The sequence below is a fragment of the Desmodus rotundus genome, chromosome 1, assembly GCF_022682495.2.
Source record: "Desmodus rotundus isolate HL8 chromosome 1, HLdesRot8A.1, whole genome shotgun sequence".
NCBI lineage: Eukaryota > Metazoa > Chordata > Mammalia > Chiroptera > Phyllostomidae > Desmodus > Desmodus rotundus.
Window position 1 is genome coordinate 96,506,020 of NC_071387.1, and position 70,937 is coordinate 96,576,956.

General features: G+C 43.3%; 2 protein-coding genes and 2 pseudogenes across 5 annotated transcripts in view; all 4 read left to right on the forward strand.

Moving 5' to 3' along the window:
* CLN3 (CLN3 lysosomal/endosomal transmembrane protein, battenin) overlaps nt 1-6,569 on the forward strand; it is an 11,374-nt gene extending 4,805 nt beyond the window's left edge. For 3 of the 4 annotated variants that reach the window (XM_053927070.1, XM_024560428.3, XM_024560429.3), the window contains exons 6-17: nt 506-577; nt 950-1,029; nt 1,144-1,229; nt 1,728-1,800; nt 1,886-2,029; nt 2,852-2,970; nt 3,725-3,771; nt 3,861-3,929; nt 4,024-4,079; nt 4,200-4,293; nt 5,973-6,113; nt 6,216-6,569. In XM_053927070.1, coding sequence (XP_053783045.1) covers nt 506-577; nt 950-1,029; nt 1,144-1,229; nt 1,728-1,800; nt 1,886-2,029; nt 2,852-2,970; nt 3,725-3,771; nt 3,861-3,929; nt 4,024-4,079; nt 4,200-4,293; nt 5,973-6,113; nt 6,216-6,335 — 1,101 coding nt within the window. In that variant the 3' untranslated portion in view covers nt 6,336-6,569. Of the gene's footprint in view, nt 1-505; nt 578-949; nt 1,030-1,143; nt 1,230-1,727; nt 1,801-1,885; nt 2,030-2,851; nt 2,971-3,724; nt 3,772-3,860; nt 3,930-4,023; nt 4,080-4,199; nt 4,294-5,972; nt 6,138-6,215 lie in introns of all 4 variants that reach the window. The other variant, XM_053927074.2, reaches the window with a different exon arrangement.
* A 318-nt stretch (nt 6,570-6,887) lies between these two features.
* LOC112304742 (T-complex protein 1 subunit zeta-like) lies at nt 6,888-8,772 on the forward strand (annotated as a pseudogene).
* Nucleotides 8,773-32,728: 23,956 nt separating this feature from the next.
* Nucleotides 32,729-50,257, forward strand: LOC112304791 (eukaryotic translation initiation factor 3 subunit C). Its single transcript, XM_024560452.3, has 21 exons — nt 32,729-32,846; nt 32,977-33,116; nt 34,485-34,550; nt 34,657-34,846; nt 35,236-35,361; nt 35,545-35,599; nt 35,689-35,792; nt 36,127-36,254; nt 37,894-38,053; nt 38,187-38,290; nt 38,748-38,889; nt 39,079-39,204; nt 39,333-39,426; nt 40,208-40,398; nt 40,645-40,869; nt 45,262-45,625; nt 49,253-49,412; nt 49,501-49,566; nt 49,649-49,736; nt 49,839-50,001; nt 50,094-50,257. The coding sequence occupies exons 2-21, from the start codon at nt 33,016-33,018 to the stop codon at nt 50,174-50,176; spliced, it is 2,736 nt and encodes a 911-aa protein (XP_024416220.1). The 5' UTR covers nt 32,729-32,846; nt 32,977-33,015; the 3' UTR covers nt 50,177-50,257.
* A 3,739-nt stretch (nt 50,258-53,996) lies between these two features.
* On the forward strand, nt 53,997-59,869 carry LOC112304743 (keratin, type II cytoskeletal 8 pseudogene; annotated as a pseudogene).
* Nucleotides 59,870-70,937: the final 11,068 nt, after the last annotated feature.

Sequence of the window (70,937 nt, forward strand, 5' to 3'; positions counted from 1 at the left end):
TATTCTCTGTTGTGGGCTGTCCTGTGCATTGTCGGGTATTTAGCAGCACCCCTGGCCTCTTGGCTAATGCCAGTAGCACCCCCTGCCCACTAGTTGTGACATTCAAGAATGTCTCCAGGCACTGCCAGATGTTCCCTGTGGGATCTAATCACCTCCATTTGGGAACCTCTGTCTGGAGGGCACACGCCCAAGCAGTGCAGCTGCCGCCTTGCAGGTCCAACAGGGAATTTGGTCCAAGATGAGACTTTCTGTAAACCCACAATTTTTAATGAAAGTTCCTGAATGTGTTACCTAAGTAAAGTCCATTTTCAGGGCCATGTTTGGCCTGTGGATCATTCTGTGGAAACCTCCTCCTTCCCATTGTACACATAGAGAAGGTGAGGTCCAGGAGGTCAGAGAGAGCAGAGCCATCCTTCAAGTGAGAGCAGAGCTAGGACTGGAGCCAGGCCCTGTCTGTCTAGACCCTCTTGCCACCAGGGTGAGAGACTTTCTTTCTTCCTATCAGGTAGACCCAGACCCAGTTCCCACCCCCCACAATAACTCATCTCGATTTGACTGCAACTCTGTCTCCACAGCTGTGAGTAACCACCCGGTCTTCCCCTGACCCCCACCCCCACCACCTCAGCACCTGGCTGGGACTGTCCTAATCATAGTAATGAAGACTGTCATTTCCTGGCCCCATTCTGTGTGTAGCTGATCTTGGTTCATTTAATCCATGCAACAGTACTGGGAAGTAGGCACTGTGATCATCCCCCAAACTGAAGCTCAGAGAAGGTGAATACCTTGACACACAGCTAAGGAGCAGCAGAGCTAGGACTTGATCCACATCTGAATTCAGAGCCTATGCTTGCAGCAGGTCTAGTTAGCTAGTTTCCGTCTTTCCTTGGCCACTGATTCAGAGGTTTGTCCCTGAGAAGGTCTAGCGTCTCATTCAGTTCTCCTGTCCCAGGCAGTGCTCCTGGCAGACATCCTCCCCACGCTCGTCATCAAATTGCTGGCTCCTCTTGGCCTTCATCTGCTGCCCTACAGGTCTGGGTGGGGATGATGGGAGGAAGGGCGGTTGGGATCTGTGAGGAGGCTGGGAGGGCAAAGGAGATGAGAGCCAGAAATGACCTTCCCCTCTCCTCCTCCCCCTCCCCTCAGCCCCCGTGTTCTCGTCAGTGGGGTTTGTGCAGCTGGAAGCTTCATCCTGGTTGCCTTTTCTCATTCGGTGGGGATGAGCCTGTGTGGTGAGCATGAGATTTTGTATCAGGTGGGAGACCCAGAGGGACTGCAGCCAAGCATGTGTGGGAAGTAGTCTCCCCAGCTCCCCAGAGGAAATGGTTTATCTTTGTAACCCTCAGTAGGTGCTAGGACTGCACAAGTAGGAGATGGGAGATGAGGTCATTTTAGAGGCATGGGTGGTGGGGGAGGTGGGAGGAAATGGATGGATTAGATGAAGACTGAGGTGCACAGAGGAACCGAGACTCCATCATGGGGGTGGAGGAGGCGTCCGGGAAGAGTTCTTGCTCCTGGTTTGGAAACAGTGGGTGTCAGTACCATTCCCTGTGAGAGGACATTTGGAGAGGGCTTGGTTCTACCCTGGAAGTGGAGCTCCGCCCATCTAAGGATCTGATTTTTTGCCCCTCTGAGCTGATGCAGAGGTGGCCATGGCCAGACACCTTAAGGGACTAGAGTTATTGGGAAAGGGAGAGGTATGGCCACTGTTGTGCTTGTGCTCCCCCCAGGTGTGGTCTTCGCCAGCATCTCATCAGGTCTGGGGGAGGTCACCTTCCTCTCACTCACCGCCTTCTACCCCAGGTAAGCGAGCAGAGCAGGGAGTGGGGAGAGGAGGTCCCGCTGCTGGCTTCGGTCCTTTTTAGTGCTCCAGTGTTCTTCTTCTCAGGGCTGTGATCTCCTGGTGGTCTTCAGGTACTGGGGCAGCAGGGCTACTGGGGGCATTGTCCTACCTGGGCCTCACCCAGGCCGGCCTCTCCCCGCAGCACACCCTGCTGTCCATGCTGGGTATCCCCGCCTTGCTCCTGGCCAGGTAAGCTGCCCTGGGCTGGGCGGAAGAAGTATTTGAGGAAAGAAAACTAGATCATGATCCCTCCCAGTCCTCAGATCCCTACAGTCTTGTTATGAGGGATGAAGGTTCTGGACTCTGATAAGCCTGGGTTTGAGTCTGGAGCTGCCACTTGTTTACTGTGAGGTATGGGACAAGCTGCTTTACCTCTCTGACCCTCGGTTTGCCCATATCTCAAATGGTAGTCGTCCTCCTTGCTTTCCTGTTAGGTGATATATGTGGAGCATCCAGTACAGTGTGGTTCCCAAGGTGATTTGAGGGAGACAAGGGTGGGCTTATTAATTGTATGGATTGTCATGTGTATTAGGAAAAAAATTTAACCAGTCAAACCTGTGATTTCACAGATTATTCCTTAGGACAATGCCATGTAGAAAAAGGGAATTAATTGAAAGGAAAGTATTAAGTAAAAAAATAACATACACAGGAGGAATGTGGATATGACAAATAGCATGAAGACAAAACATAAGTGAAATTTTGGAAGTTCTAGTCTAGCACAGAATGACCACATAATAAATGGTAGCTAGAGCAATCCTTACAGTAATAATGTCAAGAAAACAGCTGACTTGCTTAGTGTGAGCCAGGAGTCAAAAAAAGGGCCCAGGGGTGGAAGCAGCAAGGAAACAAATTTCAGCTCCAGAGAAAGAAGTGTTTCCTACAGTTGGAGCTCTCTAGCACAGGCGGGGTGCCTCAGAGGAGTATAGAAATGAGAGGGGCTGCTCTGGAAGGGAGTGGCCTTTCCCTCCTGACAGAGGCTCTTGGGCCTTGTCTCGTTCCACCTCCCCCTAGCTATTTCTTTTTGCTCACATCTCCTGAGCCCCAGGACCCTAGAGGGGAGGAAGAGGCAGAGAGGGCAGCCCGGCAACCGCTGATGAGCAGCGAGGCCCCTGAGCAGCAGTCAAAGCCAGGTAGGAGACGCAGGAGGGCCTCAGAGCTGTGCGCTCTTTCTAGGTTTTAGTTTTCTTCTCTAGAGTGGACAGTGGGAAGAGGAAGTGGATGTGTGTGCTGGTTATGGTAAGAGCCAATCACATTCATCTATTCCAGAAATACTCACTGAGTACTTACTATGTGCCAGACATTCAGTCACTGGGGGCGCGTGTAAGATAAGGAAATGAGGCAGAGTCTAACAGCTGAATCAGAAGCGTGCTTTTCACATATTGAAAAGCGCTGGAAGGGCAGAAAACAGGGTGTGCTAGAAGATGACAACTCGTGGGAAATGGAGAGGGGTTCTACTTAGAGAAGGTAGTCAGTGAAGGTCTTTTCAAGGAGGTGTCATTGGGCTAAAATGTGAGTGACAAGGAATCACCCAAGGACATTGGGTAAACAGGTTCTAGGTAGAGGGAACAGCAAGTGCTGAGACCCTGTGTTGGGAACGAGCCTGGATGTTCAAGAAACGGAGAGAAGGGGCCAGTGTGGCTGGGGTGGGGACGTATAGCCATCAAGCTGCACAGGAGCTGTGAAGAGGTCTCAGCTGGGGTTTTTTTTTACTCATGGTGACCTATATGTAACAAGGTTATGTATTCATATACCAACTTAACCATTTTAATTGTACAACCCAGTACGCATTCACGCTGTTGTGCTGGCTGGTTGATTCTTTCCCACCAGCACTCCTTCGCTTAGTCTGCCAACCTCACCTGCCTCTCTGTCCCTGCTCCTCTGCAGACTCCAGCACAAACCTCTCTTTTCAGGAGAAGTGGACTGTGTTCAAGGTATGGACAGTGGCTGTGGCCTGTCCCCATTGGTGGCCAGTGCCTGTCTCCCAGCCTTCCACTTATGTTATGTTTTCTGACTCATCCAGGGCCTGCTCTGGTACATCATCCCCTTGGTCCTGGTTTACTTTGCTGAGTATTTCATCAATCAGGGACTTGTGAGTAAGGGCCGACAGGAGGGGTGTGGAAATAGAGATCGAGATGAGGACTCACACGTCCCCATTCATCTCCCCTGTCTGGTCCTTGCCGCAGTTTGAGCTCCTCTTCTTCCGGAACACATTCCTGAGTCACGCTCAGCAGTACCGCTGGTGAGAACCTCGAGGTTGGGTGTCAGGACGGGCAGTCTGCTGGGAGGGCCTCGGGGTGGAGGTGCTGCTGTGTGAGTAGGCACTGGAGGGGCTTCCTTCTTCTCCCTGCCCCTGTCTAAGGTACCAGATGCTGTACCAGGCCGGCGTCTTTGCCTCCCGCTCTTCTCTTCACTGCTGTCGCATCCGTTTCACATGGGTCCTGGCCCTGCTGCAGGTACCAGGCCTCTGGCCTTCGCCCCTTCCCGACCTTAGCTCCCAGCTTCCCCAGGCCCCAGTGCTTCTGTCCATCAGCAGCAAGTGTTTATCGCTCCCTGTTGTGTTCTAAGCGCGAGGACAGAAGGGCAGCAGGGCTCCATGTCCAATGTGTCTTCCATAGCCAGACAATCCTGGATGGAAATCCTGGTTTCTGTACTCAGGCTTTGTGCCTATGGCCGGTCTCTGAAACAGTTTGAGCCTCAGTTTCCTCATCTAGAAGTCAGGCCAGGCTAACATCTGCTTCTCAGGGTAGTTTTAAGAAATACAGATGAGAAGAAGGGTGAAAAAGCAGTTAGAATCAGTCGTTTAATGATTATTTTGTACAAGCCTCGTGCAGAGACACAGGCTTTCAAATATTTCTAACCGTAACGACACGTGCAGTTTTTATTCCGCATGGTTAATTATGATAGAATCAGTGACACTGCACTCATCCAATGTATGTCTCAAGACATTTCAACTATCCATGACCAAAGTAACTTACAGCTTTAAAAAAACGAACACTTTTCCCTACGACAGTCTAAGAAAAGTACCTTTACATAACCAGCATTTATTGTGTCTTCGGCCCTGAAGGTAACTATTAAAGTAAACGTTCAAATATTATAGGAAAGTTTTTTACCCTTTTTAATTTACTTGAATTTATAACAAGATCTAGACTAAGTGTAGATTACACTCTAATGTTATGGAAACATCATGCAAATATCCTCTAACTTTCTCCTTTACTTTTTTAAGCAGTAGTGCCAGCCCAGGGCTTTGTTGCCCCAAAGTTCCAAATTGTGTCAACAATTCTTAACTCGGGATTTTTCATTAGATGCTGCTGAAATGTGGTTTATGATTTTAGTTACAATCTCAACCAAGGCTGCTTCGTAGAGATAGGGGCTTACAATCATTTAATTCCTTCACAGAAAATGTCTGGCCTAATGCCGCAGATGAGTGTGCAGTGTTTCGCAGGTCACTTTAGGATTACCAGAGTGTGCACTTTTAAATGCAGGTTTCTGAGCCCAGCTCGGATGGAATGAGTTAGAGCCTCTGAGGCCCAGGCTTGTGTGGGTAACAAGATCCTCAGGTGATCCTTTTGTGCACCGAGCAGCCCCTCTGGCCCCCACCCATTAGATGCCTGTAGCAACCTCCATTCCCACTGTGACAACCAAGAGCATCTCCAGACATTGTCAAATGTCCCCTGGGCAGCAAAATCAGGCCCAATTCAGAACCACTGGTCTAAATGTAGCCCCAGTATGGAAAACAGGGAAAACTATCCAGGGAGCCTTTGGGAGGAGAGAGAGGAGATCACGGGATTAAGCGACGCTAATCCACGCTGACCTGGGAAGCTGACCTGGGAACTGTGTAACCAGGAGATCCCCAGCAAGGGAAGGTGGAGTGGCATTCCCGGGAGTAGGAATGAAAAACAGCCAAGGGGCAGGGGAGGAGACCCACATGGTCTGGGTGCTGGGACAGGATAGGGAGAAGGCATGCCCTAGATCCCAGGGTCTGGTAAGCCAGCTGGATGTTAGGGTTTGACCCAAGCCTGCCAGCCCTCTCCCTTGTCAGCATCTCCAAGAACTGGGCCTGGAAGGGATGGCGGCCTCCCTCTCTGCCTGCCACCGGTCCCAGGTTCAGCCCTCCCCTCCACCTTGACCACAGTTCTTCAACCTGGCCTTCCTGCTGGTGGACGTGTGGTTGAGCTTCCTGCCGAACATCTACCTCATCTTCGTGATCGTCCTGTATGAGGGGCTGCTGGGTGGTGCTGCCTATGTGAACACCTTCCACCACATTGCCCTGGAGGTCAGCACCAGTTAGGCGAGAGCTGTATGTGGCCTTTTTGGGGAAAGCCAGGGCAGGGGTGTGGAGGGCTGAAGCTTCACCCCTGTTCCCCACTCTCCCCAGACCAGCTACAAGCACCGGGAATTTGCCATGGCAGCTACCTGTATCTCTGACACCTTGGGGATCTCCCTGTCAGGGCTCCTGGCCCTGCCTCTACACGACTTCCTCTGCCAGCTCTCCTGACACTGGGCTTCTTGGAACACAGGATGCATTGATAGGTGGGCAGGTCAGACCCCAGGCCTACAGCCCAGAGCACATCCATGAGCTCTGCCCCTGGACTTCGCTGCACGACTGGGCTGTGGAGAAGCGCTGAGGTTCCATTTTCCCTGGAGCAAGGGACAGAGCTTTCTCCCACTCCACGTTCACTTGAGGTCCTTGGTATTATGCCTCAGAATAAATGCCTCTATTATCGATTGACTCCTGTGCCATTTTTCTCCTTGAGACAAAGTTTATTATAAAAGTAATACCAGCCCACATTGGAACACATACAAGAGAGTGTAAAGATAGCATTTTAGCAGATCTCTACCTAGTCTTTCAGGCTTATTCATTCACTCACTGTATGACACAGTCTGTATACATTTTTCTCCAACATGTAGGTTTTCAAACATGCAGAGAAGTTGAAAGGATTTGTGCAGTGAATACTCATGTAGGTACTGCCTGGGTTCTACTGTGACCGTTCTGCTATTGCTGCATCAACACAGATCCAGCCCTCCCTCAGTGCATCTTATTTTTGTAATGCACTTCGAAGGAGGTCAGGAGCTGGCTTTTGGGCATTCTTCACACCGAGTCTTATTTTTCTACTGGGTCAGCTGTGGCGGCTGTGAAGGCCCTAAACCCCAAGGCTGATGTGGCTTGAGGCCAGGCAATGTTGGTGGTCAACATCAGTGTGGCCTGGGGACCACAGAACATTCTGAGGACCACCTTGGGACCTAAAGGCACCATGAAGTTGCTTGGTTCTGGTGCTGGAGACATCAAGCTTACTAACAGCAGTGTGCTGCTTCATGACATGCAAATTCAACACCCAACAGCCTCCTTACTAGCCAAAGTAGCAACAGTCCAGGATGATACCTGGCAGTGGTACCACTTCCAATTTCCTAATTATTGGAGAATTGCTGAAACATGGATCTCCATTTCTGAAGGTCTCGTCCCAAAATAATAACAGGATTTGAAGCTGCAAAGGAAAAGGCACTTCAGTTTTTAGGACAGCTCAAAGTAAGCAAAGAGATGGGTAAGGAAACACTTGTAGATGTGGCCTGTGTGCTGAAGTTCATGCTGAACTTGAAGATGTCTTGGCAGAGGCTGTAGGTAACTACATTTTGACCATTAAAAAAACAAGATGAACCTACTGACCTCTTCATGGTTGAGATCATGGAGTAGAAACATAAATCTGAAACCAATACAAGCTTAATCAGAGGCCTTGTTTTGGACCATGGGGCATGGCATCCTGATACAAAGAAAAGAGTGGAAGAAGCTTACATTTTCACGTGCAATGTATCATTAGAATGTGGAAAAGGTGTGGCTCAATGGATTGAGCACTGGCCTGTGAACCAAAGGGCTGCCAGTTCGATTCCCAGTCAGAGCACATGCCTGGGTTGTGGGCCAGGTCCCCAGTAGGGGGGGTGTATGAGAGGCAACCACACATTGATGTTTCCCTCTCTTCCTCCCTTCTCCTCTCTCCAAAAAATAAATAAAATCTTTTATTTTTAATTTCTCTTAAAAAAAAAAGAATATGAAAAGGTGAATTCAGGCTTGTTTTTTACAAGGTTGCAGACGAAAGAGAGAAACTGGTAAAAACAAAGAAAATTCCTTGAAGATAGAGTTAAAAAAATAGAACTGAAAAAAGAAAGTCTGTGGTGACTCAGATAAAGAATTTGTTATTAATCAAAAGGGAATTGACCTATTTTCTTCATATGCTCTTGCGGGAGGAGGCAGAGCAGCTCTCCACAGAGCTAAACAGAGAAATGTGGGAAGGCTGGCTCTCGCTTCTGATAGGGAAGCTCTAAATTCTTTGATGACCTAACTCCTGATTGGGACATGCAGGACTTGTGTATGAGTACACATTGGGAGAAAAGAAGTTTGCCTTTATTGGGAAATGTAACAGTCCTCACTGGCTCTGTCACATTGTTGGTCAAAAGACCAAATAAGCACACACCCAAAGATGCAATAAGATGTCTTGGGGGCTATTAAAAATGCTATTGATGGCTGTGTAGTTCCAGGCGCTGGTTCAGTGGAAGTGGCAGTGGCAGAAGCCCTGACTAAGTATAAGCTCAGTGTAAATCCAGGCAGGGCCCAATTTGGAGTCCAAGCATTTGTTGATGCTCATTTGCTCATTATTCCCAAGGTTCTTGTTCAGAATTCTGGTTTTTACCTTCAGGAAACATTCAGGAGTTCAAGTAGAAATTCAGAATCAGGTTAACTTGTGGGTGTGGACTTGAATACAGGTGAACCAATGGTAGCCGCAGAAGTAGGTGTATTGGGTAGCTATTGTGTAAAGGAACAGCTTCTTCACTCCTGTACTGTGATTGTCACCAACGTTTCCCTGGTTGATGAGGTCATGCGAGCTGGAGTGTCTTCTCTAAGAGGCAGCATTGAAGCTTTCCTTGTATCATCTGAACCTTGAGTCCTTGTGAGGGTGTCCAACCCGCAGCCCTGGATGGCTATGAATGCAGCCCAACAAAAAATTGTAAATTTACTTAAAACCTTCTTTTGCTCATCAGTTTTCATTAGTATTTGTGTATTTAATGTGTGGCCCAAGCAACTCTTCTTCCAGTGGGGCCCAGAGATGCCAAAAGGTTGGGCACCCCTGCTACAGAGTGGTCCTAAGAATACAGCTATGGAATTTTTGTCCAATTCCAATTGGACAAGTCATATCCAATTCTTTGAATATGACTTTCAAAGAATTTTCTCATGTGAAGAAAGGAGAGAGCACCAGTACCTATTCAAATTCCAAAGTTTGAAATTATAATTAAGGTATTTTTTAAACTGCGCTCCATGTGTACATGTAAAGCAGACCATTTTCACCCAATAAACAGGATGTTTTGCTTTAGCTTCAGTGATATAAAAATACATGTTTGAGAAACACTGTTATCTCCCTTATTAAGTATTCTTTGAAAAATACATTTTAATGATTTAATAATGTCTCCTGATGATTTATTTTAATTTACCCAATAGTTCTACATTAAGCATTTAAGTTTAAATTTTTATGGTAATATAAATAACACTTAAGTAACTTAAGTTATGAAAGCATCCCTGTTTCCTTAGTATAAACTGCTGTGAGTGCTTTTGAATAGCTTTGCTAAAATGCTCCCCAGGAAAGTTAAGTGGTAGTGGGTAGAAAAATGCATGAACTAGAGGCAAGGGAGTTGAAGGAGCTGCAAGTGTAAAGTGGCAAAAATAAACAGAGGAGGCAGAGATAGAAAGATGGCTGAAGGCACAGCGACTGAGAGCTAGGCGAGACGAAGTGTTCAGGTAGACCATAATTTTACGCCTCTGAACATTTGCTTATGCTGAAATATCCATCCCGAATCCTCTAGTGCCATTTTTTTCTCACTCACATTAATCTCTCCATGTTTTCACAAAGTCACTTTTACACAGCTGGTGTATTGCTACAGTCCTCAAAAGTGAAATTGTGTTGCTAAGCTTTGTATTTTGAAGACTTCGCAATGCGTGTGCAATAAACGTGTTTAACCTGAAGGAAAAGTAGGAGGCTCTCTTGAATACACTTCCCTCTGCATGCTTCACTGTGCACAATATTAACTAGAACCCAGTATTTTTGCACAGTCCTTTTTTAGGTAAAATTTATATACAGTAAAATGTACAAATGGTTATATGTTTTTTAAGTAGCTGAGGTGGGCTTAGCAGTGTTTTCCATACTTCACTGCTACTATCTCTACCATATTTTCCATATCTGTGCATTCCAGTACTTTCATTAATATTTTTCATAAAGTGGCTAACTTTTAATAAATTGTTATTTTAAAGGGAAACAATGTTACTAATGGAAATCATGAGTTTGAAGTGCTAGTTATATATTTTTCTCTGGCACATTAAAATAAATACATAACTATGGTGTTTAAAATGAACACCCAAGTACCCACTGAGACTACCCTGTCACTGCTAGTGATGGTGGGGGCCCAATGCAGGGAAATGCGGATATGATGGTTAACAACGGGCTCTGGAGGCAGAGGAACCTCACTCTTGGGTCTCAGTTCTGCCATTCACTAGCTCTCTGATTTGGGGTAAATCCCTTCATCTCTCTGCCCCTCAGTTTCCCAATCTGCCACTTGGGGATAACTCTAGTACCAACACATCATAAGGTGGTTGTGGAAATTATGTGAAATCATGGAAAAGCACAGTCAGCACTCAATGAATGTCAGCTTTGATCATGCCATGGTTTGAATCCTGCCTTTACCTTTTACACTGTATCGTGCCAGTGGTTCTCAAACTTAAGTGTGCACCAGAGGACTTCTTCAAAATACAGATTGCTGAGCCCAGCCCCAGGGCCTTTGACAGGGAGCATGGGTCGGGGACCAAGAGCATTTCTATCATTTACCCAGGGGATCCTGCTGCTCTTCGAAAACCACACTTTGAGAAGTGCTTTTCCTTTTTAACAAATCTTCATAAGTCTTTTCCTTCTTTTTGGTTCAACAAGCTTATGCATATATTCTTCATGCCAGGAACTTTTTTTGCTGTAAATACAAACATAGATTTCGTTTGTGATGGGCGAGTAATATTTCATCACAGTGGCTCTTTACCACATAGTCATTCTATTAATGTTGGTCATTTAACTTGTTTTATTTTTTAAGATTTTTATTTATTTATTTTTAGACAGAGGGGAAGGGTAGGAGAAAGAGGAGAGAAACATCAATGTGTGGTTGCCTCTCATGTGCCCCGCGCCAGGGAACCTGGCCCACAACCCAGGCGTGTGCTCTGACCGGGAATTGAGCCAGCGACCCTTTGGTTCATGGGCTGGCTCTCAATGCACTGAGCCACGCCAGCGAGGGAACTTGTTTTCATTTACCACTATTATTAAAAATAAACCTCTGTGCATTATATATTTTCTACGTATGAGTATTCTTTTAGGATAGATGCTCAAAACTGAAATTTGTAGGGATAAGCATTTCTTTAGGTCAATGTCACTGCATTGCGTTTTGAAAGGTTTTCTGTTTGTTTTACTGGTTTATATGCCCCAGGCATTTGTCACAACACATTCCTTGGCACTGGGTACAGTCATTTTGAAATCTTTGTTAAGTGAGTTAAAAACATTTAATCTTGAAAATTTTAAAAATTACTTTTAACAGGATTATTGAGATACACCTCACCTACCACACAATTGGTTTTCAGTATAATCCAAGATACGTGGACCTTCACCACAGTCAAAATTAGAACATCTTTATCACCTCAAAAAGAAATCTTACAACCTTTACCTCCACACCCCCTCCTCTTTCATCCCCCCACATGCCCGAGAAACTGCCCCTCAACTTTCTGTCTATAGATTCCCTATTCTGGGCATTTCCTATCAATGGAAGCAGAACGTGTGGTCTTTTGGGACTGGTTTCTTTCACTTAATATTTTCAAGGCTCATCCATGTTGTAAATCACTTTATTCATTTTTATGGTTGAATATTATTCCATTGCATAGATGTGCAATGTTTACTCACCCATGCAGCAGTTGACGGGCATTTGGGTTGTTTCCATTTACAGGCTATTATGAACAACACCTCTATAAACATTTGTATCAAGTTTTTGTGTGGCCATAGTGTTTTTATTTCTCTTGGGCAATACCTAGGGTCGTTTGGTAATTCGCTGTGATCCTTTGAGGAACCTCCAGACTGTTTTCCAACGTGGCTATACCATTTTACATCCCACCAGCATGTATGAGGGGTCTTGTTCTGCACATCTTCACCAATCCTTGCTATTTTCCTTTTTGTTTGTTTGTTTTTTTCAAGTATAGCCGTCAACTGGGTATGAAGTGGTGTCTCATTGTGGTTTTGATCAGCAGTTCCCTGAGGGCTGATGATTTTAAGCATCTTTTCATGTGCTTGTTGGCCACTCATACGTCTACTCTGGAGAGAAAATGTCTATTCAAATCTTTTGCCCCTGTTTAAATTGGATTGTTTGCCTTTTTATTTTGAAGCTGTAAGAATTCTTTATATCTTCTAAACAAAATTTCTTATGAGATGCATCATTTTCAAATATTTTTCTCCCATTCTGGGTGTTGTCTTTTTACTTTCTTGATGATGTCATTCGATGCACAAAAGTTCTTAATTTTGATGAAGTCCAGTTTATGTTTTTTTTCCTTTGGTGGTTTGTGCTTTTGGAGACATTTCTAAGAAACAGTTGCTGAATCCAAGGGCATAAAATATCACCCCTGTGTTTTCTTCTACGGATTGTGGATTGCATAGTGTCGCTCTCACAGTCAGGTCTTTGGTCCGTTTTGAGTTTTGTTTTGTGTTGTTTTGCTTTCTTGCACGTAGTGGGAGGTGGGAGTCTGTGCAGAAAGAGTTAACACAGCAGGCCAAACCAAAAAACTTGTGAAAGTCTGCTTGTAAAAAATGGCCTTTGGCTGGAGTTCGGTGATTTAGATTTCAGGAGGTTTCCCACCATTAACTAATAAGAGGGCCTCTCTGTGCCTAAACTGTTTGTACTACCAATGCGGTGCAGGCTGAACACCTGCTTTCCTTCTGAAGGTCTGGAGTTTTGGTGCTTGTTAGGTAGAGTGCCTGACCAGCCTCAGGGAGAACCCTGGCACTGAGTCTTAATGGGTTTCCCTACTTGACAACATTTCACACCTCTTGCTCTAACTCTTTGCTACAGGAATTAAGAATACCCTAGGTATTCCCTAGAAATACCTTAGGTATACCCTAGGTACCCAGGGGAGAAGACCCTTGGAAGCTTCTGTCTGGTTTCCCCTGGACTTCAGTCACCCTAGGAGCCTTCATTTTCCCTTTGCTTATTTTGCTTTGCTTCCTTGCACTCTAATAAAGCATAGCTACAAGTATGACTATGCTGAATTCTGAGAGTCTTCCTGGCAAAGCATTGAAATTGGATGGAATCTTGGACCCCCTCCCAACACAGGGTCCATCTTCATTCTTTTGCCTGTGGATACCCAGTTGTCCCAGCACCATTTGTTAAAAAGACTTTCCCTATTAATTTCGTGTGCCTCCTACTGGGAACCTGGCCCGCAACCCAGACATGTGCCTTGACTGGGAATTGAACTGGCAACCCTTTGGTTCACAGACTGGCGCTCAATCCACTGAGCCACACCAGCCATGGCTCTGTTGAAAATCAGTTGACTGTAAATGTAGGGGCCTATTTCTAGACTCTCAGTTTGATTCTACTGACCTATATGTTATTCTTATGCCAGTAAAGTGCTCTTGATTACTGCAGTTTTGTAGTGAGTTTTTGAAATTGGTAAATGTGAATCCTTTGACTTAGTTCTTTTTCAATATTTTTTTAATTTTTTATTGTTATTCAATTACAGTTGTATGCCTTTTCTCCCCATCCCTCCACCCCACCCCATCAGTATTGTTTTATGAATTTTAAGATGAGCTTGTCAATTGCTGCAAAGAAGCCAGCTGTGATTTTGATAGGGATTGCATGGAATCTATAGATCAATTTACAGAGTATTGCTATCTTAACGACATTAACTCTTCTGATCCAGGAACATGGGATGTCTTCCTACTTATTTAGGTCTTCTTTGTTTTCTTTCCACAGTGCTTTGTAGTTTTCAGAGTATACATTTTGCCTGTATTTATTAAATTTTTTCCTAAATATTTTATTCTTTTTGGTGCTTTTGTAAGTGAAATTTCCTTTTTAAATAATTTTTATTTTTCAGTTACAGTTGACATACAATATTATATTAGTTTTGGCTGTACAACGTGGTGATTAGACACTTGTAAAACTTATGAAGTGATCACCCAATAAATCTAGTACCCATCTGACACCATACAGTTACTACAATATTATTGCCTATATTCCTTGTGCTGTATTTTACATCCCTGTGACTATATTGTAACTACCAATTTGTACTTCTTAATCCCTTCCCCCCATCTGGCAACCATCAAAATGTTCTCTGGCTATGGCTGAGTGGCTCAGTTGGTCGGAGAACCATCCTGTACACCAAAAGGTTTCAGGTTCGATCCCCTGGTCAGGGTACATGAGTGAGACAACCAATTGATGTTTCTCTCTCATCAATGTTTCTCTCTCTCTCTCTTTCTGTCTGTCTCTCTCTCCTTTCCTCTCTCTCTAAAATCAGTAAGTATGTATCCTTGGGTGAGGATTTTTTTAAAACTAATTCTCTTTAAAAAAAGATGTTTTCTGTATCTGTGATTTTGTTTCTGTTTTGGTTTTTTAGATACCACAAAAAATTGAAATCATATGATGTTTGGGTTTTTTTCTGTCTGACTTATTTTACTCAGCATAATATCTTCCAGGTCCATCCATATTGTTGCAGTTGGAAAATTTTATTCTCTTTTATGGCTGAGTAATATTCCTCTGTATGAGGTCTGTCTGGGAAAAGTCCAGCCATTGTTAATATAACTAGAACAGTTTGCCCGATGTTGATGTAACCTGGCAGCCCAGGAGAGTGGACTGGAATGCACATGCATGAACAATGATGACTTCACTGTACTAGTCAGTGGGGGCAGTAGATGACATTGAGTGAGCATGTGTACTGTGTGGCCGTCACATTAAAAATGACTGAGTGAGTAGAATATTGGATCTGCATCAAATTTTGCAATAAGCTTGCACATTCCTCTGTGGAAGCTATTGGGATGATTCAGAAGGCTGCAGCTATGGGCAACTGGTGATTGGCAGCTTCACTACAACACACCTGCTCATGCATCATGTCTCTTGCAGAGTTTTTTGGTGAAACATCAAATCACCCAGGTGACTCAGCCCCCCTACAGCCCAGATTTGGTAGCCTATGACTTCTGGCTTTTCCAAAAACTAAAATCACTTTCATATATATGTATATGAATCAATATATGTGTATATATGTATATATATTATATATATAATCAATATATACATATTGATTATGCTATTACCATTGTCCCAATTGTCCCTCTTTGTCCCCCTCTGCCCAGTAACCCCCTTCCCTCCAGCAATCCCCCACTTGGTTCATGTCCATGGGTCGTGTGTGTAAATTCTTTGGCTTCGTCCTTTCCTATGCTATTCTTAACTTCCTCCTGTCTATTTCGTTCCTACCAATTATGCTTCTTAATCCCTGCACCATTTCCCCATTCTCCCCCTTCCCGCTACTCCCTCCCCCCTCCCCCCCAGCTGATAACCCTCCAAATGATCTCCATATCTATGATTCTGATTCTGTTTCTATTCTGGTTTGCTTAGTTTGTTTTGTTGTTGTTTTAGATTCAGTTGTTGATAGTTGTGAACTTGCTGCCTTTTTATGGTTCATGGTTTAATTTTCATGATCGTCTTCTTTTTCTTAAATAAGTTCTTTTAACATTTCCTGTAATAATGGCTTGGTGGTGATGAACTCCTTTAATTTTACCTTGCCTTGGAAGCACATTATCTGCCCTTCCATTCTGTTTTTTACTTTTTTTTAAGATTGTATTTATTTATTTTTTTTAGAGAGAGGGGAAGGGAGGGAGAAAGAGAGGGAGAGAAACATCAATCTGTGCTTGCCTCTCCTGTGCCCCCTACTGGGAACCTGGCTCACAACCCAGGCATGTGCCCTGAATGGGAATCGAACTGGCAACCCTTTTGTTTTCAGGCCTGCACTCAATCCACTGAGCCACTCCAGCCAGGGCTCTAGCCTTCCATTCTAAATGATAGCTTTGCTGGATAGAGTAATCTAGGCTATAGGTCCTTGCTTTCCATCACTTTGAATACTTCTTGCTAGACCCTTAATGCCTGCAAAGCTGCTTTTGAGAAATCCACTGCTAGTCTTATGGGAACTCCTTTGTAGGTAACTCTCTGCCTTTCTCTTGCTGTTTTTAAGATTCTTTCTTTATCTTTAACCTTTGGCATTTTAATTATGATGTGTCTTGGCGGGTTCTTCTTTGGGTCCAACTTGTTTGGGACTCTGTGCTTTGTGGACTTGTACATCTATTTCCTTCACCAAATTAGGGAAGTTTTCTTTCATTTATTTTTTTCAAATAATGTTTCAATTTCTTGCTCTTCACCTTCTCCTTCTGGAATCCCTATGATTCAGATGTTGGCACATTTAGAAATGTCCCAGAAGTTCTTAAACCTATCCTTGTTTTTTGGAATTCTTGTTTCTTCTTTTTGTTCTGGTTGAATGTTTATCTCTTCCTTATGTGCCACATCGTTGGTTTGAATTCCAGCTTCCTTCCCTTCTCTGTTGGTTTCCTGTGGACTATTCTTTATTTCACTTAGTGTAACCTTTATTTCATCCTTTTTTTTTTTGCCATACTCAAGGAGTTCTCTGAGCATCCTTAGCACCAGTGTTTTGAACTGTGCGTCTGATAGGTTGGCTGTCTCCCTTTTGTTTATTTCTTTTTCTGGAATTTTGTTCTGTTTTTTCATTTGGGCCTTATTTCTTTGTCTCTTCAACTTAGCAGCCTCCCTGTGTTTCTTTCTGTGTATTAGGTAAAGCTGCTTTTTCTCCCTTAGTAGTGTGGCCTATGTTGAAAAGGCTTGTAAGTTGTGTAGGGTGGAGCCTTAGGTATTTGCCAGGGTGGGCACCTGCTTCACCACTTTGTGGCTGTGTGGGGAGCGCTTGGAGAGAGGACAATGCTGCCACCTGGCTTCTGGTGGCTCACCTGGCACTCGCTCCATTTCCAGTCACTTCACCCCCTTCCCATGTGTGACTGGCACCTTCCAGCTGCTGCCCCATTGGTGAATCCCAGAGTGGGTGTGTTTGTGTACATTCTAAGACCATGCTGGCCCTTAAGCGGAAAACATCCAGCTGTTTCTTCCACCATCCCAAACCCCACTGGCTTTTACAGCCAGAAGTAACAGGGACCTATCTTCCCAGTGCTGGAACCCTGGGCTGTGCTGTCTAACCTGGGGTTGGGGTCACTCACTCTGAAGGTATCCCTCCTGTCCATTCCACTGCTGCTGCCCCCGCCACCTTTCTGCATCACACCTCCTCTCTTCTCATCCCCGCAACTCTGCCCCTCCTACCCATCTGGATGAATGTATTTTCTGTAAATCCTTGGTGATCGAACTTCAGTATGGCTTGATTTTCTGATAGTTCTGGGTTATTACTGTTGAGATCTGGTAGTAATTCTTTCTATGGTTGCACAAGGAGGCAACATGTGTCTACCTACACCTTCATCTTGACCAGATGTCTCTAAAATCACCTTTGAAAGGGAAGAGATTTCAGACCATTGATGAGATTCAGGAAAAAATGACAGGGCAGCTAATGGCAACTGGGAGAACTGTGTGAGGTCCTAAGTTGCCTACTTTGAAGGAGTCTGAGGCATCATTGTCTTATGTACAATGATTCTTGCATCTTGTATCTTCTTCAATATGTCTCTATTTCTCATATGACATGACTGGATATCTTCTAGACATACCTTGTATGTATGTACCACTTCTTATTTATCCCTTCATCTATTGATGGACACTTAATTTGCTTTCATACTGTGGCTATTGTAAATAATGATGCAATGACCGTATGGATGCATATGTCTTTTCGAGTCTCCAGATAAATACTCAGAAGTGGAATTGCTGGGTTCTTCTTGGTCACTTGTTATAGCCTTTGTTTCAAAGTCTATTTTGCCTGGTATAAGTATTGCTACCCAGCTTTTTGCTTGTTTGTTTTTCTTTTCACGCCTTTACTTTCAGTCTGTGTGTCTTTTCATTTGAAGTGAGTCTCTTGTAAGAAGCATATATGTAAGGGTCTTGTTTTCTTAGACATTCAGCCACCCTATGTCTTTTGATTGGAGCATTTAGTCCATCTACATTTGAAGTACTTGTTAATAGATATGCAGTTATTGATGTTTTATTATTCCAATTTTTTCTTTTTTTTAATGTTTATTTATTTATTTATTTATTTTTAGAGAGGGGGAAGGGAGGGAGAAAGAGAGGGAGAGAAACATCAAGGTGTGGGGACCTGGCCCACAACCCAGGCATGTGCCCTGACTGGGAAGCGAACCGGCGACCCCTTGGTTTGCAGGCCGGTACTCAATCCACTGAGCCACAACAGCCAGAAATTTTTTTTCTTCTTAAAGAAGTCCCTTTAATACTTCTTTTTCTTTTTACTTTTTTTTTGTTTTAATTACAGATTGGGGAAGGGAGGGAGAGAAACATTAATGTGTGGTTGCTACTCACGCGCCTCCTGTTGGGGACCTGGCCATAACCCAGGCATGTGCCCTGACTAGGAAATCAAACTAGCGACCCTCTGGTTCACAGGCTGCTGCTCAATCCACTGAGCCACACCAGCCAGGGCAACATTTCTTATAGTACTGGTTTGGTACTGATTAACTTTGTTAGCTTTTTCTTATCTGGGAAGCTCTTTATCTGTCTTTATCTGATTCTAAACTATAGCTATTCAGGGTGGTGTAATCTTGGTTATAGATCCTTGCTTTTCATCACTTTGAATGTTTTGTTTTCTTAATTTCATTTTTGGATTGTTCATTATAAGTGTATAAAAATACAATTGATTTTGTCTGCTGATGTTTCACCCTCAACTTTGCTGAACTTGTTATTAGTTCAAATGGGTTTTTGTAGAATCCTTAGGATTTTCTATATACAAGATTATGTTCTCTGCAAACATTTCTAATCTAGATGCCTTTTAGTTCACTTTATCGCCTAATCGCCCTGCCCAGAACTTCCAGTACAACATTGAATAGAAGTGGCAAGAGCAGACATTCTTGTCTTGTTCCTGATCTCAGGGAAAAAACTTTCAGTCTTTCATCATTAAGTATGACGCTAGCTGTGGGGTTTTAATAGATGCCCTTTATCATATAGAAGTAGTTCTCTTCTGATACAGATTTGTTAAGTGTTTTTTACAGGAAGGGGTTTTGGGTATTTTCAATTCATTTTTGTATCTACTGAGATGATCATGTGGTTTTTTGCTCTTTATTCTATTAATATGATGTAGTACATTAATTCATTTTCATATTTTAAACCTACTTTACATGCCTAATAAATCCCATTCGATCATAGTCTATGTATTAGATTTTCTAGTATTTTGTTGAGGATTTTTGTGTCAATATTCATAAAAGATAGTGGTCTGTAGCTTTCTTGTGTTGTTTTTGTCAAGTTTTGGTATCAAGGTAATATGGGCCTCATAGAACAAGTCGGGGAGTAGGTCCTCTCTAATTTTTTCAAAGAGTTTGTAAAGAGGTGTAAATTCTTCTATAACTATTTGTAGAATTAACTAGTGAAACTATCAGGATCAGGCCTTTCCTCTGTGCATAGTTTGCTACATGTGATTTTTAAGCACTTGAAATAACTGAGAAATGAAATTTTTAATTTTATTTAATATGAATTTGTTGTTAAATATAATAAGCCACAGATGGCTATCGTTTACTGTATTGGACAGAACAGGTCTGGAAGAGTGGTTCTCAACAGGATGGCACTGCCCCCTATGGTCATTTTGGAAATCCACGGGAGTTTGGAACCTCACTGTGAATGCGGGCAGTGCCCGTAAGCGGATGAGGGCCAAGCCACCCTGCCATATGCATTCTCCTGTATGAAGAGTAATTTTCCTAAACTTGAGTGGCTTTGCAGTGACCCCCTTGCCCAGACATTTTACAAGATGGGCCAAGAATCTAACTTCATTTTCGGTGTGATCCCCAAGTATATCTTGCTTGGTTTAATATATACTGAATTTTCCAGGAATTCAACTATCATGTACACCGTAGGAAGACTATTTTTGAATTGTTTGGATCTTTCCTAAGAGCTGTTTACTCTATGTGGAAAATCCCCGCACTGAAGGCAACACCCATAGCAAACCGCATTGTTTTCTGGCTGTATTGTAGCTACCTTGTTCATTGTGATTCTAGGTATACAGTTGTCCCCACCCCTTACCCACAGGGGATGCTCCCAAGATGCCCCACTGGATGCCTGAAACTGGATAGTACTAAACCCTACATATACTATGTTTTTTGCTATACATACATACCTATGATAAGTTTAATTTATATATTAAACACAGTAAAAAACAACTAATAATGAAATAGAACAATCATAACAATATACTGTAATAAGTTATGTGAATATGGTCTTTCTCAAAAATCTTATTGTACTCACTTTTCTTTTTTCTTTTTTAAATATATTTTATTGATTATGCTATTACAGTTGTCCCATTTCCCCCCGTCTTTGTTCCCCTCCACCCTGTGCTTCCCCTCCCACCCACATTCCCCCCCTTTAGGTCATGTCCATGGATCATACATATAAATTCTTTGGCTTCTACATTTCCTATACTATTCCTAACCTCCCCCTGTCTATTTTCTACCTACTATTTATGCTTCTTATTCCCTGTACCTTTTCCCCCATCCTTCCCTGACCCCCTCCCTGCTGATAACCCTCCATGTGACCTCCATTTCTGTGATTCTGTTCCTGTTCTAGTTCTTTGCTTAGTTTGTTTTTGTGTTTGTTTTTGTCTTAGGTTCGGTTGTTAATAACTGTGAGTTTGTTGTCATTTTACTCTTCATAGTTTTTGATCTTCTTTTTCTTAGATAAGTCCCTTTAACATTTCATATAATAAGGACTGATGATGATGAACTCCTTTAATTTGACCTTATCTGGGAATCACTTTATCTGCTTTTCCATTCTAAATGATAGCTTTGCAGAATAGAGTAATCTTGGATGTAGGTCCTTGCCTTTTATGACTTGGAATATTTCTTTCCAGCCCCTATTTGCCAATAAGGTTTCTTTGAGAAATTAGCTGCTAGGCTTTATGGGAACTCCTTTGTATGTAACTCCTATTTTCTTGCTGCTTTTAATATTCTCTCCTTATCCTTAATTTTGGGTGATGTAATTATGGTGTGCCTTGGTGTGTGCTTCCTTGGGTCCAACTTCTTTGGGACTCTCTGAGATTCCTGGACTCCCTTGGAAGTCTATTTCCTTTGCCATATTATGGAACGTCTCCTTCATTATTTTTTCAAATAAGTTTTCAATTTTTTTGTCTTCCTCTTCTCCTTCTGGCACCCCTTTGATTCAGATGTTGGAATGTTTAAAGTTATCGCAAAGATTCCTAAGCCTCTTCACATTTTTTTGAATTCTTGTTTCTTCATTCTGTTCTGATTGAATGTTTATTTCTTCCTTCTGCTCTGAACTGTTGACATGAGTCCTGGTTTCCTTCCCATCACTGTTGGTTTCCTGTCCATTTTCCTTTATTTCACTTTGCATAGCCTTCACTGTTTCCATCTATTTTGCAACCATACTCAACCATTTCTGTGAGCATCCTGATTACCAGTGTTTTAAACTGTGATGTGATAGGTTGGCTATCTATTCATCACTTAGTTGTATTTTTTCTGGAGCTTTGATCTGTTCTTTCATTTGGGCTTCTTCTTCTTCTTTTTTTTTTCTCTGTGAGCCTGTTATGTAGTAAGGGGCAGAGCCTTAGGTATTCACCAGGGTTGGGCAGCACCTGTGTTGTGGCACTATATATGGGGAGGGGTCCAAGAGGGAATAATGCCGCTTTCTTGGCTCTTGGCTGTCTTTCAGTCACTTCCTCTGCTACCCACAAGCAAATTGGGCCCTTCTGGTGCTGATTCCTGAGTGGGTGGGTTTGCATACCTTATGGGACCATGTGGGTCTCTCCAATGAACTCTCCTGTGAGGCTTGGAGTTTCTCCCACCACCGCAACCCCCACAGGTTTTTTCAGTCAGATGTTTTGAGGTTTAATTGCTCCGCACTGGAACCCTGGATTGCTCGGTCTGTCTTGCTCCCCATTTGTTCCTCCTGGTTTATCTGCAGGAAAATGTGGAACTGCCCGCTCCCCAGCTGCCACCTCACCCTCCCTGGTCCTCCAGCCACCGCCTGGCCAAGAGTCCTCCCTGCCCCCACTGCCCTTCTCTGCCCCTCCTACTGATCTGAATGAATATTTCATCTTTAACTCCTAGATTGTTGGACTTCCATACCATTCAACTTTCTGGCAGTTCTGGTTGATTTTGTTTTTTAATTTGTTGTTCTTTTGGTTGTGCAAGGAGGCACAGTGTATCTACCTATGCCTCCATCTTGGCCAGAAGTCCTACTATACTCACTTTTCACTCAAAGGAATGACTTTACACCTTCTCTGTGGCATATCCGAATTGCCAGCATCACTACACTTGCACCTTGGGGTCATTGTTAAGTAAAATAAAGATCACAAACACAAGCACTGTGGTACTGCTACAGTCGATTTGATAACCAAGACAGCTGCTAAGTGACTAACAAGCGAACAGCACATACAGCACAGGACGCTGCACACAGGCATAATTCAAGTTCCCACAGAACAGAGCAGGATAGTGTGAGATTTCACCATGCTGCTCAGAATGGCATGCAGCTTAAAATTTATGAATTGTTTATTTCTGGAATTTTCTATTTAATATTTTTGGACCAGGGTTGACCATGGTAACTGAAATCATGGAAAGTGAAACCATAGATAAGAGGAAACTACTGTATATTAAAAATGCTAAGAATATGTACAGGGTGGGGCAAAAGTATGTTTATAGTTTGAGTATGTGAAACAGTTTATTCTTATAGTATTTATTAATTATTGAACTGTTTTCCATATGAACAACTGTAAACCTTTTGCCCTATTCTATATATACATACCTATTTCAAAAAGTCAAATATAAAGAGGAAAGTCCAACATATTTTCATATTATAATTGTCTTCTCATATATCAAAACTATGTCATTACAAGTAAGTGCAAATCTCTGACTTCTTTATATTTTCTAGGGCAGGGGTACCCAACCTCTGGGCCACAGATCAGCACCAGTCCAGGCCTATTAGGAACCAGGCCACACAGCAGGAGGTGAGCTTGTGTGTAATGCTCTTCAATCATCCCCAAATCATCCCCCACCCCTGGCTCTGTGGAAAAATTGTCTTTCCCTAAACCAGTCCCTGGTGCCAAAAAGGTTGGGGACTGCTGTTCTATGGAAATAATGTCTCAGCAATTACATACTTAAATATATTTTTTTCATTTTAAAAATTTCCTTTTTTCCTTCACAAATACACTTAAAGCATGGCAGTATTTACTGAAGCTGAATAACACTTACCCTAGGGCCCACCTATTCTACCCAAGAGGATAAGTATTCATGTCCACAAAAGGCCTGTAAAAAACATTGATATCAGGTTTATTCATAATAGCACCAGCCTAGAAACAACCCATATCAAAAAGAGAATTAATACATTGTGGTATAGTTAAACAATTGTAGACTATTCAGCAATCAAAAAAAAAAAGCAACTACAAGTACATGTAACAACATAGATGAATCTCATAGTCTTGTGAAACAAGCCAGACACACACAAAAAAGACATAATTCTATTTACATGAAGCTCAAGAACAGGCAAAACTAATAGATGGTGGTAGAAGTCAAAACAGTTGGTGTACTTAGCTGTGTGTATGTTGTCTTTCAATAATAATAATAAGAAAAACACATTATTGAAAACATACTATGTGAAATGCATTGAGGGGGATTCTAGGATGTATAAGAAGATACTATCCCTGTCTTCATGGAGCTCAGGGCAATCTGGGAAAATAAAACACACACACAATAAAATAGTGTGTGTCAGAAGTTATATTATCTATGAATTTCATAAAGTGTTTCAAGATACTTGTTTTTAAAATGAGGCATTGGGTCTTCCAAAGCTGAGACCTCAGTAGCTAGAGTTAAGCGAATAAGAAAGAGCATGGTACCTAGGATTTAGTTCCAGAGAGGAATCCTAATGATGCCCCTATCTCTTCCCCCACTCTCCAGTCTCTGCCTCCTCTCAGTCCACTCCCGTTCCACAATTATGATACATCCTGCTACGGTCAACATTAGAAAATAAAACAAAACATCCAGAAAAATCTCTTTTGGATGTTGCCTCTAAAATAGAGGACCTAGTTTCAGGGCCTCACTCTGTCACTAGCTTAGCCATCACCTGCCCTTTCAGAGTCTTGGTTTTCTCATCTGTAAAATGAGGTTAGTAACAGCTGCTTTTCCTGTGTACCTAAAGTTTGTTGTGAGTTTCAAATGCCTTATGCTTTTGAAATTGCTATTCAAATACCAGTAATGACTGCTTGTTGGCTGCATTATGACAGGCACTTGGAGGGAAGTAATATGGTAAGGAAAATGTGACACCCACATGAACCAGAGACAGCAGACTCATCAAGGCTCCTTCAAGGTGTGCTTCCTGCTCTGGGAGCATTAAGGACCCCATCAAAATCTTGGCATTGATGAAACTCACCCATTCAAAACACCTATATTTTGCTTTTTCCAGCCAGTGGCAAGCCATGGGCATCTCTCAAACCAACTGGCACAAGTGCCACAAGACTGGGCATGAGAGAAAGCCCCACCATGAGAAGCAAAAATGTGAGCTGGGCACCTGCTGCCAACACTAAGATTGACCTTAGCCGCATACCCATAGTCTGCAAGTGGGGAGGCAATAAGAAGTACTGAGCCTTGAGGCTGGACCTGGGCAAATTCTCCTGGGGCTCTGAATGTTGTACACACTAGACAGGGATCATGATGTTGTGTACGATGCACTGATAATGAACTGGTCCGCACCAAGACCCTAGTAAAGAACTGCATCGTACTAATTGACAGCACACCTTCCTGACATTGGTCCGAGTCCCACAGGGCACTGCCCCTGGGCCACAAGACAGAGGCCAACCTGACTCCTGAGGCGGAAGAGATTTTAAACAAAAACAATTTTTTTTAAATGTCAGAAGAAATGTGATGAAAGGAAAGAGAATGGCAAAGCCAGCAGTCTTCCAGAGGAGCAGCTTCAGCAGACAAGCTTCTTGCATGCTTTGCGTCAAGACCAGGCCAGTGTGGCTGAGCAGGTGGCTGAGCAGGCGCTAGAGAGCAAGGAGCTAGAGTTCTAGCTGAGGAAAATCAAGGCTCAGAAAGGCAAACAAATCCCCCCCCTTAGCTCATGTATAAAGGTGTTACCCCCCCTTAGCTCATGTATAAAGGTGTTAATTGTTCTTTAAAAAAAAAAAAATCACCATGTTCTGCTCGGCTCCAGTTACACAGCCTAGTTATGCTCATGAAGGGAGAAATTCTATGGTTTTCTTTACCCTGCTGCCCGCATTCCCATCCATCCCACTCATACCACCAAGTGTCAACTCAAAAATGCTTAGGGTCTAGCTCTAAAAGACCAAAGGTCTCAGTAATTTACATGGCTTTAAAAGAATGTTTGGGTGGGAATACAGGCTAGCAATGTAAACTGGGGCAAGTCACCTGACCTCCTAGGATGTCAACATCCTTTTTTCTAAAGGTGGGACAATAATACCTGCCTTACAGGATTGTTCCTTACAGGACTGTTGTAAATTTTTTTAAAATTTTATTTATTGATTTTGAGAGAGAAAGAGAGAGAAACATCAATCTGTTGTCCCACTTATTGATGCATTCACTGGTTGACTCTTGTATGTGCCCTGACAGGGGACCAAACCCACCACCCTGGTGTGTCAGAGCAGTGCTCCAACCAACTGGGCTACCCGGCCAGGGCTGTTGTGAAGATTTAAAAGAGGAACTCGTCAATGGGGGTCTGAGGAGATACATCTTATGGTTCATGATGTCATGGTACAATATCTTACACAATACTTGTACAAATCAGTGCTATTGATTTCAGACATCCAGTGCGGGGAGGGTCACATGCATTATAGAATGCATTGCAAGATATATGAATAATGAAATAAGAGGAGAACAGCACAGAGTATGTTATGATTTGTATATGAAAAAGGTGGGGAGATATATATTCTATCTCTATATATTGATAGATCTGTCTCTACATATAGATATAGATACATAAAAGGATATAGGTATGTGTGCATATGTATGTATAATATATAGGGAAGGATATATAGATATGTATCAGATATTTACATGTAGCATATCTTATTTTGGATATCTGTACACAATAGTGTTCCCCTTTATCTAGTTTCAGTTACCCGCAGTCAACTCTGGTCCAAGAATATTAAATGGAAAATGCCAGAGATAATAAGTTTTAAATTACACGCTGTTCTTAGTGCGTGATGAAATCTTGTGCTGTCCTGCTCCATCTCACCTGGAAACTATCTACACTGCACACACTACTCACCCGTTAGTCAGTAGCCAACTAGGTTATCAGATCTACTGTCTATCACAGTGGTTGTGTTCAAGAAATCCTTTTCTTTTTTTGAGACTCACCTGAGGACATTGTTTCTTTGCTTTTAGAGAGAGGGGAAGGGAGAGAGAGAAACATTGATGTGAGAGAGAAACATTGATCGGTTGCCCTGCACGCCTGGACCTGGGGTCTTATACACCCGGACTGGGGATCGAACCAGCAACCCAGCATGTGCCCTGACCGGAACTCGAACTCGCAACCCTTCAGTTATGGGATGACGATCCAACCAACTGAGCCACATCAGCTAGGGTGAGTCCAAGTAATCTTTATAGTAGCCTAAGACTACGTCACAATGCCTATATCCTTCACTCACTTCATCTCATCACATAGGTGCTGAGTCATCTCACATCACCACAAAAAAAGGGCGATTACAGTACAGTAAGATTTTAGAGAGAAACAGGCCACATTCACATAACTTTTCTTACAGCATACGGTTATATAATTGTTCTATTTTATGTTTCATTGTACATCTCTTACTATGTCTAATTTATAAATTAAATCTTATTGTAAGTATCTATGTATAATAAAACACATATGTGTATGTATGTGTGTGAGTATATACAGGGTCTGGCACAAATAACACCTTTATATTACAAAATCTTTTATTATAAAATAATAAGCATGTAATTCTGTAGATAACAATATCACACTCAAGCACACCATATGACATTTTAGGTGAAATGTTCAAATCAAAACTCTAAATTATTACACCCATATTACTACCAGACCAACCACACTCAAGCAGGTGTTACTTCTGCCAGATCCCGTATATATGGTTCAGTACTATTGATTTCAGGCATCCAATGGAGGGTGTTGGAATGTATCCCCTGTAGATAAGGGGTGATATATTCTATATAATCCATATATATATATATATACATACATATATGGAAGACATACATATATATGTATGTATAGACATACATATATGTCTATATAGACATATCCTTTTATGTACATATGTCTATATAGAGACATCTGGAAGATTACACTATAAACTGATAATTGTGTTTGCCTCTGGGGAGACAAGCTGAAGAACTGGAGGTCAAGGGTGGGAAGATTTTCCCCCTGTATATTCTTCTGTATTATTTACATTTTGTAATCATCTACACAGATTGTTTTAAAATAAAGAGATAATCATGTGAAACATCTGGCACATGCTAGGTGCTTTAAGATCTTTTTGGATGCACAGTGAACCTTGTTCATTAAGACCTCCATTTACCTAGGATGTCCCAAGTGAGGCAGGAGATAGAACAGGAATGAGGAAGCCCAGAGACACTGCAGTTGTCATCAGTCAGCATCCTGATTTGCAAGAATTGCCTTGTGACACCTGGCGAGAAGCCATGCTTGTGCACAAGAAGCTTCAGTTGGCTACTGTTTCACCTTGACTCATTATAATAAATTAGCACTGTGGTTTCCTCTCCACCCCCACCCCCACCCCTGGTATGGGCAATCAAGGAGAATTATGGGACCCAATAAAGCCTGCATCCTTTTGGCAGAAGGGGGCCATTCTCTGGTCAGAGGTGGCCCACTCCTGTATCTTGGGAAGCATACTTGTCTTAGTAAATCTAGCTTTCTTCACTTCTTGCTTTGCTTATCCCTGTTTGTGTAGTCTGTTCAATTCTTTGTTTGCGACCACCAAGAGCTTGGACCCCATCTCCATCTGCAACACAAGTGTATTTTTACCCTCACCCAAGGACATGTTTTCATTGCTATTTTTTTAAGGAGACAGGAAAGGAGAGAGGAAGAGAAAGTGAGAAATATGGATGCTATGGAGAAGCACCAATTGATTGCTTCCTGTATGAGGGAATGAAACTGCAACCTAGGTACGTGTCCTGACCAGGAATTGAACCTGCAACCTTTCAGTTACAGGACGATGCTCCAACCCACTAAACCACACCAGCCAAGGCTCAAATGTATTTTTAATTTTAGTTTTAAGAAAATAAGCTGGCCCTGGCTGGGTAGCTTAGTTGGTTAGAGCATCATCCTAAAATATAAGATTGTGGGTTCAATCTCCAGTTAGGGCACATAGAGAAAGCAATCAATGAATGCATAAATAAGTGGAGCAACAAATAGATGTTTCTCTCCCTCTCTCTCATTAATAATAAATTATAATTTTTTAATAAATAAAAATAAAAAATGAGCCACAAAAAATGTGGTATCATATTAAGTTTTGACAATCCTGGGTGGATTATTTATACATTGCTGTTCATTAAAATTATCTTTGTTCTTGTCTTTATATGTGAAATCTTTCATAATGAAAAAGTAAAATTTAAAAAGATTGCTGGAGCCCTGGCTGGTGTGGCTCAGTGGATTGAGTGCAGGCCTGTGAACCCAAGGGTTGCCGGGTAGATTCCTAGCCAGAGCATGTGCCTGGGTTGTGGGCCAGGTCCCAAGTAGGGGATGTGTGAGAGGCAACTGATTGATGTATCTCTCTTTCCCCCTCCATTCCCCTCTCTCTAAAAATAAATAAATAAAATCTTTTTAAAAAAATAAAAGATTGCTGGATAGTGGGACTTCCAGTGAAGACAGAGGAGTGGGTAGACACACTTCTCCTCCTCGTGCAACCACAGAGAGAATTACAACTATTTATCAAAATAAATAACAACCAGAACCATCAGAAAATCAAGGCATATGAAAGTCCCAAAACCAAGGATTTAAAGAAGCCACATTCATCCAGACAGGTAGGAGGGGCGGAGTCACGGATATGGCAGAGAGGTGCAGAGACACCATGTGGTGCACAGAGGCAGCAGCAGAGGCGGTTCCACATTCATGTGCAGTGGATAAAAATTGGGAGGGAGATCTTGGCAGCAAGTGATCCCAGATGTAGGCCAGACCACACAGCCCAGGGTTCCAGTACTGGGAAGATAAATCCCCATAATTTATGGCTATAAAAACCAGTGGGGGTTGGGGCAGCATTAGAAACTGCTGGATTTTGAGGAGAGTACATTTAAAGGGTCTGCAGGGACCTGAAATGTACACAACTCTACCCACTCTGGGATTCACCACCAGGGCAACAGCTGGAAGGGTGCCACTTGCATACAGGAAGTGGGTGAAGTGAGTGGGAATGGGGTGAATGCCAGGCAAACCTCCAGAAGCCAGGCAGTGGCACTACCCCCTCTCAAACCCTCCCCCAACACAGATCTACAAAACAGTGAAGCAGGTTGCCCTGCCCTGGCAATTACCTAAGACTCTACCCACACAATTTATAGGTGCCTTTTCTAAAACAGGGAGCTAAAGCAGCTCCACCTAATACACAGAAACAAACACAGGGAGGCCGCTAAATTGAGGAGACAAAGAATATATGGCCCAAATGAATGAACAGAACAAAACCCCAGAAAAAGAACTAAATGAAACAGCAATAAAGTTCAAAAAACTGGTGACCAGGATGCTCACCAAAGAACTCACTGAGTATGGCAAAAATATAAAGGAAGAGATGAAGGTTACACTAAGTGAAATAAAGAAAGATCTACGGGGAACCAATAGTGGAGAGGATGAAGCCTAGAATCAAATCAATGATTTGGAACATAAGGAAGGAGAAAGCATTCAATCAGAACAGCAGGAAGGAAAAAGAATAAAAAAAAAAAGACATGGATAGGTTTAGGAACCTCTGGGACATCTCCAAACATGCCAACATCCAAATCATAGGGTGCCAGAAGGAGCATAGGAAGAGCAAGAAATTAAAAATTTATTTGAAAAAATAATGAAAGAATACTTCCCTAATTTGGTGAGGAAATAGACATACAAGTCCACGAAGCACAGACAGTCTCAAACAAGTTGGACCCAAAGAGGACTACACCAACATATCATAATTAAAATGACAAAGGTTAAAGATAAAGAGAGAATCTTAAAAGCAGCAAGAGAAAAGCAGAGAGTCACATATAAAGGAGTTCCCGTAAGACTAGCAGTGGATTTCTCAAAGAAGCTTTGCAGGCTAGAAGGGACTGGCAACAAATATTCAAAGCAATAAAAAGCAAGGACCTACAATCTGGATTACTCTATCCAGCAAAACTATCATTTAGAATGGAAGGGCAGATAAAGTGCTTCCCAGACAAGGTAAAGCTAAAGGAGTTCATCATCACCAAGCCATTATTACATGAAATGTTAAAGGGACTTATTTAAGAAAAAGAATAAGATCAAAACTATGAACATTAAAAGGACAAATAATTCACAACTATCAACAACTGACTGTAAGAACACAAACTAAGCAAACAACCAGAACAGGAACAGAATCATAGATATGGAGATCATTTGGAGGGTTATTAGCTGGTAGCGGGAAGGAGGAGAATGGGGGGAAAGGTGCAGGGAATAAGAAGCATAATCGGTAGGTACAAAATAGACAAGGGAGGCTAAGAATAGTATAGGAAATGGAGAAACCAAAGAACTTACATACACGACCCATGAACATGAACTAAGGTGTCAGGGAGTGCTGGAGGGAAGGGGAGTACCAAGCGGAGGGGTCAAAGGGGGAAAAATTGGGACAACTGTAATAGCATAATCAACAAAATATATTTTTTAGAAAGCTTACTGGAGGGGGACACTAAAAGGGAGCTTGGGTGGGGGTGGTCTGGTCATGTTGTTTCTTGATGTGGGTACTGGTTACATGGGTGTGCTTGCTTTGTGACAACTCATCAAGCTGTGTACTTATGATCTTATGGTCTGTCACTCATTATATTACACTTTAATAAAAAGTCTACTTAAAAAGCCCCTTCTTTGTTAAATTGAAATTTTTCATAATGACTTAGTAAAAAATAATTCGATATGATTTTCCCTTTGCAAATGATCAGGGTCTTGAGAATAACAGGAAACCACTCTAAAATTGGTAGCTTTAATTTAGTATGAATTTACAGTTCATGTTCAGTGATGTTGATCTTCATCTCACTCAACCTGCTTTACCCTTTATCTTCGGCTCCCTTGGCAGTTGCAGTCATTCCATGTCTGTATTGCAAGGCGAAGAGGTTGATGTCAGAATCAAGTCAGGATCTGAATGGACAGAGGTAGGGAGGAAAGGAGAGAAAGAGAGTGGGAGAGGAGAAAGGGGAGAGAGGGGGAGGGAGGAAGGAGAACAGGAGTTTACAGGCCAGGAGTTTACTGGAAAGGCCCTGCCACATTCTGGCCCCAATATACCAGCCACTCAATGTGCCCTGAGCTTTCTTGACCCCAGGATTTTGCTCATACTGTTTTTTCTACCTAAAGCAGCCTCCTTCTTTCCCCTCAACCTGTTAATTCCCACCTTTCCTTCAGGGGAGCATTGTGCCTCCAATGCTAAAGGCAGGCCCAGACAAGCTGAATGAATGAAATCACCTCAAAAAGTGTAAAACAGGCCCTGTGCTGCTAACACCCCTGCTGATGGTTTCTCCAACCCACCTGGATTTCCATCCACAGGCCTACAAGGACCTGTATGACCTAGTTTTGTCTACTTCTATACTATTAGTGCCTTGATCTAATTTTCCTGATAGCACACTGGCCTTCTCTTTATTTCTGGAACCTGGCCCAGCTCATTTCTGCTTGAGGACCGTCACACTTGCTGCTCCCCTTCCCTGGGAGTTGGGAATGTTCTTTCCCTAGATGACCTTCTGTATGGCTCCATCCTTCCTGCCATTTGCATCTCATCTCAGATGTCACCTTTTCAGAGGCCCAGCCATTTATAGCTAAAAGAGTCTTCCCATATAACCAGTCACTTTAATATCTTTATGGTGCTTGTTACAATCTAGAGTTACCTATTTGTTTACTTGTTAATTGAGGCCAGGTCACTATAATATAAATTCCTTGAGAAATTAGGGAACTTTTCTGTTTTGTTCACTGCTGTGTCCAGTACGTAGGACACTGCTAGTTCATAATAAATGCTCAGTAAACAAGTATCTGTGGGACATTGAATGAATACTAGCTAATTATTTACTACGTTTATTTTGTACAAGGCACTGCCCAAAATGCTTCACATATATTAAGTCACTTAATTCTCACAACACCCTATGAAGTCGGTGTTGTTATTGTCATTTTATAGCTTGGGTACACTGAAGCATAGAGAGGTTAGCAAATTTGCCTAAATTTACATATCTACAAGTGACGGAGCTAGAACTTGAATCCAAAGTCTAACTGACGCAAAGTTTGCTCTAAGCCTAGTTCCAAAACGTAGCATCTCATCAGCATCACGTACGACCCTTAAAAAAGTACACTCTTGGCCCTGAGGTTGCTATTCCGCAGATGAAGGGTGACGCTTGGTATCAGTGAGTAATAAAAGATGAAGACTGGGCGCCGCCCGAAGAGGGAATCTAGAGGCACCGTCGTTCTCACCGGGGTACATCAGGTCTGTTCCTGACCCTTGTACGGCGCGAAGGCCCCTGGGAGTTGTAGTTGCCCAGTATACTTTGTCAAAACCGGAAGTGACGTTAAATGCCGCCGCCTTTCTCGCCGAGTTTCGGCTTTTCGGCGGTGTGGCTCGAAAGCTCACCTGGTACGTATCTCTTGGGCCGCGTGTTTCGAGTAGGAGGGGCCGGGGTACGTTGGGGGATGGTGATGGGTGACGTTTGGGAGGTGGTGGCTCGACCCCCTTCTCGTGGTGCTTTATCCTGGTTCTCCCGCAGATCCGACCTCGCCCGTCCTAGCTTCTCAACGCCGTCGCCATGTCGCGGTTTTTCACCACCGGTTCGGACAGCGAGTCTGAGTCGTCCCTGTCCGGGGAGGAGCTCGTTACCAAACCTGTCGGGGGCAACTACGGCAAACAGTGAGTTGGAGGGCCTGCGTAGTGGTGACCACTCGCGGAGTGCGGGGTTCGGTAGGCTTGGGAAGGGGAGGGGGAGAATAGAGTTGGGGCGGCAGTGAGATTCTCAAGGAGGTGGCGAGAGCGGGTTCTGAGGATGCTGAGAGTTTAAGAGACCGGAACAGTGTTGGAAGGACAACCTTCACGTTTAGGGTGTGGACTATGGGAGTCCACCCTCCGGGTACCAGGGATTGATTCCCGGAGGTTTCCCACTGGCTGGGTCTGTTGCGGTCTGTTGCATCAGCTTCCTAACTGGCCTGCTTGTCCACAGCCTTTGTACAACCCCAGCCCCCCCCCCTCTCGGCATTGGACGCCGAAAGTCATAATCTTACACCAAAAAATCCCGCTCACAAAGTGCTCGCTTGATATCTGGGCACTCCTTGATGTGGCTCCGAAGCCAAGCCACCTGGCGCTGTGGGCAAGTTCTTAAACATTAGTTTTATTCCTGACGTTTACCTCCACTTAAAACACCCTTCCTCACTCTGCAAATTAAAATTCTTTTCACCCTTTGAAACAGTGGGATGTTTCTCAAACTTCTGTCATATATGTGGCATCATCATTTTTGCCATACGCCTATCTACTGTTTAAATAAATGTGTGTATATATATACCCATATGAATATGATTTCATACACTGCCATAAGTGTATGTGTAACATCACTTGCCGTAAAATAGAAAATAATTGATTGCTTACTTCGGCAGCACATATACTAAAACTGGAACAATACAGAGATTAGCATGGCCCAAAGTCTGGGTCCTGGGAACAAGGATGGCAAAAAAAGAGAAAACAATTGGGAAAATTAATAAGATGGAAAGAAGAGAGCTGTTGACAGCTGAATGCTGTCTGTGGTCTGGTTTCTCATTATTAAAGAAAAATACTGGCAATGGAAATGTTAAAGCCACTGAGTCTTTTTTTTTCTTCTTGGCCTCTCACACTGTGGGACACGTTTTCCAGGACCTAGTTTAGGTTCCTTCTTGAACACTCCCCCATTCATTCTAGCAAGGTACCCCATAACTCACCATTTAGTACCTTTTAGTGACTGTCTTCACATAATTAGTTTTGTGACGTGGTAAACAAACACCTTTGTTCACTTTTGAGAGGATGGAGATCTTTATGTGCTACAACCTTGGACAAAAGGCCTTACTTGAAGTAAGCTTAAAAGATGGAGTCATGTATTTTGTAACGAGGCTGTGAAGAGGAAGGATCAGAGGATGAGTGCAGTGCGAACATCCTGAGTTACTCAGTTTTACCTGGCCCATCAGAAAAGAAAAATAGAGATCATTTGGAAAGACTGGAACTAGAAAGGGAGGTTAATGGTCTCTGTTCCTTCAGGCCGTTGTTGCTGAGTGAAGATGAAGAAGATACCAAGAGAGTGGTTCGAAGCGCCAAAGACAAGAGGTGAGGCCGTGGGGAACCTGTGTGGTCGGGAGTCTCTGGAGCAGTGGCAAGCTTTATGGTTGTTGATAGTGGGCCTGTTCATTATGCTGTTGGGCTCCCAACCCAGGTTTGAGGAGTTGACCAATCTTATCCGGACCATCCGTAATGCTATGAAGATTCGGGATGTCACCAAGTGCCTGGAAGAGTTTGAGCTCCTGGGAAAAGCATATGGGAAGGCTAAAAGCATTGTGGACAAGGAAGGTGTCCCCCGTTTCTACATCCGCATCCTGGCTGATCTGGAGGACTATCTTAATGAGGTGTGACTCCTGTGGGTAAGGGAGGCATCCAGGAGGGGATTGTGGGCCTGGGACCTGCTTCTAACCCATTTTCAGGGATCATGTCTTCTCCGGATTGTTTGCCTTACATACAGTGTTTCCCAGAACACAAGGTACAGGGAGATAAGTAAAAAGAGGGACCTTTTTTAGCCAAGAATTTTAATTGTATTTATTTTTATGTTACCTCTCATTTGTGGTTTTATACTTTTGGTAGTGACATTAAAGGATTTTAAACAGTAACCGGTGTAATTAGTAAGCTGTACAGATGGTATGCAAATAGCAAGACTCAAAAATGTTTAAGCCTGAAGTTTAGGAAATAGTATTTAGTCTCAGATTCCTGATCTTCCTTTCTTCTCTCTTCTTTCCTTTAGCTATGGGAAGATAAGGAAGGAAAGAAGAAGATGAATAAGAACAATGCCAAGGCCTTGAGTACCCTTCGCCAGAAGATCCGAAAATATAACCGAGATTTTGAGTCCCATATTACAAATTATAAGCAGGTGGGGATGCTAGAGGCAGACTTTTTGAACTGTGGGGACAGTGACCTCATGACCGAGACACAACATTTGCAAATGGGAGATGTGACTGGAGAAGGAATCATGACGAAACTCTTAGGTGCAGGGGTAGGGTGGGGTGGTGGTTGGCAGGCATCCTTAATTACCCTTTAATTTCCCTCTTTCCAGAACCCTGAGCAGTCTGCAGATGAAGATGCTGAGAAGAATGAGGAGGATTCAGAAGGTAAGTGGGGATACCCTAGTTGTAAATGGTGAGGGAGTCTACCTTGGCCTGCTTTCTTGGCGCTTCTTCAGCCTTGCTCTTCCTTCCAGGCTCTTCAGATGGGGATGAGGACGGAGTCAGTGCTGCAACTTTCTTGAAGAAAAAATCAGAAACTCCTTCAGGGGAGAGTCGCAAGTTCCTCAAAAAGATGGAGGTAAGAGGCAGGGTTACAGTGAGGGTGATTTACCTCCCATGGGCCATTCTCGGGCCCCTGGGGAAAAGAACCCTAGAGTTAGGAAGGGTTGGGTTTAATGGATTCTGATTGAGAACATGCTTCCGCTCGGACTAGAGTGTTGCGTGAACTAGATTCTGGGGCAAGTCGCCGCTGCTCTCTGGTCTTGGTGGTCCAGTCCAGGTCTTAACGTCGTGATTCCACGAATAACCACTCTTGTTCTGCTCCTGTAAATCCCTGAAATGTGTTAGGGGAGCAGAGACACTAGTCAGTCTCTCCAACTTCTTCCTGCTGATCCTTCCCCCCGCTCCCTAAGGATGAAGATGAAGACTCAGAAGATTCAGAAGAAGATGAAGAATGGGACACAGGTTCAACATCTTCGGGCTCAGACTCAGAGGAGGAAGAAGGGAAACAGACTGTGCTGGCCTCAAGATTCCTTAAAAAGTAAGAGAAGCCATGGTACCTTGCTACAGTAGAATGAAGGGAAGAGTAGGATGCCTTTAATCATTTTGAAGGTGGTTGCTTCTTCCATGGAGTCCTTCCAGGGTCAAGCATATTAGTGGGTTAAGCTCACAAAGCCAATGTGTTCTAAGGATAGGATTTGAAGTCTCCAGAGTCAAAATATTTAAACATGACATTATTCAGTGCACGTGGACTGAGTGTAAATCTCACTTTGGTGCCCGTTAGCTGTGCAGTACTGGATACGCTGTTTCACCTTTTCAGTCTCTAGTTTCCTCATCTGTAAAATGAGGTAGTACTTGACCCTGCCTTCGAGGATAGCTGCAAGAATACAGGTAGGTGATGTAGGGAAGTGGCCTAGCCCAGGACTGACATGGTGAGTTCTCAGTGATGGTTGCTACTTTTGTCACTATTCCAGAGAAATTATTGGTGTATAGCAAGCCTTGCTGAATTACACTGGGACAGTCACAGAATTGGAAAGGATTTGGATTTGGATTCTGGTCCCAGCTGTTAGTCTTTTACTAGCTATATAACTTTGGGTAAGTTACTTCACTTGCTCAGGTCTCAGTTTGCTCCTTTGAAGTCAGGGTGGTACCTGCCCCTGTGTCAGTCAGATTTGACTTGTGTGCCCCATGTGGCACATAAGTCAGACACGAAACTCTGAGAAACAGTGCTCTTTTCGTGCGCAGGACTGCTGCTGCTTTTTTGGTTGCTTTTCTGCTTTTAAAAGTTGGGGTTATACTGCTTCGGGAGGTAGGGAGCTCCCTGACACTAGAGAGGTCCAGACATAGGCATTTTGTTGAGAAGCTTTTTCCTCTGTGTGGGAACACTGTGGTCAAGTCTGGGAAACATTGCATTTCTGATTTTTTTTTTTTTTTTACCCAGAACACTTCTGGTGTGGATTTTTTCTCACACCAACCAGTTCTCCAGCTCTCTGAACACCAACTACATGTGTTCAACAATTCGATTCAGTTCTGATCCTAACTTCCCAGAGTTAGTGCAGCACTCCAGAAGTTAAAGATCCCAAAAGACTCGCCCCCACCTCAGACACCCATTGCAGGCCCTGAGTTTGACACCTGTACTTCTGACCAACCAGCTATAAATTCAAAGTTCCCACAATCCCTTCCTCAGGTTCAATAATATGCTAGAATTACTCATAGAACTCAGGAAAGCTTTTTTACCAGCCACCAACTAATCGGCTTAACATCAGTAAAAAGAGAAAGTGCTCAGAAAAAAGGTCAGTCTGGACAGAGCAATTAGTATCAGAGAACAACTATATTTCTTAATAGACCCTCTGGAAAACTGTAAAGGTTGGCTAGGGAGCAGTGTGACAGGCTATTTCTACATCCGCATGGGCCTGGTTACCTCTGCCTTGTTAGACCAGGTCACATTGTTCCCTTCATAAGCGTTTCTTGGGGTAATATGGCGACAGACCTTGGTAAGTAGTTTGGCAAAATCAGTGCTTGATAGTCCTTGTTTTGGTTACGGTTAACTTTAGGTCATTCTTGTAGAGTGTGGCTTAGATGGAGGAATCAGCAGAGGAAAGGAAGTTTGTGGAAGGAAGAAGCCTCAGAGGTAGTAGATGGGGGGCTGGTCATTCATCTTATCCCATGTCCCCCGGCAGGGCCCCAGCCACAGAGGAGGACAAGAAGGCTGCTGAGAAAAAACGGGAGGACAAAGCCAAGAAGAAGCACGATAGGAAATCAAAGCGCCTCGATGAGGAGGAGGAGGACAATGAAGGCGGGGAGTGGGAAAGGGTGCGAGGTGGAGTGCCCCTCGTTAAGGTGAGAATTTTAGAATTAAAATGAATTGGGAGAGTCTGGAGGGCGTATGGGCACACTCTGGTTGGGGTGGGAGAAAAGTTAAGGCGGGAGCGGTTCCTGTTGGCTTGCACGTGACGAGAGTGTGTGTTGTTAGGAGAAACCAAAAATGTTTGCCAAGGGAACTGAGATCACCCATGCTGTTGTCATCAAGAAACTGAATGAGATCCTACAGGCACGAGGCAAGAAGGGAACCGATCGGTAAGATTTATGGGTCTAGATTGTGGGATTACAGGGTACAAGCTCTTTCTCTAAGACCCAGGGTAGAGATTGATGGACAGATAGTGCTGTGTGGGGAAGATGTGCGTGTAGCTCAGTAGGAGGAATGGTATACAGGGTGCGTATCAGTCCGTTCTCTGCTGTTTACTCTCCCTTTGACTTTAAGCCAATCACTTAACCTTTTAGGACTGCTTTCCTATCTATACAATGGGAATAATGCACACCTTCTTCAGTCATTTAGTGACCAAAGAGAATGACAGGTCGTTAGCAGCAATGCTGTTTCTGCTTGAAATTTGTAAAGGAGAAGCAAGTGTACAGGCAGTAAGGAGAGAGGTTTTGGGGATGGGGCTGCCTTACTTGTCTGAAGGAAGCATGTTGTGTGACAGGATGAGACTCTTGACTTGTCTTTGATGCTTTAGCCTGTTCTGTGCCCTTTCAGTGCGGCCCAGATTGAGCTGCTACAGCTGCTGGTTCAGATTGCTTCTGAAAACAACCTTGGAGAAGGCGTCATCATCAAGATCAAGTTCAATATCGTCGCCTCTCTCTATGACTACAACCCCAACCTGGCCACATACATGAAGGTGAGGGAAAACTAAAGGAGCATCCCAGGGCTGAGCTGGTGGGTCAGGAGAAGGTGCCTTGCTGAAAACTCAAGGGCTGTGGAAGCAGTCTTAGTAGTTGAAGGCCCTGGGGGTTTCTGGTGAAGGGGCTCCCGGGAGGCATCTGCTCATGCCACCTGCACATCTGACTGCCGTCTGATCCCCCGGCAGCCGGAGATGTGGCAGAAGTGCCTGGACTGCATCAATGAGCTGATGGACATCCTGTTTGCAAACCCCAACATCTTTGTTGGAGAGAATATTCTGGAAGAGAGTGAGAACCTGCATAATGTTGACCAGGTAAAGAGAGGAATTTGCAGGCTAATTGGAGAAGTGTATGTTTTCTGCTTTGGGAAAGCTCAGTGGAAACAGAAGATTTGAAGTTTGGGGCTGAGATATGGGCTGATATATTTACTCCTCCTTTTCAGCCACTGCGTGTCCGTGGGTGTATCCTAACTCTCGTGGAACGAATGGATGAAGAATTTACCAAAATAATGCAAAATACTGATCCTCACTCCCAAGGTGAGCTTAGGCAAGCATGGGCATCAGTGAGAGGAAAGGTGCAAGGAATAAAATTAAGGGTTATAGTAAAAAAGAGTTTGGAAAGCTAGTCCATTATCCCAGCATTCACTCTGGAGGGCTCTGAAGGGCCTAAGATAGTGAGTCCCACTCCTATAGGTTCTGACTCAGTAGGTGTATGTAGAGCCCCAAAATGTGTATTTCTAACATGTTTCTAGATGGTGCTATATTGGTCTGGGAACTACACTTTGAGAATCATGGGGAATGGCCTCTGTCCACTTAGCTTGTTTAGCTTGAATCAGGAGTCTGGGATGGGGAAATACAGGACATTTCCTCAGTAAAATGTGAATGCCCGCATGCGCTCACCAAATCAAGGGTGTAGCTTTACGTTTGGTGCTGGGGAAAGGCAGTTCAGCAAATAAACGAGGCAGTTGTAGGTGATGTGAAGTGTGAATTAGAAATTGAAATTGGGACCTGTGATAGAGTGACTGGAGGAGTAGCTGCTTTGGATACTGGTTGAACAAAGCACACTTAGGTAGGGGCCTTTGAGGTGAGATCATAATGAGGAGGCGGAGGAGTCAATCAGGGGAGGAATTAGCAGAAGAGAATGCCTAACAGAAGTGACAGAAAGTGAGCTTGGTGAGTACCAGGACAGGATGGTTTTTGCAGGGCACTTTCTGATGGATGCAGAAGACATACGGAGGTAACTGGATTGATCAGGGACAGATGACTGGGAAAGCCTGGGTGCCTAGCTGAGCTGAGAGGGGAGGTGCTCTCCCTGCAGAGTATGTGGAGCACCTGAAGGATGAGGCACAGGTGTGTGCCATCATTGAGCGTGTGCAGCGCTACCTGGAGGAGAAGGGCACCACTGAGGAGATCTGTCGTGTCTACTTGAGGCGCATTCTCCACACCTACTACAAGTTCGATTACAAGGCCCATCAGCGGCAGCTTACCCTCCCAGAGGGCTCCTCCAAGGTGAGTGCTAGTCCGAGTGTCACTGGGGAGAGGAATATGTCAGGTTGATGGCACATGTTTCATTCCCTGAGGACTTCCTGAGGTGGAGCAGGGAGGGAAACTCCGGGACGCTGGGTAGACAAGTTGGGTGGAGTCTCGTCCTTGGTTGCTAATGCCTAAGCCCTTTAGAGCCATAGTCTTCACAGTATCTCCTCCTCCCCCTCACCAAACAACATCACACCCTCACCAAACCCCCTGCCTCCCCAGTCTGACCAAGATCAGGCAGAAAATGAGGGCGAGGACTCAGCTTTGCTCATGGAGAGACTTTGCAAGTATATCTATGCCAAAGACCGCACAGACCGGATCCGCACATGCGCCATCCTCTGCCATATCTACCATCATGCCCTGCACTCCCGCTGGTACCAGGCCCGAGACCTCATGCTTATGAGTCACCTACAAGACAACATTCAGCATGCAGATCCTCCAGTACAGGTAGGATGAGAAGGAGGCGCTCCTGCTTTGGTGGCAAAGGGAAGACCAGGCCAGGTCCCTATCCTCTATTGGGGCAAAGTGGATCAACCAAATTAGCACTTGTCTGGCTAATTCAGACAACTTGGTCCTTCCCAGTTGCCAGCATTCTTTGAACCTTTTTTTTTTTTTTTTTAAGATTTTAATTACTTTTTAAGAGAGATGAGGAAGGGAGAAAGAGGGGTAGAGAAATACCAATGAGCGATAGATACGTTGATAGGTTGCATAGCCCACAACACAGCCATGTGCCCTGACTGGAATAGAGCCGGCAGCCTTTGGTGTGCAGGCCTGCACTCAATCCACTGAGCCACACCGGCCGTGTTGACATTTCACTGTACTGTTTCAACAGCGTTAGAGTCCTCTGGGATAGAGATTGGTTTCAGCTAATATTTATTACACCTAACATGTGTCTCCTTTGGGATATTAAGAGATCATCTTGTTTAAAAAGATGAAAACCCCTATGAAGTTGTCAAACTAATTGGGGAGACAGGGACCCTAATGTAGTGTGATATGTTGGGACAGAATAGTGGAATAACTAATTCTGTGTGTGGCTGTATTGTGAGACATTTCCATATAGGAGGAATATTAAAGCTGTGTCTTTTTAAGTGTGTATTTAAAATAATTAATATTAATGTGTAGACCATTTGGTGAACCTGTCTGGTGGTGGTTTTTAAATAGTATGCTTGTTTGTTCTTTTTTATTTCATTGTATGAATTCTTTTTTTTTTCAATTACAATTTACATTCAGTTATTTTAGCTTAGTTTCGGATGTACAGCATGATGGTTAGACAATCATAGGTCACTAATCATAGTGGTTAGACAGTCATATACGAAGTGTTCCCGCAGGTATTTCAAGTACCCACCTGGCACCACTTACAGCTATTACAACACCATTGACTATATTGCCTGTGCTGTACTTTACATCCCCGTGGCTATTTTGTAACTGCCAATCTGACATATAAGTGAAATTATATGGTCTTTGTCTTTCTCCGACTGGCTGGTTTCACTTGACATAATGTTCTCCAGGTCCATCCATGCTGTAGCAAAAGGGTAAAATTTTCTTTTTTTATAGCTGAGTAGTATTCCATTATATAAATGTACCATAGAGACAGTTTTATTACTAAACAAATTATTTCTTGCTGTATGAAATGACTCAGAGCTCCAGTGCAGTGCTGAATAGAAATAGTGAGAGCAGACATCTTCCTTATTCCCATTCTTAGCAGAGAAGCAACCAACATTTCACTGTAAGTATAATGTTAGCTGTAGTATTTTAGTAGATACCCTTTCTCAGATTGATCCTAGGTGATCAATTGATCCCAGGCTCTGCTGATCCTAGCCAGCTGAGAATTTTTGTCAGATACTAAATTTTGACAAAAGCTTTTTCTGCATCTCTTGAAATGATACACAGTTAATTTCTCCTTTGTTCTGTTCACTTGGTGAATAACCATGATTCTATATATTTATGTCAGCCTTTCATTCCTGAAATATATCCTACTTGGTCATGATACAATCTCTTTTTTTATGTTGTTGGTTTCCGTTTGCTAATTTCTTTAATGATCTTTGCATCTGTGTTTATGACTCATACTGATCTCTGTATATTTTTGTTACCAATATTGTATTGCCTACCATCTGTATTGCTACAATCTTTCCTCTCTCAATTAGTGGCACCACCATTTTTTCAGTTGCCTAGGCCAGAAACCTTGGGGTCTTCCTTGTTTCTTGTTTTTGCCTCGCATACTACCTCTCCTTCCCCAGACATTTCCATTCAAAATCCGGATCTGACCCCTTACCACTTTCAGTGCTGCCCTCTGGTCTAAGCCGCCATCATCTCTCTCTGCTTCTGCCCTTGTGCCCTTTCAGGTTATTCTTTTTTTTTTTTTTTAATATATTTATTGATTATGCTATTACAGTTGTCCCATTTCCCCCCCCACTCCACTCCATCCTGCCCACCCCCCTCCCTCCCACATTCCCCCCCCATAGTTCATGTCCATGGGTCATACTTATAAGTTCTTTGGCTTCTACATTTCCTACACTATTCTTACCCTCCCCCTGTCTATTTTCCACCTATCATCTATGCTACTTATTCTCTGTACCTTTACCCCCCTCTCCTCCTCCCACTCCCTTATTGAAAACCCTCATGTTCTAGTTATTTGCCTAGTTTGCTCTTGTTTTTGTTTTATGTGTGGTCGTTAGTAACTGTGAGTTTGCTGTCATTTTTACTGTTCCTGTTTTTGATCTTCTTTTTCTTAGGTAACTCCCTTTAACATTTCATATAATAAGGGCTTGGTGATGATGAGCTTCTTTAACTTGACCTTATCTGAGAAGCACTTTATCTTCCCTTCCATTCTAAATGATAGCTTTGCTGGATACAGTAATCTTGGATGTAGGTCCTTGCGTTTAATCTTGGGTAATGTAATTATGATGTGCCTTGGTGTGTTCCTCCTTGGGTCCAGCTTCTTTGACACTCTCTGAGCTTCCTGGACTTCCTTGAAGTCTATTTCCTTTGCCAGATTGGGGAAGTTCTCCATTATTTGTTCAAATAAGTTTTCAATTTTTTGTTCTTCCTCTTCTCCTTCTGGCACCCCTATAATTTGGATGTTGGAACGTTTCAAGGTGTCCTGGAGGTTCCTAAGCCTATCCTCATTTTTCCAAGTTCTTGTTTCTTCATTCTTTTCTGGTTGGATGTTTGTTTCTTCCTTCTGGTCCATACCATTGATTTGAGTCCCAGTTTCCTTCTCATCACTATTGGTTCCCTGTACATTTTCCTTTGTTTCTCTTGGCATAGGCTTCATTTTTTCATCTGTTTTTCGAACAGATTCAACCAAGTCTGTGAGCATATTGATAACCAGTGCTTTGAACTGTGCATCCGATAGGTTGGCTATCTCTTCCTCGCTTAGTTGTATTTTTTCTGGAGCTTTGAAGTGTTCTGTCATTTGGGCCATTTTTTTTTTGTTTGTTTGTCTTGGCGCGTCTGTTACTTTAAGGGGCGGAGCCTTAGGTGTTCACCGGGGCGGGGTAATGCTGGTTGCTGCACTGGGACGCTGTACGTGGGGGAGGGGCCGAGTGGGAGCAATGGCGCCCGCTTTACTCTCCTCCGGATTTCAATCTTTCACTCCGATTCCCACAATCAAACTGGGCCACTCTGGTGCTGGTTCCCGAGTAAGTGGGCCTGTGCACACTCTAGGCCCCTGTGGGTCTCTCCAACAACCTCTCCTGTGAGGCTGGGAGTCTCTCCCGCTGCCGCCCCAACCCCCAGGGGCACTTTCAATCAGAGGTTTGAGGCTTTATTTCCCGGAGCTGGAGCCCTGGGTTGCGGGGTCTGCTTCGCTGCCCGCTGTTCATCGGTTTATCTGTGGGCGAATGTGGTGCCGCAGGGTGCTACCCACCTCTCTGCCTGCTCCGCTCTCCGCCTCTGCGTCCGGCCCTCTGGGTTTATCTGTGCGAATGTGGGGCCGCAGGGTCGGCTAGTGCTCGGACCGCCTGCACGATTCGTCCCACACTCCGCCAGTCTCAGTCCCGCCACAGCCACTCGAGTCCTCTCCACCCAGGTGCTCGTCTCCGCCCCTCCTACCAGTCTGGATGAATGTTTATTTTCTATTTCCTTGGTGTCGGTCCCCCTTGCTGTTCGATTCTCTGTCAGTTCTGGTTGTGCGAGGAGGCGCAGTGTGTCTACCTACGCCGCCATCTTGGTTCCTCCAGGTTATTAATATAGTAGCCAGAGTAGCCACGTTAAATTAAGCCAGATTGTATGATTTGTTTGCTCAAAACCTTCCCATGGTTTTCCGTCTTAAAATCCTTAACATGGCTTACACAGCTATGTGCTTGCCCCTCCTTCAGCTTATGATCACATCTTCTACCAGCCCTAGCTAGTTTACGTTCCTTGTTCCTCAAATACACCTGGCACAGTTCTTGCACAGGGCCTTTGCATTTGCTTTTTCCTTATCCTGCAGTGCTGTTCTTCTCCCAGCTACCTATATAATTTGCTCCCTCTTTTTTTATTAGGTCTTTATTTAAACATTCCCATCAAAATGAGGCCTTCCCTAATTAGCATGTATAGAATTTTGAGCTCCCACCACTATCACCACCGTACAAACTCCATTTATTCCCTCCTTTGCTTTACTTTTTCCTTAGCATGAGCCACCACCTGTGTATCGTGGTTACTTTCTGTTCCATACCCCATCTCTAGAATGTAAGCTCCATGGAGGAACAGGGACTTGTCTATTTCGTTGTATGTCCCAGCCAATAAGCCAAGTGCTCCGTATATCAATGTATCATTTGTTGAGTATTTGTATGTGTGTTGAGAATGAACAACTGTCTTGTGGATGTCACTTCTGAATGCGTTATGCTTTGCTCCTAGATCCTCTACAACCGCACCATGGTGCAGCTGGGCATCTGTGCCTTCCGCCAAGGCCTAACCAAAGATGCTCACAATGCTCTGCTGGACATCCAGTCAAGTGGCCGGGCCAAGGAACTTCTGGGCCAGGGTCTGCTGCTACGCAGCCTACAGGAGCGCAACCAGGAGCAGGAGAAGGTGGAGCGGCGCCGACAGGTGCCCTTCCACCTGCACATTAACCTGGAGCTGCTGGAGTGTGTTTATCTGGTGTCTGCCATGCTCCTGGAGATCCCTTACATGGCTGCCCATGAGAGTGATGCCCGCCGACGCATGATCAGCAAGCAGTTCCATCACCAGCTGCGGGTGGGCGAGCGGCAGCCCTTGCTGGGTGAGTGTGAGGCTTTGTAGTAGAACAAACTTCACTTGTTTGTTCCTTGATTACTTTTAACCAAAGGATTAAGAGAAGCTAAAGGAAATAATTTTCTACAAGATGATTCCTTTTGTTTTTAATGTATTTATTGATTGTGCTATTACAGTTGTCCCATTTCCCTCCACCCTCACTCCACTCCATCCTGCCCACCCCCTCCCTCCCACATTCCCCCCCTATAGTTCATGTCCGTGGGTCATACTTATAAGTTCTTTGGCTTCTACATTTCCTACACTATTCTTACCCTCCCCCTGCCTATTTTCCACCTATCATCTATGCTACTTATTCTCTGTACCTTTACCCCCCTCTCCCCCTCCCACTCCCCTATTGATACCCCTCCATGTGATCTCCATCTCTATGGTTCTGTTCCTGTTCTAGTTGTTTGCCTAGTTTGCTCTTGTTTTGGTTTTAGGTGTGGTCGTTAATAACTGTGAGTTTGCTGTCATTTTTACTGTTCCTATTTTTGATCTTCTTTTTCTTAGGTAAGTCCCTTTAACATTTCATATAATAAGGGCTTGGTGATGATGAACTTCTTTAACTTGACCTTATCTGAGAAGCACTTTATCTTCCCTTCCATTCTAAATGATAGCTTTGCTGGATACAGTAATCTTGGATGTAGGTCCTTGCGTTTATTCTTGGGTAATGTAATGATGATGTGCCTTGGTGTGTTCCTCCTTGGGTCCAGCTTCTTTGGGACTCTCTGAGCTTCCTGGACTTCCCGGAAGTCTATTTCCTTTGCCAGACTGGGGAAGTTCTCCTTCATTATTTGTTCAAATAAGTTTTCAATTTTTTGTTCTTCCTCTTCTCCTTCTGGCACCCCTATGATTTGGATGTTGGAACGTTTCAAGATGTCCTGGAGGTTCCTAAGCCTCTCCTCATTTTTCCGAATTCTTGTTTCTTCATTCTTTTCTGGTTGGATGTTTCTTTCTTCCTTCTGGTCCACACCGTTGATTTGAGTCCCAGTTTCCTTCGCGTCACTATTGGTTCCCTGTACATTTTCCTTTGTTTCTCTTAGCATAGGCTTCATTTTTTCATCTGGTTTTCGAACCAATTCAACCAATTCTGTGAGCGTCTTGATAACCAGTGTTTTGAACTGTGCATCCATCCGATAGGTTGGCTATCTCTTCCTCGCTTAGTTGTATTTTTTCTGGAGCTTTGAAGTGTTCTGTCATTTGGGCCTTTTTTTTTGGTCTTGGTGCGTCTGTTACTTTAAGGGGCAGAGCCTTAGGTGTTCACCAGGGCGGGGTAATGCTGGTTGCTGCGCTTGACGCTGTACATGGGGGAGGGGCCGAGAGGGAGCAATGGCGCCCGCTCCACTCTCCACCAGACCCCAATCTTTCACTCCACTATCCACAATCAAACTGGGCTCCTCTGGTGCTGGCTCCTGAGTGGGTGGGCTTGTGCACGCCCCAGGCCCCTGTGGGTCTCTCCAACGACCTCTCCTGCGAGGCTGGGAGTCTCCCCTGCCGCCACCACCCCAACCCCCACGGGCGCTCTCAATCAGAGGTTTGAGGCCTCATTTCCCTGCGCTGGAGCCCTGGGCCATGCGGTCTGCCTTGCTCCCCGCCAATTGTCCGGTCCATCTGTGTGCGAATGTGGGGCCACGGGGTCTGCCAGTGGTCAGACTACCTGCCCTGTTGGTCCCACACTCCACCAGTCTCTGTCCCGCCACAGCCACACGAGTCCTTTCCGCCCCGGCTGCCCGTCTCTGCCCCTCCCACCGGTCTGGATGAATGTCCATCTTTCATTTCCTTGGTGTGGGACTTCCTTGCCGTTCGACCCTCCGTCAGCTCTGGCTGTGCGAGGAGGTGCAGGTGTTCACCTACGCCGCCATCTTGGTTCTCCAGATGATTCCTTTTGATTTCATGACATCTTCATGGAGACTCTAAAGGCATTTTACCATAGGATATATCATCCTGGCTTACAAATTAAGCTTCTGCTTCCTGTTATTCTCCATTTCAGTCTGTACCTGTCAGTATTATCTTTCTAGCAAATTTATGATGTCATACACCTCTAACACCTTTAGAAGTTCTTCACTGACTACAGAATAAAGTTCAGTCTCTTTAGTCACACTAAGTTAAACTCTCGTGACCTGATTCCAGTGGTGTTTGATATAAATTTACATAGTGCTTTTGTTCTGCCTGGTACTGTTTTTAAGTGTTTTATAAATAATTATTTACTCTTTATTGGTAATAACCGTGTGATGTAGGTACTATTATTACCCCCTTTTTCTTCTTTAAGAAAACTGAAGTTAAGTGACTTACCCAACTTTAACACAGTTAATATGTGTCTGTCAAACATTTTTCCTCTTTTTGCCCCTCATGCACATTATTTTCAGCCAATCACCTAGATCCTTGGCATTCAAGAATCTAACATTGGCCCCTTTGATCACTTCTGGAAGATCTGATTGGTCACTCTGGGGATTGAGCGAGATGTGGTTTCACTGGGAAAGGAATTTGAATTGTGCCCTTCCTGTGGGGTTGGTGCATAGAAGGACTTGGCAAGTGAGCCAGGCTTACTGTCCACAGCCACATCCCCTTATAGATTTGTTCTCTACGGGTGCTTAGGTGGAGGTGCCCCTTAGGCAAAGTTTGTTTGGCTTATGTGGTAATACTTTCTTTTCATTGGAAATTTCCAGCATCTTAGTGCTCTCTAGTTCATCGTGGTTTCTGCAATTCTGCATTGCTGCCTGCAGTGGAGCCAAAAGCCAGTTTCTGTTTTGGCTCTGCACTACTACTGTTTGGTTTATAGAGAAATATTCTTTGAACCTCTAACCTTGCCTTTTTTTTTTTAAGTGATAAAATGGAAACTGACACAAAAGGGTTGTGTGCCTTTCCTTTTACTTAGCTCTATTCATACATTTCTGTGTGGGCCTGACCCATGTCCACGCTGCACTTGTCCCTGTTCCAGGGTCTGCTGTGTTCGTGTTTCCCTACACCTGCCGTCCATTTCCAGCCTTGGAGCATTTTGTACTTTGTTGTCTACGCTGAGTTCCCGCTACTCTTGTTTGCCGTGTCTGTCTCCCCGGCTTGTTTCTCAGGACTGTATTTGGGGGTCCAAGTCTATGAGCAGCATATCAAACCCATAATTTATCAGAGTTCATTTAAAGTAAGACTGAATTTTTCAAGGAAAAGGAGTAAGCCACTTTAAAGAAAAATAAGTTGCAGTGTGATGTGTGTGTAAAATCATGAAAGTGATAAGGAAGGAAGTTGGGTAACTACCATTCCAGTTGAGATATTAATTTTTTTTTTCTTTTAGGTCAAGATCCTTATAAGAATCTGATGAAAACTTAGGGCCCTTTTTCTAGGAAAATGTACATAAGGATACACACAGCAACTTGTCACCATGTTCAGGGAGCTCACTAGTTCCCTGCAGTATATCATGGACTGATTCAGTCTAAATCTAAGTAAATTTATTTTGATACTAAGGGACTTGTACAATCACATGGCTGTTTAGTGGTGGGATGGGAGAGTCTCTAGGCTGGGTGTTGGCTCTCCTTCCTGGGTTCCTCCTTGAACAGTGTGCTCATGGGGGCTGGAACCCTTGTCCCCAGTTTCCTGAGGCCCTGCCTCATTCCCAACCTTTCAGGTCCCCCTGAATCAATGAGGGAACATGTGGTCGCTGCCTCCAAGGCCATGAAGATGGGCGACTGGAAGACCTGCCACAGTTTTATCATCAATGAGAAAATGAATGGCAAAGTGTGGGACCTTTTCCCTGAGGCTGACAAAGTCCGAACCATGCTGGTTAGGTGAGCACAGAGGGAGGCTGTGGTGACTAGGGACAAAAAGACTGGTTGGTCCCCTTCCCTGAAGATCTAGTCTTCCTTTTCCCCATAGGAAGATCCAGGAAGAGTCACTGCGGACCTACCTCTTCACTTACAGCAGTGTCTATGACTCCATCAGGTAGGATGAACCCTGAGGAAGCAGAGGGGCCCCAGCTTTGTGGTCGAGGGTCCTAGTTGCTCCCTGCCTTCTTTCTCCCCAGCATGGAGACACTGTCTGACATGTTTGAGCTGGACCTACCCACCGTGCACTCCATCATCAGCAAGATGATCATTAACGAGGAGCTGATGGTAAGGGCCAAGGGTAGTAAATGGGCAGGTGGAGTCAAGGAGAGTTTGAACTGGAAGGGTCTGATCTATGCCATGTCCCTTTCTCTGGCTTACTCCCATCAGGCCTCCTTGGACCAGCCAACGCAGACAGTGGTGATGCACCGCACAGAGCCCACTGCCCAACAGAACCTGGCTCTGCAGCTGGCGGAAAAGCTGGGCAGCCTGGTGGAAAATAATGAGCGGGTGTTTGACCACAAGCAGGGTACCTATGGTGGCTACTTCCGAGGTAGGTGGTTCTATCCCTTCTGTTCCCCTACAGTCCTGGCTCCCTTATTGCCTGTCCCCTGGCATTCACTCCTCTTCCCATCTCTCCTGTAGACCAGAAAGACGGCTACCGCAAAAATGAAGGCTACCTGCGCCGGGGTGCCTACCGCCAGCAGCAGTCTCAGCCAGCCTACTGACCGCTTCTGTCCACAGGGTCTGGGCCTTCAAATACCTTTCAGTCCTAAACCACACCCGTCATTAAAGTTCTGTTCAGAGTTGTTACAGTTCCTTTGTGTCTTCATGTTGCCACAGAGGTGTGTTGGCACATTCGTTTGCTAATTTTACTTAGCTTCTACCACACGACAGGCACAAGGCTAAGGATGCAGAGATAACTTGTACATATCTCTAACTTGAAAGAGCTTGCTCCTCTTTTGCATTTAACTGAAAATTATAGTTGAAGAAAACTTATAGTATGAAGAAAAGATGATGGATATGTTGGGCAAGATCTGACTGTGGGGCATAAATATCAGAAAAAGTGTAACGGAGGAGGCAGTAGTGATGATTGCACCTTGCGGGTGGATGGGTGGTGATTCACCAGGCAGGGGAAAGGGAGTTTGCCTAAACTTGTGTGATGTGTGGTCATTGGACCAGTGTGGACCTGAGTTAACCTGCCTGGGACAGAACAGGCACCACCGTTAGGCATAGGCACTGGGAAGCGTTGCCATTGCTGTGAGAGTTAAGCATGTGATTGTTTGCTCAACTTGTGTGTATAGCTTTCAAAGTATTGATCCACAGTAGACTGGAAACTTCTTAAAAATAATCCACCACATTGAGAAGCACTGGTGTAGGCAAAGGAATAACAGCCAAGTAGAGAGGACTGGAGGAGTGAAGGAGCAGTGTGGACTGTATGAAGTGGATGTGGAGCATGTGCAGGGGATAGAGGCTTAGGACGGGCTTGTCCCATGAAGACTTTCCACGCTTCGGACTTCGGGAAACAAAACACACAAGTGGATCCAGTTTTAGAATGGTGATGGAGCAGCATTGCAGAACATGGAGTTAAAGGCAGAGAGCCAGTTAGAAAGTAAAAAGCATCTAAAGCTGGGATGGTGAAGACCAGAGGTGAGGAAGGGACTGAAGAGGTATGTGTGTGAAAAGCTGGGCTTTCTGCAACCAGTTGAGCATGAGGGTAGTAGTAGTTTCTTGACTCAAGAATGACAGAGTCTCCTGAGTGGGGATATACAGGTAATAGGACTGTTATTAAGTAACTGGAATATTCTTTCTGTTCAGGAACATAATAGGTACACAGGGAAGGCTGATATGTTGAGTTTGAGTTGTTTGGGGCATGAACAAGGCAGCTGGAGATTGTTTGGGATGCATGTTAATTAGGCTATAGGCTAAACTGCTGTAACAAAGGGATCCCAAAATCATGATTTGAACAAAGGAAAGTTGACCCTTGAACGACATGGGTTTGAACTATGCAGGTCCACTTAGACCCAGACACCAAGGGACAACTTAAGTTTTGGAGGAGTCAGAAGGTATGCACACATTTTCGATTGCATGGGGACGTGGGGCCCCTAACTGTCATTCAGGTGTCAGCTGCCATTTACTTTTTTTTTTTAATATTTTATTTATTTATTGGGGGGGGGAGAAACATTTGATGTGAGGAAAATATGCATCTGTTGCCTCTTGCACATCCCCAACTGAGGACCTGGCCTGCAACCCAGGCGTGTGCCCTGACCAGGAATTGAACCAACAACCTTTTGGTTAGTAAGCCAGCACTCAGTTTGCTGAGCCACACTGGCCAGGGCTGCTGCTTCTTAACAACTCTTGAAATGTAAAATCCATTCTTGGCTACCTGATCACAAAAACAATCCACAGACCAGATCTGGCCCAGTCCCTGTCCTAGATATAAAGTGATAGCTGCTCTCTGGAATTGTACGTGGCTTTGACAGAGGCCTAGGTTATGCTGGATATGTTTTGCCTCCGCTCTGGCCTTTTGAAGAAATGCAAGAGAGATAACCTCTTCCAATGCATACCCTTCAGTTGCTGTGAAAGTTCAAATTCACAGGCTTTTCTCAAAATACTCAAAGTATCCTGAGAAAATAGCTGAAACAGCTTTTGTAAACAAAACAAGAAACCTCAGGTTTACAAATTATTCTCAAAAAGAAACGAAGTAGGATTTTGAGTACATATTAGATGGAACATAGTGTTTGTAAACAAAACCATATGCACCAATTCTGGGAAGTACCTTCCCAACCAAATTTAAAAGCAAATTTAGATGAAAACAGACTATTTTGAAAACTGAAAGTAACTTCCCAACATGAGTTTGAGCATATCTAGCCAAGACACAGTAATTATTGTGCAAATGAATGCAGATTTGAGAGTTCACAAAGTTAACTTCTCAAGGTGAGTGAATTGTACCAATCCAGTGAAAAGATTCAAGAGTTCTCAAAACCAACCCCCCAGCAAAACTAGATGAAAACCAGTTTTTGTTAAACTCCAAAAGATCACTTCAAAAATAAATGTTCAAGCAAATCTGGATGAAATAAGAACGACGCGTTTGTTGTGAAAATTAAGCTCAGATTCGTAAATTCTCAAAATTTACTTCCTGCCATGAGGTTGGGCAGATGTAGCTCGCACAGCTGTTTTTGTGAAAGCAAGCTCAAATTCACATTCTCAAATGTAACCTACCAGCATTAGTTTGACCAAATTTAGATAGAAAACAACAGTATTAACTCATGAAAGTACACATTTATGACTTCTCAAAAGTTGCTTTCCAACCTCTAGTACTGGCCAGGATTTAAGCACACTACAGCTTATCTCCCACTGATTACAACTTAAAGTTGGAAAAAATACAATTTCAGTCAAACCTTGGTTCTCGAACATCTCCCATCTCATAATTTGGTTCTTGACCAAGTAGTTAATGAAAAAAATGTGTTGACTGTCAAACAAAACTTTGGTTCTCAAACCGACAACCCTTTCATGCTGATACCTATACCATCTTTTACACATCCCTCAGGCATGATTCAGTTTTCATATAAATCCCTTCTTGAACAGCCTTCTGGAACAAATTAAGTTTGACAACTGAGGTCCTGGTGTACCTGAGGACTCTGAAGAATAAAAGCAGTCAGATTAGGGAAGAGAGTCAAAATTTAATCCATACAGAAGTGTTTCCTGGTATTTTTTCCTTTTTTATGGACTTTACCTCTGAGGTCAGGCTGCCAAAACCCCAAAAGAATCCATCTTAGTTCTGGCCAGACAACCAGGGAAAGAATTTTTTCTTTCCCCACCCCCACTTCTGACCTCTGAAGGTAGGCATGACTGCAACAGTTTGGCTCTGGCAGCTAAAACTGTTTTCTGGGCAGGGGAACCAAGAAAAGGGGACACTCTGAAAAGGTAATCACCACTTTATTTTTCTTTCCCTGTTTCGCCCAAGGGTGGCCCTGCCATAGAGCTATAGCTATGGTGCTACGGGCAGCCAAAACTTCTGAAGAACTCTGTCTTTCTGACCAGAGGTTAAATTGCCTGCTGAAACAAAATATTCATGAAGAATATTGAATCTCACAACACAATATTCAAAATGTCCAGGATACAATCCAGAATCACCATGTGACCAATTCTCAAGGGAGAAGTTCACTGACAGTTGCCAACCCATATCAAAACTATAGAGCAGCTATTGTAACCACTGCATGAAACAATATAAACACTTTAAATGGAAAGAGTTCTTAACATCCTCAACAAAATACAAGTAAACTAAGTCCAACAGTGTATTAAAAGGATTATACACCATGACCAAATGGACTTACCACAAAAGTGCAAGAGTTGAAGATAACAAAATCAATCAATAGACTATACCACATTAATAGAACAAAGGAAAAACCCATATAATCAACTCAATTGATGTAGAAAAGGCACTTGACAAAAATCCAATGCCCTTTCATTATAAAAACACTAGAAAACTAAGAAAGGAACTTCCTTAATGTGATAAAGGACACTTAGGAAAAACTGACAGCCAACATGTTCATTGGTGAAAGACAAAGCTTTTCCCCTGAGATCAGGACCAAGACGAGGATACCCATTTTCACCATGGCTATGCAACATGGTACTAGAAGTTGGAGCCAAAGTAATTACATAAGAAAAAGAAATATAAACTTAGAACAACAATAACAAAAAATTTTTAAATGGGCAAAAGACTTGAAGACACTTCTCCAAAGAAGATATACAAATGGCCAATAAGTACATGAAAAGAAGCTCAACATCACTAGTCATTTAGAAAATGATAAGCCACAATGAAATACTCTTCACACCCATTAGGATGGTAACTATCAAATAAAAACTGGAGTGTTGGTGAAGTGGGGAAATTTGAACTCATGTACATTGCTAACAGGAATATAAAATAGCGCAGCTGCTGTGGCACATAGTTTGGTGTTTCCTTTAAAAAAACAACAATTACCATATGGCTGAGCAATTTCACTTCCAGGTAAATACCCAAAATAATTGAAAACAGAGATTCAAGTTGATACTATACACCAATAGTCATTGCAGCATTCACAATAGCCAAAAGATGGAAACAACCCCAAATCTCCATCGACAGAAAAGTGGATAAACAATGTACTGTACACATGAAATGGAATATTAGCCTTACAAAAGGAATAAAGTTCGAATACATGCTACATCATGGATGAACTTGAAAACATTATGCTAAGTGAAATAAGTCAGACAAAAAAGACAAATACTATATGATTCCACTTATATGAGGTATCTAGAACAAGCAAATCCATGGAGGCAGAAAGAATAAAGGTTACCAGGGAGTTGGTTAGGGGGAAATGAAGAGTTACTGCTAATGGTTACAGATGTTCTGTTTCGGATGATGAAAGAAAAAATTTTGAAACTAGATTGTGGTGACGTTTACACAGCATTGAAAGTGTACTTAGTGCTACTGACTGTGTATTTTTAAAATTACTACTATGAACCTATTAAAATGACCAAAATCCACCTTGGCTGGTGTGGCTCAGTGGATTGAGCTCCAGCCTGTGAACTGAAGGGTGGCCAGTGTGATACCTGGTTGGGGCACATGCCTGGGTTGTAGGCCAGGTTCCTGGTTGGGGGTGTGTGAGAGGCAGCCAACTGGTGTATCTCTTGAACATCAATGTTTCTCTCCCTCTCATCATCCCTTCCCTTCTCTCTAAAAATAAATAAATAAACGAGGAGAGGCTTAGGAACCTCCAGGACATCTTTAAACATTTCAACATCCAAATTATAGGGGTACCAGAAGGAGAAGACAAAAAGCAAAAAATTGAAAACTTATTTGAACAAATAATGAAGGAGAACTTCCCTAATCTGGCAAAGGACATAGACTTCCAGGAAGTCCAGGAAGCTCAGAGAGTCCCAAAAAAGCTGGACCCAAGGAAGAACACACCAAGGCACATCATAATTGCATCACCCAAGATGAAAGACAAGGAGAGAATCTTAAAAGAAGCAAGAGAAAAGGAATCAGGAATACCTACAAAGGAGTTCCCATAAGACTGTCAGCTGATTTCTCAAAAGAAACCTTGCAGGCAAGAAGGGGCTGGAAAGAAGTATTCCAAGTCATGAAAGGCAAATACCTACATCCAAGATTACTGTATCCAGCAAAGCTATCATTTAGAATGGAAGGGAAGATAAAGTGCTTCCCAGATAAGGCCAAGTTAAAGGAGTTCATCATCACCAAGCCTTTATTATATGAAATGTTAAAGGGATTTATCTAAGAAAAAGAAGATAAAAAATATAAACAGTAAAAATGACAGCAAACTCACAGTTATTAACAACTACACCTAAAACAAAAATAAAAGCAAACTAAGCAAACAACTAGAACAGGAACAGAACTGCAGAAATGGAGATCACATGGAGGGTTATCAACAGGGGAGTGGGAGGGAGAGAGAGGGGGGAAAGGTACAGAGAATAAGTAGCATAAATGGTAGGTAGAAAATAGACAGGGGGAGGATAAGAATAGTATAAGAAATGTAGAAGCCAAAGAACTTATAAGTATGACCCACGGACATGAACTAAAGTGGGGGGAATGTGGGAGGGAGGGGGTGTGCAGGATGGAGTGGAGTGAAGGGGGGAAATGGGACAACTGTAATAGCATAATCAATAAAATATATTAAAAAAATGAAAAACAAAATCACCTCCAAAAATAAATAAATATTTACTTATTTTAAATAAATAAATAAAATCTCTTTTAAATATTTTAAAAAATAAAGTCTTTAAAGATTTTTTATTTTAAAAAATAAATAAAGATTTATTTATTTAAGATAAATCTTTTTTAAAGATTTATTTATTTTTAGAGAGAGGGGAAGGGATGGAGAAAGAGAGGGAGAGAAACATCAATGCATGGCTGCCTCTCACTCGAACCCCCACTGGAAACCTGGCCCACAACCCAGGCATGTGCCCTGACTGGCAATCAAACTGTCAACCCCTTGCTTCACAGTCCAGTGCTCAATCCACCAAGCCAGACCAGCCAGGGCTAATCTTATAATAAATAAATAAAGTGGCCAAAATCCAGAACACTGACAACACCAAATGCTGGCAAGGATGTGGAGCAACCGGAAATGTTATTCATTGCTGGTGGGAATGCAAAATGCTACAGGCACTTTAGAAGACAGTTTGGCAGTTTCTGAGAAATCTAAGTATACCCTCCAGTAGTTGTGCTTCTTGGTATTTTCCCAAAGGTGTTGAAACTTTGTCTACCCAGAAAGCTACACATGGGTGTTTGTAGCACCTTTATTCACAATTACCAAAACTTGGAAACAATCAAGATCCTTTGGTAGGTGAATGGACAAATAAACTGTAGTACAACCAGACAATGGAAAATTATTTGGCACTAAAAAAGGAAATTTACTATCAATACATGAAAAGAGCCCTGGCTGGTGTGGCACAGTGGATTGAGCACAGGCCTGCGAACCAGCAGGTCATCAGTTTGATTCCCAGTCAGGGCACATGCCTAGGTTGTGGGCTGGGTTCCCGGTGGGGGCCACACAGGAGGCAACCACACATTGGCATTTCTCTCCCTCTCTTTCTCACTCCCTTCCTCTCTCTCTCAAAATAAATAAAATCTTTTTTTTTAAATTTTTATTGTTATTCAGTTACAGTTGTATGCCTTTTCTCCCCATCCCTCCACCCCACCCCAGGCAAACCCCCCTCCCTCCCCCACCTCCACCCTTCCCCTTGATTTTGTCCATGTGTCCTTTACAGTAGTTCCTGTAATCCCCTCTGCCCACTGTCCCCTCCCCACTCCCCCCTGGCTATTAAAATCTTAAAAAAAAAAAAAAAAACATGAAAAGACACAGAGGAAACATAAATGCATGATTCCTAAGTGAAAGTCAATCTGAAATGGCTACATATTGTATGATTCCAACTATTTGAGATTCTGTAAAAGGTAAAACTGTAGACACAATAAAAAGATTAGTGGTTGTCAGGGCTTTGGAGGGAGGAAGGGATAAATATGTAGGTGAAGAACAGAATTTTAGGGCACTGAAACTACAGTGTATGATACTATAATGGTAGATACATGTCTTTATACATTTGTTCAAATGCATAAACTGTACAACCCTAATGTCAGCTATGGACCTATGGTGATGGTGTGTCAATGTAGGCTCAGAAATTGTAACAAATGTACCACTCTGGAGCAGTGTTGGGAACCGCCCTGCCTGGTTTCAGAAATTGTAACCCCTTGTGGCTAAGGTTGAGTAAAAAGACCTTGGGACCATAAGCCACTTAGGAGACAAAGCTTATTTTCCTTGTAGGGGCACTGCCTCTGCCCCCTTTCACCTCACCCTGCTTGGCCCCTGGCAGATGACTGGTTAGCCAATGACCAGTAAGATTCCTCAAGGGTGGGACAACCTAAGACAGGCATGGTCGTGAAGGGCCCCTCAGGGAAGGACTTGGGGCGCTACAGAAAAAGGGGGTGATGGACCCTTACCCCTCAGCTTTGACATAGCCTGAGTCCTCATTCTGTCTGCAAGAAATCTACTAGTCTCTTGGCTGCCTTACTTCCGCTGCCTGACTTAAGCCTGAAACAATGCTGGAGGTGGGTGTGGCCCTGTGCTGGAAAGTGCAGGTTCCCTGGAGCAATCAGGCCTAAGAAAGAATGCATAAAATCCTGTGAAACCTGCTTTGCTAATACCCTCAATTTAAATGATAAGGGTCCAAGCATGAAATGAGTTTGTTCCCCAAAGTTTTATGGCCCTTCTCCTTTAAGAGATCAGCCACCTTTCCTCTCCAAGAAGATCACATCTTGGTAGACCTATTCTCATCTGTGGTGGCGGGGGAGGGGGGGGCAGTAGGGGGAGGCCCTGTGGGTGGAGCTCCCCCACAGAGTAGCTTTTTGGCTCCTTCTTGAATCTGTCTGGTTTGTCCTCCCTGCCTCCACCTCAGCCTCCACCCCAGCCTCCACCATATCTGTAAAGATGACCCAGAGGTCCTTCAAGGTGTCTACCTCTGGCCCTGGGGCCTACAGCAGCCACTTGTTCTCAAGTGGGCCCAGCATCAGCACCTCGGCCTTTTCCTGGGTGAGCAGCAGCTCCAGGCTTGGCCTGGGTGCCAGCATGAATCTGGCTGGGGGTTTTGGTGGAGCTGGGAGTATGGGGTCCATCAAAGCCATCCAAGTGAACCAGAACCTGCTGATCCCTGTGAAGCAAGACTCTTCATCCAGGGCCCCAGCATCCAGGCCATGCGCAACCAGGAGAAGGAGCAGATCAAGAGCCTCAACAAGTTTGCTTCCTTCATCAATAAGGTGCGGAGCCTGGAGCAGCAGAATAAGATTCTGGAGACCAGTGGACTTTCCTGCAGCAGCAGAAGAGGACTCACAATAACATGGACAGTATGTTTGAGGCCTACATCAACAACCTTTGGCGGCAGCTGGAAACACTGGCCTAGGAGAAACTGAGGCTGGAGGTGGAGTTTGGCAACATGCAGGGGCTGGTGGAGGACTTGAAGAATAAGTACGAGGATGAGATCAACAAGCTCACAGAGATGGAGAATGAATTTGTCCTCATCAAGAGGGATGTGGATGAAGCTTACCCGATCAAGGTAGAGCCGGAGTCCTGCCTGGAAGGGCTGACTGATGAGATCAACTTCTACAGGCAGCTGCATGATGAGGAGATTCATGAGCTGCAGTCCCAGATCTCCCACCTGTCTGTGGTGCTGTCCATGGACAACAGCCACTCCCTAGACCTGGACAGCATCATTGTTGAGGTCAAGGCCCAGTACAAGGAGATCGCCAACTGCAGCCGGGCTGAGGCTGAGGCCATCTACAAGATCAAGTATGAGGAGCTGCAGACATTGGCTGGGAAGCACAAGGATGACATGCATCACACGAAGATGGAGATTTCTGAGACTAACCAGAACATCTGTAGATTCCAGGCTGAGATCAATGGCCTCAAAGGCCAGAGGGCTTCCCTGGAGGCTGCCATCAAGGATGCTCAGGCCAAGGTGGCTGAGCTGGAAGCTGCTCTGAGAGCCGCCAAGCAGGACATGGCCCAGCAGCTGCATGAGTACCAGGAGCTCATGAACATCAAGCTGGGCCTGGACGTGGAGATCACCACCTACTGCAAGTTGCTGGAGGGCGAGAGAGCCAGCTGGAATCTGGAATGCAGAATATGAGTATCCATACCAAGACCACCAGTGGCTACTCAGGTGGCTGAGCCCAGATTACGAGAACCTCAACTATGGCCACCTCAACTACAGCCTGGGCTTCCAGGACCAGTGTGGGCTCTGGCAGGAGCTCTGGCTCCTTCAGCCACAACAGCACCAGCACCAGCTCCAGCTCCTCCAAGACAGTGGTTGTGAAAAAGATTGAGACCCGTGATGGGAAGCTGGTGTCTGAGTCATTTGATGTCCTGTCCAAGTGAATGACTACTGCAGTCCCTCCTGTCCTCCAAGCTGGCAGGAAAGGTGCTCTGTAGGAGAGCAGAAGGCACAGGAGACCCACCTGAGACACATCCCCAAGCCTCAGCTCACCCTTGTGGTGGGGACGTTTACTGCCTGGGGCACTGCCTCTTACCCATGCCCCTAACTAAAAGCCAAATCAAGTGTTTTTTTCCTCCCAAAATAAAGCCTCAGCTGGCTCCGCTAACAACCCCCCCCCCCAAAAAAAAGTACCACTCTGGTCGGGTAGGCTGTGGATGTATGGAAGCAAGAAGTGTAATAGGAAATATTGGTACCTTCTGCCCAATTCTTCTGTGAACCTAAAACTGCTCTTAAAAAATAAGTATTTTTAAATGGTAAACTTTATCTTATGTACATTTTACCACCATAAAATTAAAATGAAGCCCTGAGTGGTGTGGCTCAGTGGATTGAGTGCCACCCTGTGAACCAAAGGTCGCTGGTTCAATTCCCAGTCAAGGCACGTGCGTGGGTTGCAGGCCAGGTCTCTGGTAGGGGACATGTGAGAAGCAACCACACATTGATGTTTCTCTCCCTCTCTTTCTCCCTCCCTTCCTTTATTTCTAAAAATAAATAAATAAAATCTTTAAAACAAAAAGCAAAAAAACGAGGAGAGGCTTAGGAATTTCTGTGAAAACTTCAAACCTTCCAACATCTGAATCAACGGGGAGCCAGTAGGAGAAAAGGAAGAGCAAGAAATTAAAAACACAATGAAGGAGAACTTCCCCAATCTGGCAAAGGAAATAGAGTTCCAGGAAGCTCAGAGAGTCCCAAAGAAGTTGGACCCAAGGAAGCACACACCAAGACACATTGTAATTACATTACCCAAGATTAAAGATAAGGAGAGAATCTTAGAAGCAGCAAGAGAAAAGGACACAGTTACCTACAAAGGAGTTCCCAAAAGACTGTCAGCTGATTTCTCAAAAGAGACCTTAGAGACAGGCAAGAAGGGGCTGGAAAGAAGTGTTCCAAGTTATGAAAGGCAAGGACCTACATCTAAGATTGCGCTATCCAGCAAAGCTATCATTTAGAATGGAAGGGCAAATAAATTTGTGCTTCTCAGATAAGGTCAAGTTCAAGGAGTTCATCATCACCAAACCCTTATTATATGAAATGTTCAAGGGACTTATCTAAGAAAAAGATAAAAAAATACAGTGAAATGACAACAAACTTACAACTATCAACAACCAAACCTTAAAAAACAAAAACAAAAAGAAACTAAGCAAACAACTAGAAGAGGAATAAAATCACAGAAATAGAGATCATGTGGAGGGTTATCAGTGGGGAGGGGGAAGGGGAGGGGGAAGAATGGGGTAAAATGTACAGGGAATAAGAAGCATAAATGGTAGGTAGAAAATAGACAGGGAGAGGTTAAGAACAGTATGGGAAATGGAGAAGCCAAAGAACTTATATGTATGACCCATAGACAGCAAGTAAGGTGAGGGAAGAATGATGGTGGGAGGGATGTTGGGAGGGAGGGTGGAGGTGAATAAAGGGGAGAAAAAAATGGGACAACTGTAATAACATAATCAATAAAATATATATTTTTTTAAATCTTAGATATTTCTTGTACCAATATTTTTTCTGATATATTGCCTTGGGCAAGGAGAATGGAAAAAATAAACAAATGGTACTATGTCAAACTAAAAAGTTTTGTACAGCAAAAGAAATCAAAATGAAAAGACAACCCACTGAATGAGAGAACATACTCACCCATGATACATCTGAGAAGATATCAATGTCCAAAATTTATAAAGAACTTATACAACTCAACACACACACACAAAATTGAATTTTAAAATGGACAAAGAACCCTGAATAGACACTTCTCCAAAGAGGGCTAATAGACATGAACAGATGCTCAATGTCACTGATAATCAGAGAAATGCAAATTAAAACCACAATGAGCCCTGGCCGGTGTGGCTCAGTGGATTGAGCACCGGCCTGCGAACTGAAAGGTCGCCAGTTGGATTCCCAGTCGGGGCACATGCCTAGATTGCAGGCTAGGTGCCCAGGTGAGGGCATGTGAGAGGCAACTGATCAATGTACAGTATCTCTTGCACATTGATGTTTCTCTCCCTCTCTTTCCCCCTCCTTTCCCCCTCTCTAAAAATAAATAAATAATATCTTTTTTAAAAGATCACCTCACACCTGTCAGAATGGCTATCATCAAGTCAACAAACAAGTATTGGCGACGATGTGGAGAACAGGGAACCCTTGTGCACTGTTGGTGGGAATACAGATTGGTGCAGCCACTGTGGAAAGCAATCTGGAGTTACCTCAAAAATTTTAAATGGAAAAAAATGAAAAAAATTGTAATGGGCCCTGGCTGAGTGGTTCAGACAGTTGGAGCATCATCCTGTACACCAAAAGGTTGCTGGTTCGATTCCTGGTCAGGGTGCAAGCAAGTGTGACCCGGATCTGGACTCTCACGGTTCCCAGTCCCTGCATGGATCCCAGTCTGGGTGTGTACGAAGGCAACTGATCCATGCTTCTCTCCCATCAATGTTTCTCTCTCTCCCTTCTGCTCTGTCTCTAAAAAAGCAAATTATCAGTGCAATGAAAGAGATGAATATATTTCTGTAACAGAGAATAATAGAGGAAACCAATTTAGAAGGTATTGCCATGAAAATTTCTTTACAATGATATTCAAGCAAAAACCTAAAGGATGAAAGGAAAACAGATATCAAACCAGGAGAAGAGTGATTCAACTAGCAGAGGGAAGAATAAGGGCAAAACATCAGAAGGAATGAAATATTTGTAAACCTTACCGGTTTTCACCCCTTTTGTCATACTTCTTGTATCTGAAATGACAGTTCTCATATTCATTTATTTTCATTTGCTCATCTATTTGATTTTAAATATTTTCACTTACCAGGTGCCGAGTACAATTCTAGGTGCTCTAATCATGAGCGGAGAAGGGCGAACACTGTGCTTTCATGCCATAATAAAAGATCGAAATTGTTGAGGGTCATAAAAGAAGGAAGATGGGTCGTAGAAATGCGATACACGTTGTCTCGGCATATTTTCTTACTTTTAAAATTTGCATTAACTCTCATCATGAATTTCTGTTATTTGTACTATTTGTATATTTTGATTCTTTTTACATAGAATTCAGGAAGATGTTGTATGTTTTTTTAAATTTATATGCTATTTAATGAAATGCTTTCTCTATTTGTAATATTCCTAAGGGATTTCCAAGAACTTTCTTAGTTATTTCAATAAAAAGACTTTGTTGGGCACTAGCTGGTATGGCTCAGTGGATTGAGTAATGGTCTGTGAATCAAAGGGTTGACAGTTCGATTCCCAGTCAAGGCACATGCCTGGGTTGTGGGCCTGGTCCCCTGTCAGGGGAGTGCAAGAGGCAACCACACACTGCTGTTTCCCTCTCTTTCTCCTTCCCTTCCCTTCTCTCTAAAAATAAATAAATAAAACCTTTTTTTAAGAAAAGACTTTGCTGGTATTATCTTAAAAAAAAAAAAAAGCAAATGTCCTCAAGTGAGGATTAAAAAAAAAGAAAAAGAATGTACGCACCCCTATATTCATTGCAGCATTATTTACAATAGCCAAGATTTGGAAGCAACCCAAGTGTCCCTCAGTAGATGAGTGGATAAAAAAATTGTGCTACATTTACACAATGGTACATACTGTTTGGCCATTTAAAAAAAAAAAGGAAAGAGAAGAAGGAAATCTTACCCTTTGCAACAGCATGGATGGACCTGAAGAGCATTATGCTAAGTAAAATAAGCCAGTCAGAGAAAGACAAGTACCATATGATTCCACTCATATGTGGAATCTAATGAACAAAATAAACTAACAAACAAAATAGAAACAGACTCATAGATAGAGAAGAGACTGATAACTGCCAGAGGGAAGTAGGGTTGGAAGGCTGGGTGAAAAAGGTGAAGGGATTAAGGGAGAAAAAACACCTCATAGAGACAGACTACAGTGTGGTGATTACCAGAGGGAAAGGGGGATGGGAGGAGGTTATGGAGGGTAAAGGGGGGTAAATGGTGATGGAAGGAGACTTGAGTTGGGGTGGTGACCACACAATAAAATCTAGTTCATGTATTGTAGAGTTGTACACCTGAAACATATATAATTTTATTAACCAATGTCACCCCAATAAATTTAACTTTAAAAAAAATATTTGACAAGACCTGTGATAGTATGGTTTGTGAAAACTGTTTAAACATTACCTATGTTGCCATGAACATCAGAGAGTTTTAATTAGTTGCTTGAGGTCACACAGTTAATAAATATAGAAGAAATGTATGATGTTAGACCTTGAAGAGAGTTTCAGGGTATGATAGTCAGCTTCCCACATTTTCCAGGTGAAATTAAAATACAACAAGAGAGATAAAAATAATAAGAAAATGGGAACAAAAGAGAGAGAAACACAACAAAAATACATAAATAAAATACGACATGAGAAAGTGATTTCCCCAAGGTCTTATGCCTCCCAATTTGACTCCTCCCATCAACGCTCACTCCATCACTCTTCTGGCAAAGAAACTCACCCCCAAGATGTTATTTTTCCTGTTACAAATTATGAATGCCTTTCCTGGGAGCTCTGCCATAATTCCTGGAATGGGGTGGCATTCCCCAGAAAACAAACAGGACAAATTGTTCTAGCCCAGGTCTTGAAACATCTCAGCCTAAGAAGCAAATTCTAGAGCCACATGGTGTGTTGAGGTCAGGCAGAGAGAGAAAGGCTAACAAATGTCAAGCCACCTCTTGGGTTCAGGCCAGGCTGTGGAGCTCCAGGAGGCTGTGGTAGAAAGGGCAGGCAGTCCAGAGGTGTGGCAGGCCCACCAATAACTCCTACATGCAACCTGAGTGATATTTCAAAGAAAATTTTTCTCACTATAAAAGTAACTCTTACTGTGGAAAACTCAGAAAATACTAGAAAGTGTAAAGACAAAATAAACTTTAATTCAAAAATAAGCACATATCCCACTATCCATAGGAAATAACCACTGTTAACATTATGATGCTCTTTTTCTGGTATATGAATATTAATTTATTACCAGATTGGAACCATCCTAAAAGTTCATCACTTTGTATATTGCTCTTTTCCTCCCTGGATGTAACATTCCTTTTTATGATTAATATTTCATTGGATGTGTATACCAGAATTTGTTTACCCATTCATTCATTGATGGACATTTGGACTATTTCCACCATATATTATCTAATTTTATCCATTATCTCTTTTTATTCTCACTAAAACCCATTTTTAACAAGGGGGAAACCAAGGCTCAAAAAAAAAGGTCGGGTGATTTGCCTAGGGTTCCCGGGGGGAGCGAGAAAGGGAGCAGGGGGTGGGCCTGGGGGTGACGACCAGGGCTGGCGGGCTCACCACATTGTCATGTCATGGTGAGGCCTGAGTTTCTGATGAACCCTGATGGAAGCGTGGCCCGGGTGATGAGGGACAGCTGACCAGAGAATGTTTCCTGGAGTGTGTGACATCTGAGTCATAGTCCCTCTGAAGGAGAGACAGAACTCCAGTTCTGCTGAGCCAGGATGGCTAGGGACCCAGGCCAGCACAGGGGTGGATCAGCAGGAGGGCTTGGTACACACACATGAGTGTGTTTTGTTGACCCCTGGGGAGCAGCCACAGGATCTTTCCAGAATTTCTGACTTGGCTACTGGGATTTTTTTGCTCTGAGTCACATTCATTTTAAAGGTAACTGTTTCCTTGAGACCTGGGGTAACAGTCTTTGGAATTGACATTTCACTTCTCAGTCAGTGTCTTACTGGAGGTCTTTTGTTCTAGTCTAGGGATCACAACTCAGTGCCTGCAGAGGCCAGAAATGAGTAAGTAATACAACAGAACAAGATGAGTGAGAAAGGGCAACTGATATTCAACTAAGCGGCAATAGGGAATGGTATAGAGTGTGACAAACTGGAGAGCTTATGCTTTTTCTCAGGAGGCAGCCCCCCCGCCCCACCCCCACCCCTAGAATATAGGCCCTGTATTGTTGGAGCAGACTTTTCAAGAGAAACAGAAATCTGGATTTTTTTGTGTGTGAAATCTCCTAATCTCAGTATGTGGGATTTTTATAAAACACTGTGCTGATCAGTGTTTATTAAAAAGACAAACAAAACATTTTCTAGCTAGCGTGGGGCCCCGTGCACTCTTTTTGACAGTTCTGCTCTTGTTGAAGTTACTCAAGATCAATTAAATGTTCAAGCACAAGTTATTGAGGATTTCATGCAGGCCTCTGTGGAAGGCACTGGGGAAAGGTTCAGTGAATGTCATTCATCACTATTGTGCACTTTCTCTGTGCTGGTCCCTGATCTGGGCCCCATGGACACATATGAACATGGACTTAACTCTCAAGAGACCAGGGGAAGGAAATGTCACCTTCATGCTCTGGAGAACAGATCTGCAGTCAGAAGCATTGATAAAAAGATCGTGAGGACAGTCCAGACGGTTGTCACAAAGCAACACTTTGCTCCCCTGTTCAGGGCACAGGATGCCCTGACATCCAACCACCAGGCCCTGAGTCCCCAAGTTTGAGTGTAGACAGGCATATTTTGCTGCCTTTTAGTCCTCCCTCTGACATCTTTGACTTAGGCTCTATCTTTATCCGCCAGGCCACCTTTATTTCCCTGGAACACTATTCTCTCACAGAACACAGCCCAAGGCCCACTCTGCTCTTCTGATAGAAGCAGCAAAAGGCTATCACAGCAGCTCCTGTGTCTCCAACCAACCCCTTCTCCCTCATAGCCCTTCTCTGCCTTCCCCATCAGCAGGTCTCCATATTCTCAACACTCTGGAAACAGAATTCCTTGGGAGGCTTTAAAAAATACTAGTGAGCCCAGAAATAAACCCACATTTTTAAAAATTTTTATTGTTATTCAATTACAGTTGTATGTCTTTTCTCCCCATCCCTCCACCCCACCCCAGCTGAACCCACCTCCCTCCCCCACCTCCACCCTCCCCCTTGATTTTGTCCATGTGTCCTTTATAGTAGTTCCTGTAATCCCCTCTTCCCACTGTCCCCACCCCACTCCCCCCTGGCTATTGTTAGATTGTTCTTAACTTCAATGTCTCTGGTTATATTTTGTTTGCTTTTTTCTTCTGTTGATTATGTTCCAGTTAAAGGTGAGATCATATGGTATTTGTCCCTCACTGCCTGGCTTATTTCACTTGGCATAATGCTCTCCAGTTCCATCCATGCTGTTGCAAAGGGTATAAGCTCCTCCTTTCTCTCTGCTGCGTAGAATTCCATTGTGTAAATGTACCATAGTTTTTGGATCCACTCGTTTGCTGATGGGCACTTAGGTTGCTTCCAGTACTTGGCTATTGTAAATTGTGCTGCTATGAACATTGGGGTGCACAGGTCTTTTGGATTGGTGTTTCAGGGTTCTTAGGGTATAATCCCAGCAGCAGAATTGCTGGGTCAAAGGGCAGTTCCATTTTTAGTTTTCTGAGGAAATTCCATAGTGTTTTCCACAGTGGCCTCATCAGTCTGCATTCCCACCAACAGTGCACTAGGGTTCCCTTTTCTCCGCATCCTCTCCAACATTTGTTTGTGGATTTGTTTATGTTGGCCACTCTAACCAGTGCGAGATGGTACCTCATTGTGGTTTTAATTTGCATCTCCCTGATGGCCTGTGATGCTGAGCATCTTTTCATATGTCTCTGGGCCCTCTGTATGTCTTCCTTGGAGAAGTGTCTGTTCAAGTCCTTTGCCCATTTCTTAATTGGGTTGTTTGTCTTCCTGGAGTGGAGTCGTGTGAGTTCTTTATCTATTTTGGAGATCAGGCCCTTGTCTGAGGTATCATTAGCAAATATGTTTTCCCATACTGTTGGTTCTCTTTGTAATTTGGTGTTGTTTTCTTTAGCCATGCAAAAGCTTTTCATTTTGTTGAGGTCCCACTTGTTTATTCTTTCCTTTATGTCCCTTGCTTTAGGGGACATGTCTGTGAGGATGTTGCTGCGTGGAATGTCTGAGATTTTCCTGCCAATGTTTTCCTCTAGGACTTTTATGGTGTTACAACTTATATTTAAGTCTTTTATCCATCTTGAGTTTATTTTCCTGTGTGGCGTAAGTTGGTGATCGAGTTTCATTTTTTTGCATGTAGCTGTCCAGATCTCCCAACACCATCTGTTGAAGAGGCTGTTTTTGCTCCATTTTATGCTTCTGCCTCCTCTGTCAAATATTAATTGACCATAAAGACTTGAGTTTATTTCTGGGCTCTCTGTTCTGTTCCATTGGTCTATGTGCCTGTTTTTATGCCAGTACCAGGCTGTTTTGATTACAGTAGCCTTGTAATACAGTTTGATATCAGGTATTGTGATCCCTCCTGCTTTGTTCTTCTTTCTCAAAATTGCTGCAGCTATTCAGGGTCATTTATGGTTCCATATAAATTTCTGAAATGTTTGTTCTATATCTGTGAAATATGTCTTGGGTACTCTAATAGGGATTGCATTGAATCTATAAATTGCTTTGGGTAGTATGGCCATTTTGATGATGTTAATTCTTCCAATCCATGAGCATGGTACATGCTTCCATTTGTTTGTGTCTTCCTTAATTTCTTTCTTCATTGTTGTGTAGTTTTCTGAGTACAGGTCTTTTACCTCTTTGGTTAGGTTTATTCGTAGGTACTTTATTTTTCTTGTTGCTATATCAAATGGGATTTTTTTCCTGATTTCTGTTTCTGCAGTTTCGTTGTTGGTGTACAGGAATGCCTTTGATTTCTGAGTATTGACTTTGTATCCAGCTGTTTTGCCAAATTCATTTATTAGGTCGAGTAGTTTTTTGGTGGAGTCTATAGGGTTTTCCATGTACACTATCATGTCATCTGCAAACAGTGACAGTTTCATTTACTCCTTTCCAATTTGGATGCCTTTTATTGCTTTTTCTTGTCTGATTGCTGTGGCTAGGACTTCCAATACTATGTTGAATAGGAGTGGTGAGAGAGGGCATCCTTGTCTTGTTCCTGATCTCAGTGGGAAAGCTCTAAGTTTTTGTCCATTGAGTGTGATGTTGGCTGCAGGTCTCTCATATATGGCCTTTATGATGTTGAGGAATGCTCCCTCTTTTCCCACTTTGCTGAGTGTTTTTATCAGAAATGGGTGCTGTATCTTATCAAATGCTTTTTCTGCATCTATTGATATGATCATGTGATTTTTGTCTTTGCTGTTGTTAATGTGATGTATTATGTTTATTGATTTGCAAATATTGTACCATCTTGCATCCCTGGGATGAATCCCACTTGGTCATGGTGTATGATCTTTTTAATGTATTGCTGGATGCGGCTTGCCAATATTTTGTTGAGAATTTTTGCATCTATGTTCATCAGCGATATTGGCCTGAAGTTTTCTTTCTTCATTGTGTCTTTATCTGGTTTTGGGATTAGGATGATGCTGGCTTCATAAAAAGAGTTTGGGAGTCTTCCATCAGTTTGGATTTTTTCGAATAGACTGTGAAGGATAGGGGTTAGCTCTTCCTTAAATGCTTTGTAGAATCCTCCTGTGAAACCATCTGGTCCAGGGCTTTTGTGTGTTGGGAGTTTTTTGATGACTGTGTCAATTTCGTCTGCTGTTATTGGTCTGTTCAGGTTTTCTGCTTCTTCTTCATTCAGTTTTGGAAGATTATATTTTTCTAGAAATGTGTCCATTTCATCTAGATTTTCAAATTTCTTGGCATACAGTTCTTCATAGTAATTTCTTACAATCCTTTGTATTTCTGTGCTATCAGTTGTAATCACTCCTCTTTCATTTCTAATTGTGTTTATTTGGATCCTCTCTCTTTTCTTCTTGATGAGCCTACTTAAAGGCTTGTCGATTTTGTTTATCTTTTCAAAGAACCAGCTCCTGGATTCATTGATCCTTAGAATTGTGCTTTTAGTCTCTATGTCATTTAACTCTGCTCTGATCTTGGTTATTTCCTTCCTTCTGCTTGCTCTGGGCTGTCTTTGTTGTTGTTCCTCCAGTTCTTGTAAGCGTAGGGTTAGGTTGTTTGTTTGAAATGTTTCTATCTTCTTAAGGTAGGCATGTATTGCTATGAACTTCCCTCTCAGGACTGCCTTTGCTGTGTCCCATAGGTTTTGGGTTGTTGTGAGTTCATTTTCATTTGTTTCCAGAAAGTTTTTGATTTCTTCCCTAATCTCGTTCTTGACCCATTCATTGTTTAATAGCATGCTATTCAGACTCCATGATTTTGAGTGTTTTGGGTTTTTTTCCTTTCGGGTTGGTTTCTAGTTTCAGTCCCTTGTGGGCAGAGAAAATGCTTGATATGATTTCAATTTTCTTGAATTTATTGAGGCTTGCTTTGTGTCCTATCAGTGGTCTATCTTTGAAAAAGTTCCATGGACACTTGAAAAGAATGTGTATTTTGCTTCTTTGGGATGAAAAGCTCTATATATATATCAGTTAAGTGCATTTCCTCTAGGGTGTTGTTAAGTGACACAATATCCTTGTTGATATTTTGTTTGGAAGACTTGTCCATTTTTGATAGTGGGGTGTTGAAGTCCCCTACTATAATTGTGTTGCTGTCAATATCTTTCTTGAAATCCTCCAAGATTTTCTTTATGTATTTGGGTGCTCCTATGTTGGGTGCATATATATTTACAATGTTTATGTCTCCTTGGTGGATTCTTCCTTTGAGTATTATGAAGTGACCTTCTGGGTCTCTCTTTATGGCCCTTCTTTGGAAGTCTATTTTGTCTGATATGAGTATTGCTACCCCTGCTTTTTTTTTCCTGTCCGTTTGCTTGGAAAATTTGTTTCCAGCCCTTCACTTTCAGTCTGTGTAAGTCTTTTGTCCTGAGATGGGTCTCTTGTAGGCAGCATATGTGTGGGTCATGTTTTCTTATCCATTCAGCTATTCTATGTCTTTTGATTGGAGCATTTAATCCATTTACATTTAAAGTTATTATCAATAGGTAGTTATCCATTGCCTTTTTTTCATACCTATGTTCCTCTCTCTTTCTCTTTTCCTTCCTTTCCTTAAAGCAGTCCCTTTAGCAGCTCTTGCAGAGCTGGTTTGGTGGAAGTGTATTCTTTTAGACTTCTTT

Excerpts from the sequence above, each read along its gene's own strand:
- LOC112304791 (XM_024560452.3), top strand. The coding sequence starts at position 33,016 with ATGTCGCGGTTTTTCACCACCGGTTCGGACAGCGAGTCTGAGTCGTCC. Across the intron at positions 35,793-36,126 it reads AGTTCCTCAAAAAGATGGAG|GATGAAGATGAAGACTCAGA; the intron begins GTAAGAGGCAGG and ends CCGCTCCCTAAG. Across the intron at positions 38,054-38,186 it reads GTGGAGTGCCCCTCGTTAAG|GAGAAACCAAAAATGTTTGC; the intron begins GTGAGAATTTTA and ends GTGTGTTGTTAG.